Source organism: Triticum urartu, chromosome 7A (genome assembly GCF_056163025.1).
Source record: "Triticum urartu cultivar PI428250 chromosome 7A, HENAU_Tu73, whole genome shotgun sequence".
NCBI lineage: Eukaryota > Viridiplantae > Streptophyta > Magnoliopsida > Poales > Poaceae > Triticum > Triticum urartu.
The window spans coordinates 694,701,182-694,772,906 of NC_141879.1; the positions used below are offsets into that span (position 1 = coordinate 694,701,182).

The 71,725-nt window shown below is 45.3% G+C and overlaps 5 protein-coding genes and 1 pseudogene across 6 annotated transcripts; 4 read left to right on the top strand and 2 right to left on the bottom strand.

Annotated features, from left to right (window-relative positions):
* Window positions 1-18,488: 18,488 nt before the first annotated feature.
* On the bottom strand, window positions 18,489-19,938 carry LOC147961635 (uncharacterized; annotated as a pseudogene). Its single transcript, XR_015609622.1, has 2 exons — window positions 19,662-19,938; window positions 18,489-19,509 (listed from the first exon to the last, which is right to left on the bottom strand). The product of XR_015609622.1 is annotated as an uncharacterized LOC147961635 (transcript).
* On the top strand, window positions 19,938-27,275 carry LOC125524222 (uncharacterized). Its single transcript, XM_048689292.2, has 11 exons — window positions 19,938-20,580; window positions 22,079-22,256; window positions 22,337-22,440; window positions 22,532-22,617; window positions 22,702-22,870; window positions 22,958-23,081; window positions 23,250-23,407; window positions 24,004-24,088; window positions 24,171-24,380; window positions 24,465-24,526; window positions 25,195-27,275. The coding sequence occupies exons 1-11, from the start codon at window positions 20,216-20,218 to the stop codon at window positions 26,885-26,887; spliced, it is 3,234 nt and encodes a 1,077-aa protein (XP_048545249.2). The 5' UTR covers window positions 19,938-20,215; the 3' UTR covers window positions 26,888-27,275.
* A 1,482-nt stretch (window positions 27,276-28,757) lies between these two features.
* On the top strand, window positions 28,758-30,698 carry LOC125519360 (uncharacterized). The gene is made up of 3 exons (XM_048684197.2): window positions 28,758-29,613; window positions 29,794-30,079; window positions 30,467-30,698. Exons 1-3 carry the CDS (start codon window positions 29,155-29,157, stop codon window positions 30,505-30,507), a joined length of 786 nt encoding a protein of 261 aa, XP_048540154.1. The 5' UTR covers window positions 28,758-29,154; the 3' UTR covers window positions 30,508-30,698.
* An 11,433-nt stretch (window positions 30,699-42,131) lies between these two features.
* On the top strand, window positions 42,132-42,698 carry LOC147961636 (uncharacterized). The gene has a single exon (XM_087533883.1). The coding sequence runs from the start codon at window positions 42,132-42,134 to the stop codon at window positions 42,696-42,698; it is 567 nt and encodes a 188-aa protein (XP_087390009.1).
* A 10,244-nt stretch (window positions 42,699-52,942) lies between these two features.
* LOC147961637 (uncharacterized) lies at window positions 52,943-53,386 on the top strand. The gene has a single exon (XM_087533884.1). It carries the CDS (start codon window positions 52,943-52,945, stop codon window positions 53,384-53,386), a length of 444 nt encoding a protein of 147 aa, XP_087390010.1.
* Window positions 53,387-60,553: 7,167 nt separating this feature from the next.
* Window positions 60,554-68,296, bottom strand: LOC125522530 (uncharacterized). Its single transcript, XM_087535007.1, is given in 7 exon segments — window positions 60,554-61,071; window positions 61,160-61,296; window positions 61,825-62,225; window positions 62,227-64,844; window positions 66,298-66,382; window positions 66,384-67,414; window positions 67,869-68,296. Coding segments are annotated over 6 exon segments (4,491 nt in total). The 5' UTR covers window positions 68,190-68,296; the 3' UTR covers window positions 60,554-61,071; window positions 61,160-61,261.
* Window positions 68,297-71,725: the final 3,429 nt, after the last annotated feature.

The window sequence follows — 71,725 nt, forward strand, 5'->3', positions numbered from 1 at the left end:
TCTACGAATCTGAATGTAATTTTCATTATTTCCAGTGTTAATTGTACTATCATGATTGAAGATGAATAAATTGAAAGTTTTTCTCGAAAAAAAATCATTATAAAAAAACCGAACATTCCCATGCATGAAAGACTCTCTCGCCTTTTGATTGACTGACCCGCTCCCGCTGCCGCCGGGTCCCGCCCCTCCCCACGCCAGCGACCGCGGCCGGGAAGACAAGGCGCCGCGGCGGCACCACCACCACCAGCAGTTGGTTCCCTTCCCTACCCCCTCCCGTCTCCAGCAGCGCAGTGGTACGGTGTGGCCGGCCTTGGCCGTGACAACGCGAGCGACCCGAGTCAGACTTAGTTCGGGTCCGGGACCAGGCCCTGGTCGAGGTCGGGTTCGGCGGGTGTGTTGGCTGAGCGTGCGATCCTAACCTGCTGTTGCTAACCCTAGGGGTGGCCGGGTATATTAGTAGATGCCAGGGGTCGGATCCGCAACTTTGGCACGGGGGTGGGGCACGATTCGTCGGCGGGGATCCAGGCGGCGGCGTTCGTCGGCTTCGTGGTTCGTGCTCTTCACCGCCGGCTTTATCTTTAACTGGAGGCTTGCTTGGCAATCTTTGCCTACGGCAGATTTATTACACCACTAAAAACATGGCGACTGAAGCAATGTGCGGACCATGCGGGACACCGGATTCTTGGCAACATTCTCTGATTGAGTGTAACATGGCACGTTGTGTTTGGGCGCTTGAGGACGAAGACTTGGTGGAAGTAATGATGCCGAATAGAGAACCTGATACGGAGCGATTTATATTTTCTCTCGTGGAGGCCTTACCACATGCAGATTTCACCAAGCTACTGATGACACTTTGGGCAACTTGGCACTTACGCATAAAGGGTCTACACGAGGAAATATTTCAATATTTCAAGGGCCTTTGGCCATGAGCTGTTTTGTCAAGAGGTATATAATGGAACTTGAGTTGAGTAAACCAAAGAAACAGTTGGGACAGCCCCATGTAGCTCATGTTCAGGTGCAGGCGCAGCGGGCGGCTCAGCCGAGGCGCTGCGCGCAGTGCGGCGTCGCCAGCAACAAGATGTGCGGCTTGTGCAAGCGTATGAAATACTGGTGCGTCTCCTCCTCCTCTTCCTTCCTCCCTCCCACTCCATGTTGCGTGTTTCATTGTTTGGCATATATACGGCGTGGCTTTTATGCCGGGTTTGCTTGTAAAAAAAACTTCCAACGTGCCTGAGTTCATCTTTTACTTACTGTATTTTGGGTTTTGGCCCGCAGGAAAGTTACAAAATTTATCTTCCAACGTGCTGTTTGTTATATCCTGCGTGTTGGGCATTATGATGCATCAATTGAATAGACTCATGAACAGCAGATGATTTCACTCCTGTCCCAACTCACATTCTTGGAGTTCCTGTATACTATTGCTTAACTTAACTAGGCTTGAGTAGTCGAAGAGGCACACGATTGTTGAGTCTCATGTTTTACACTAGATCTTATATATCATGCTGCTATACTCAAGAATTCTCATGAGCATGTCTTCCATTTATGTTCTTGTTTAGTTCTCGAGAATGCCAGTTAAAGCATTGGCATTCTGACCACAAATTCAAGTGCAAGCAAATGAGATTATTGGATCCTGTTGAGAACTTACCCTGTGGAGTTGAGGTCAGCGGTAAGAACAATGAGAAGAGGAAACAGAGGAGCAATGATTGTTATCCACCTAATAAGAGGTCAAAGAATTCATCATCTCTAAAGTTTGACACATAGCAAGTCCAAGTCAATGGTACTGATAATGAGGATGGTCGAAGTCCCACTCCAAGCTCGGCGGTGCCCACCAGAAACAGTCCGTTGGAGAGGAAGGCTGGGAACGAGCTGAAAAAAGGAGTACATGGTATTGTGTTCCAGGCCGCGGTCCAAGAGATGCTCACAGTAAAAAAGGAGATGGAGGTAGAGGAAAAGCAAGAGAAGGGATCAAGGTGGATGGAGGTCAAGGCCTTGGAGGAGCGCAAGGTGGCAATTGAAGAAGAGAAGTTGAAAGTCCTCAGAGAGAAAATGTGCCTGAAGAAGATGGAGCAAGAATATAAGATCATGTTCATGGACATCAGTGGGCTAAGTGAGACACAAAGAAAGTATGTGGAATTAACGCGTGCGCGGATCCTAGCATCAAGGATGGGAGCGGGTGCGGTTGGGAGTGGAAATAGGACTGGGTGATGCTCTACGTTTGATCCCATGTTTCATGTTGAAGCCAATGTTTCATGTTTGAATTTGGAATTTGGAATTATAGATTTTAAATTATGTTGAATTGTTTACGGTACAAACATAATGCTCTTGAATTATGGTGACGTGAAAATGAAGTATCCATCGTGTTTATATTTAAAAGATCAAAGGGGCAACCCAATAACATTGTGTTGATGTATCATATTTTTTGTGAAGTAAATATTCTACTATCGATCAACTATGAGGCTACAGGGCATCTCCAACGCCGACCCTTAAACCGCCCGCAATTGTTTAGATCGCGTGGTTCGTACGTGTTTTGTCATCCAACGCGGTCCTACATAGTTCGCCAGACGCACTTTTGTTCGCAAACTGAAGACAAACAGGAGGGGGGCTTTGCGTCCATCCGGACCGCTGCCTCGTCCGCTACTGGCAAACATGGCCCACCCAAAAACCCTCTCCTTTACCCGCACGCTTTCCCACCCGATGTTGGTCAGCACCGCTTTAGAGCGTCCACATTCATGCTGACCCAGAGCAGTGCCGCATTCATGCCGACCGAGAGTGGACGCGACCTTTCACTGGAGCCGGCATTGAAGCGGCGCGCCGGCTAAGAGTGTCGCCGCTTCCGGGTGCACGCGCCGTCTCTCCGCAATCAAACTGCACTAGTCCATCCGCCTCCCTCAATTAAACATACCCGGTTGCCGAGGAATCAACTCCGGCGCCACCCGTTTGTTCGTCTACTGCACACCATTAAGGACCTCACCGTCTGGCCTGCCCCCCACCCTCTATTTAGAGCCCAGTCCGGCAACACAGCCGCATCCACCATCCTCCTTCGCTCTTTATCTCCTCTTCACACCACACCCTACATGGCCTCCTCGAGCTCAAAAGCCTTGTTGGACGCCTCTCGTCCGAAGGAGGAGATAGCCACCATTACGGCCGGCTAGCAAGCCACCAAACAGACGAGCTCACTGAAGTCCGGCTTGGACGCCTCTCGTCCGAAGAAGGAGGAGATAGCCACCATTACGGCCGGCTAGCAAGCCACCAGACAGACGAGCTCACTGAAGTCCGGCGTTGCGGATGCACCAATACAGAGGCGGCAGACGATGAGCTGGCGCCACCATCCTCGCCGGCCCATACCGGCATCACCATGGGCGAGGCCCGTACTCACTACACGGACATGGTGTTGGAGGAGCGGGAGGCCGCATTCCGCAGGCGCAGGCCGATCAGGCCTACAACCTCCGCCTCTTCGACGACCACCGGCGCGCGGAAGAGCTACACGCCGTCGTCAGGGCCATCGCGCTGTACGTGGACATGGGCAAGCAGGAGGTGCTGCTCAACTCCTACCACTGCGCCTATGACATCCGCCGCGATCGTTGGCGCTAGCGCCAGTATCAGGAGGATTTAGTGACCGCCTACAAGGAGATGAACGAGGCATCTGATGAAGTTTACAGGCCTGACAACAATGACAACAGGAGGTTAGCAGCTCCGCGACGGCCGTGACACGGCGCCACGACAACGACGCTGACACGTTCGCGGGCGGCGGCGGCGGTGAGGCAGACTAGAGCATGGGAGGGCACCGGCCAGTCTCCCCCTCCCGCTGAAGCTAAGTTTGGCGGGCTCATCCTCGTCGGCCGATTAGCCACTTGTAGGCTGCAGTGGCGGAGGCTACGAGGCGGAGCTGGAGCTTCATTTTGCGGGGCTCTTGGCCGGGCGGACATGAGGAATGGTCGTCGGTGATCATTTATACTAGGTTAGAGTAAGGTTTAGTTAAAAAATGTCCGAAAGATATTGAATGTGCTCCGGGTTATATGAAAATCATCCGATTTGTATGTAATTTATCAAGTTTGTTTGAATTTATTTTAAAATGTACGCGGATATTATCGAATGGCTGGTTCCCACATCTATGTTCGCGGACGAATGCAGTGTCATGCCCTAATATAATATAAGCAGGCCGCTCTATAACAAAGGTCTGCAAAATTACTGTGGAAATAGCGGTAAAAATTTACTGTGAAACACACGACTAGTAGCATGAATGTGGTTAGCTCGGTTAGTTAAGAAAGGGTTCATAAATCGCACGGCGGCACGGTCAAAACACGGGCCAGTCACACACCTTTCGTGCAGTTGGAAGGAAGGTGCATCGCGTGGTCAGACCCGACCGTGTTGACCGGTGAGAAAACGACATCTAACGTATAACCGTTTGCTTACGCGGGGAGTACTGCTGAAGGCAAAACGGTAAACGCAATCCAGCAAGCGACCTGTCTTATTGTAATTTCTCCGTGTGTTAGATGATCTCTTCGACTGATTCTGGAGAACGACAAGAAAGGCGCACGGAGAGTGCATGTCGCGGCTGCAGACGGACAAGTTTAATACTCCCTCCGTTTTTAAATATTTGTCTTTTTAGATATTTCAAATGGAACACTACGTACGGATGTATATAAACATATTTTAGAGTGTAGATTCACTCATTTTGCTCCGTATATAGTCACTTGTTGAAATATCTAAAAAGACAAATATTTAGTAATGGAGGGAGTATAATACTCCATGTAGTGATCTAAAGCGCTTAACAAAAACAAACCAGGGGCTCTGCGGCTGATCGTTCTCCCGAAGTGCCACGATAGTGGTGAGCTACATGGACAGGGAATGGCGATGATGGGATAGGCGCAAAGCCGCGTGCTGGGCGGAGTTCACGGACTTCGACGTGCCGCCGCCACAAATCCTTGCGGACCCAGGGCTTGCAACCGCCTGGACCCTCAATCGGTCAAAGACAACAGCGGAGACAAGGAAGCGCTATCTCCACCGCCTCGACGAGGATATGGCCGCCTCCAGCAACTCCCACCGCCCACGTCCGTGGTGGCTGTAGCCGCAATGCGCCGGGGGTGCTGGAGCAAGCGGAGAAGAACATCCGCAAGTGCTAGGCGGTGGCAGGGAAACCCTGCCGCGACCCCGTGCACTATTGCCGCACGAAGCCCCATGACGATGACTCCGACAACAACGACGGAGGTGCCGCCGGCCTGCCCAGGATGGTTTATGAGGTCACCGTCAATATCTGGTAGCTTGGCGTTTTTTAAGTTCATCGGAGGAAATATCGCCCGGTTTTATGTAAAAATTATCCAAGTTTCCATGAAAATCGTCACTTTGTTTAAATTGGCATAAAATTTGTATACTTTTGTTAAAATTCGTTCAGAATGTGACCGGACATTTACAGGCAGCTTTGGATGGCCGTCTCATACATCAGTGTTCACAGAATGGCCCCCAACGGCCGCAGACTAATACTATGTCCGGTTTTAGGGTCAGCATTGGAGATGCCCTTAATTTAGCGAGAAAGTAGCTCTTTGTCGACGCAAACATGAGGAGTTTACTAGCAGCTTGCAAGATATAATGAAACACATTCATCTGTATTATTTGATTGTTAATTGTTAGATATATTGAAATATCATAATGCTCTTTTTCTAGAAAAGAATCCTTCACAACAAGTTTACCATCGTCGGCTAGGGTAAAGTTCTTCGGGTGGCTCCTTTGCTGCCTCCGCGTTCAGACTCGTGACGTCCTTCTCCAAAAAGGCATCCTTGCTGTGGAGGATTGCAGCTATCAATCTATGGCAATGCCCCCCAGACTGCTGATCACCTTCTATTTGCCACCCTTTCGCCGCACGGTTATAGGATTCTCTCGGTATACCTTGGGTGTAGTCGACTGCTACCTCTTGAGCACTGCGTTGGTTTTCCCCGAAGAGAAAGGGATGATGCAGCAAAGTAGCGTAAGTATTTCCCTCAGTTTTTGAGAACCAAGGTATCAATCCAGTAGGAGGCTACGCGCGAGTCCCTCGTACCTGCACAAAACAAATAAATCCTCGCAACCAACGCGATAAGGGGTTGTCAATCCCTATACGGCCACTTACGAGAGTGAGATCTGATAGATATGATAAGATAATATTTTTGGTTTTTTTGTGATAAAGATGCAAAGTAAAATAAAAGCAAAGTAAAAAAGCAAAGAAAATAACTAAGTATTGGAAGATTAATATGATGAAGATAGACCCGGGGGCCATAGGTTTCACTAGTGGCTTCTCTCAAGAGCATAAGTATTCTACGGTAGGTGAACAAATTACTGTTGAGCAATTGACAGAATTGAGCATATTTATGAGAATATCTAGGTATGATCATGTATATAGGCATCACGTCCGAGACAAGTAGACCGACTCCTGCCTGCATCTACTACTATTACTCCACTCATCGACCGCTATCCAACATGCATCTAGCGTATTAAGTTCATGAAAACAGAGTAACGCCTTAAGCAAGATGACATGATGTAGAGGATAAACTCATGCAATATGATGAAAACCCCATCTTGTTATCCTCGATGGCAACAATACAATACGTGCCGTGCTGCCCCTACTGTCACTGGAAAAGGACACCGCAAGATTGAACCCAAAGCTAAGCACTTCTCCCATTGCAAGAAAGATCAATCTAGTAGGCCAAACCAAACTGATAATTCGAAGAGACTTGCAAAGATAACCAATCATACATAAAAGAATTCAGAGAAGATTCAAATATTGTTCATAGATAGACTTGATCATAAACCGATAATTCATCGGTCTCAACAAACACACCGCAAAAAGAAGATTACATCGAATAGATCTCCACAAGAGAGGGGGAGAACATTGTATTGAGATCCAAAAAAAAGACAAGAAGCCATCTAGCTAATAACTATGGACCCGTAGGTCTGAGGTGAACTACTCACACTTCATCGGAGGGGCTATGGTGTTGATGTAGAAGCCCTCCGTGGTGGATACCCCCTCCGGCGGAGCTCCGGAACAGGCCCCAAGATGGGATCTCGTGGATACAGAAAGTTGCGGCGATGGAATTAGGGTTTTGGCTCCGTATCTGATCATTTGGGGGTACGTAGGTATATATAGGAGGAAGGAGTACGTTGGTGGAGCAACAGGGGGGCCACGAGGGTGGAGGGCGCGCCTGGGGGGGTAGGCGCGCCCCCCTACCTCGTGGCCTCCTCCTTTGTTTCTTGACGTAGGGTCCAAGTCCCCTGGATCATGTTCGGTGAGAAAATCATGTTCCCGAAGGTTTCATTCCGTTTGGACTCCATTTGATATTCCTTTTCTTCGAAACCCTGAAATAGGCAAAAAAACAGCAATTCTGGGCTGGGCCTCCGGTTAATAGGTTAGTCCCAAAAATAATATAAAAGTGGATAATAAAGCCCAATAATGTCCAACAGTAGATAATATAGCATGGAGCAATCAAAAATTATAGATACGTTGGAGACGTATCAAGCATCCCCAAGCTTAATTCCTGCTCGTCCTCAAGTAGGTAAATGATAAAAACAGAATTTTTGATGCGGGGTGCTACTTGGCATAATTTTAATGTAATTCTTCTTAATTGTGGTATGAATATTCAGATCTAAAAGATTCAAGACAAAAGTTCATATTGACATAAAAATAATAATACTTCAAGCATACTAACTAAGCAATTATGTCTTCTCAAAATAACATGGCCAAAGAAAGTTCATCCCTACAAAATCATATAGTTTAGTCATGCTCCATTTTCGTCACACAAGAATGCTCTCATCATGCACAATTCCGATGACAAGCCAAGCAATTGTTTCATACTTTAGTAATCTCAAACCTATAAACTTTCATGCAATACATGAGCGTGAGCCATGGATATAGCACTATAGGTGGAATAGAATATAATGAGGGGGTTATCTGGAGAAGATAAAAAGGAGAAAGTCTCACATCAACGAGGCTAATCAATGGGCTATGGAGATGCCCATCGATTGATGTTAATGCAAGGAGTAGGGATTGTCATGCAACGGATGCACTAGAGCTATAAATGTATGAAAGCTCAACAAAAGAAACTAAGTGGGTGTGCATCCAACTTGCTTGCTCATGAAGACCTAGGGCACTTGAGGAGGCCCATTGTTGGAATATACAAGCCAAGTTCTATAATGAAAAATTCCTACTAGTATATGAAAGTGACAAAACAAAAGACTCTCTATCATGAAGATCATGGTGCTACTTTGAATTACATGTGTGGCAAAGGATAGTAGCATTGTCCCTTTTATTTTTTTTATTTTTTTGTTTGGCCTTTCTTTTTTTGGCCTTTTTGGCCTTTCTCTTTTTTTAGGACAATGCTCTATGAATGATGGTCATCACACTTCTATTTATTTACAACTCAATGATTACAACTCGATACTTAGAACAAGATATGACTCTATATGGATGCCTCCGGTGGTGTACCGGGATATGCAATAAACCAAGAGTGACATGTATGAAAGAATTATGAACGGTGGCTTTGCCACAAATACTATGTCAGCTACATGATCATGCTAAGCAATATGACAATGATGAATATGTCATGATAAACGGAATGGTGGAAAGTTACATGGCAATATATCTCGGAATGGCTATGGAAATGTCATAATAGGTAGGTATGGTGATTGTTTTGAAGAAGATATAAGGAGGTTTATGTGTGAAAGAGCGTATCATATCACGGGGTTTGGATGCATCGGCGAAGTTTGCACCAACTCTTAATATGAGAAAGGGCAAAGCACGGTACCGAAGAGGCTAGCAATGATGGAAGAGTGAGAGTGCGTATAATCCATGGACTCAACATTAGTCATAAAGAACTCACATACTTATTGCAAAAATCTACAATCCATCAAAAACCAAAGTACTACGTGCATGCTCCTAGGGGATAGATTGGTAGGAAAAGACCATCGCTCTTCCCCGACCGCCACTCATAAGGAGGACAATCAAATAACACCTCATGTTTCAAATTTGTTACATAACGTTTACCATACGTGCATGCTACGGGACTTGCAAACTTCAACACAAGCATTTCTCAATTTCACAACTACTCAACTAGCACGACTTTGATATTATTACCTCCATATCTCAAAACAATCATCAAGTATCAAACTTCTCTTAGTATTCAAAACACTCATAAGAAAAAAATACTAATCTTGAATACCTAGCATATTAGGATTTTTAAGCAAATTACCATGTTATTTAAGACTCTCAAAATAATATAAGTGAAGCATGAGATATCAATAGTTTCTATAAAACAAATCCACCACCGTGCTCTAAAAGATATAAGTGAAGTACTGGAGCAGAACTATATAACTCAAAAGATATAAGCGAAGCACATAGAGTATTCTAACAAATTCCAAATCATGTATGGCTCTCTCAAAAGGTGTGTACAGCAAGGATGATTGTTGTAAACTAAAAAATAAAGACTCAAATCATACAAGACGCTCCAAGCAAAACACATATCATGTGGTGAATAAAAATATAGCTCAAAGTAAAGTTACCGATAGAAGTAGACGAAAGAGGGGATGCCTTCCGGGGCATCCCCAAGCTTTGGCTTTTAGGTGTCCTTATATTATCTTGGGGGTGCCATGGGAATCCCCAAGCTTAGGCTCTTGCCACTCCTTGTTCCATAATCCATCAAATCTTTACCCAAAACTTGAAAACTTCCCAACACAAAACTCAAAGTAGAAAATCTCGTGAGCTTCGTTAGCGAAAGAAAACAAAAGAACACTTCAAGGTACTGTAATGAACTCATTCTTTATTTATATTGGTGTTATACCTACTGTATTCCAACTTCCCTATGGTTTATAAACTATTTTACTAGCCATAAATTCATCAAAATAAGCAAACAACACACGAAAAACAGAATCTGTCAAAAACAGAACATTCTGTAGTAATCTGTAGCTAGCGCAAGATCTGGAACCCCAAAAATTCTAAAATAAATTGATGGACGTGATTAATTTATCTATTAATCATCTTCAAAAATAATTAACTAAATATCACTTTCCAAATAAAAATGGCAGCAGTTCTCGTGAGTACTAAAGTTTCTGTTTTTTACAGCAAGTTTAACAAGACTTTCCCCAAGTCTTCCCAACGGTTCTACTTGGCACAAACACTAATTAAACACAAAAACACAACAAACAGAGTCTAGATAAATTATTTATTACTAAACAGGAGCAAAAATCAAGAAATAAATATAAAATTGGGTTGCCTCCCAACAAGCGCTATCGTTTAACGCCCCTAGATAGGCATAACAAGCAAGGATAGATCTAGGTATTGCCATCTTTAGTAGGCAATTATTCAATGAGGCATCTACCATTTTTAGGAATTTCTTTCTTTTTATTGATTATAAAGCTTTTAGGCACAAGATCGAAAAATTCATTTGTAACAAATGGTTCGTTAATGATAGCAAAAAGATTGGGATGGATATATATAGATTTGAGATCCGCAGTTTCATTACTAGAGGATTCACCCTTATTTTTAGGAACATACATAAGCTTGGCAATTTTAGTGGGAGGACTTGGAGTATTTTTTACGGAAGAAAAAGCGGTTCCCAAGTTGGTAATAATATCCTCAAGTTTATCGATCCTAGTGGAATCGTGATTTATTTTCTCATTAACTATGGGTTCCTTCACTTTAATATTTTTCAAAGTGACTCCTACTTTAGATCCATATTGAGAGATTCGGTTGTGGATCTTTTTATCCAAATTTTCAATTAACTCTACGGTAGCAACCTTATTTTCAATAATTTCAAGCCTTTGCATAACGTGCTCCAAAGTTAATACAGTTCCATTAACCAAAGGAGGGGGGGAGCCAAACAAATCTATCGTAGCATTATAAGAATCAAAAGTATGGCTACCCAAGAAGTTCCCTCCGGTAATAGTATCAAGGACATATCTATGCCAAGGAGTAACGCCTACATAAAAATTGCGAAGAAGAACAGAAGTAGATTGCTTCCTGGTAGATCTATTTTGAGCATTCAAATTCTATACCAAGCGTCTTTTAGATTTTCTCCCTCCCTTTGCTTAAAATTTAGAATTTCATTCTCGGGAGACAACGGAGAAGATAAGGGACTAGCCATAATGACAAGCAAACGAACTAACACACAAGCAAACAAAAAGCAAGCGGGCGAAAAGAGGCAAACGGGAAAGAGAGGGAGGATAGAGAGAGAGGGCGAATAAAACGGCAAGGGTGAAGTGGGGGAGAGGAAAACGAGAGGCAAATGGCAAATAATGTAATGCGGGAGATAGGGATTGTGATGGGTACTTGGTATATTGACTTTTGCGTAGACTCCCCGGCAACGGCGCCAGAAATCCTTCTTGCTACCTCTTGAGCACTGCATTGGTTTTTCCCCGAAGAGGAAGGGATGATGCAGCAAAGTAGCGTAAGTATTTCCCTCAGTTTTTGAGAACCAAGGTATCAATCCAGTAGGAGGCTATGCGTGAGTCCCTCATACCTACACAAAACAAATAAATCCTCGCAACCAACACGATAAGGGGTTGTCAATTCCTACACGGCCACTTACGAGAGTGAGATCTGATAGATATGATAAGATAATATTTTTGGTATTTTTGTGATAAAGATGCAAAGTAAAATAAAAGCAAAGTAAAAAAGCAAAGGAAATAACTAAGTATTGGAAGATTAATATGATGAAGATAGACCCGGGGGCCATAGGTTTCACTAGTGGCTTCTCTCAAGAGCATAAGTATTCTACGGTGGGTGAACGAATTACTGTTGAGCAATTGACAGAATTATGCATAGTTATGAGAATATCTAGGTATGATCATGTATATAGGCATCATGTCCGAGACAAGTAGACCGACTCCTGCCTGCATCTACTACTATTACTCCACTCATCGACCGCTATCCAACATGCATCTAGCGTATTAATTTCATGAAAACAGAGTAACGCCTTAAGCAAGATGACATGATGTAGAGGGATAAACTCATGCAATATGATGAAAAACCCCATCTTGTTATCCTTGATGGCAACAATACAATATGTGCCGTGCTGCCCTACTGTCACTGGGAAAGGACACCGCAAGATTGAACCCAAAGCTAAGAATTTCTCCCATTGCAAGAAAGATCAATCTAGTAGGCCAAACCAAACTGATAATTCGAAGAGACTTGCAAAGATAACCAATCATACATAAAAGAATTCAGAGAAGATTCAAATATTGTTCATAGATAGACTTGATCATAAACCGATAATTCATCGATCTCAACAAACACACCGCAAAAAGAAGATTACATCGAATAGATCTCCACAAGAGAGGGGGAGAACATTGTATTGAGATCCAAAAAAGAGAGAAGAAGCCATCTAGCTAATAACTATGGACCCGTAGGTCTGAGGTGAACTACTCACACTTCATCGGAGGGGCTATGGTGTTGATGTAGAAGCCCTCCGTGGTGGATACCCCCTCCGGCGGAGCTCCGGAACAGGCCCCAAGATGGGATCTCGTGGATACAGAAAGTTGCGGCGGTGGAATTAGGGTTTTGGCTCCGTATCTGATCGTTTGGGGGTACGTAGGTATATATAGGAGGAAGGAGTACGTCGGTGGAGCAACAGGGGGCCCACGAGGGTGGAGGGCGCGCCTGGGGGGGGGGGGTAGGCGCGCGCCCTACCTCGTGGCCTCCTCCTTTGTTTCTTGACGTAGGGTCCAAGTCCCCTGGATCATGTTCGGTGAGAAAATCACGTTCCCGAAGGTTTCATTCCGTTTGGACTCCGTTTGATATTCCTTTTCTTCGAAACCCTGAAATAGGCAAAAAACATCAATTCTGGGCTGGGCCTCCGGTTAATAGGTTAGTCCCAAAAATAATATAAAAGTGGATAATAAAGCCCAATAATGTCCAAAACAGTAGATAATATAGCATGGAGCAATCAAAAATTATAGATACGTTGGAGACGTATCATCGACGCTGCATTACCCCCATGAGGTGCCTGCCATCGCGATTGTTCTTGTGCGGACCCCACCAACTTTCCTATTGTTGTGCTACTCGTGGCTTTGGAAGCACCAAAACTAATGGCGATACCCCATTTCTCCAGCATGTGCGGCGCCTATACCGTGATGACGCAATCCTATGGCACCAACGTCTTCCGGCTGATCACCGTGGTGATGTTGACTCATCGCTCTCCCGCTTTGCTTCTAACATTCCCTAGATACGATTGGATTTTCAATGGATGAATAGAAGAAATTAAATCTACACCGTGTACTTGGTGCATAGTTCAATCCAAATTTGCATGCCTACTAATCCTAATGCCATATGTCGATAACCAGTCATATATTGGTTATCCGAACTCTCATGTGAAAGGCACATGTAACTTACTGGTATACACACCCAAACACGACTGAATAGCCAAGGATATCCCGATTGTGTCCTCCAGTGCCAGTGCGAGACACGAGAGAAATAATGGAGGCCGGGCCCTGGGATCCGCAACTCTTTCGAACATGACTACTTCTTCTCCATGTCGCTGGTCCAGTGGGGTCGTGGACTAGATGACTTCCTGTCCGCGATCGACCACGGCATGCTGGCTTCGGCGGCACGCCATCAGCCCATCCAGGAGGAAGAAGAAGGTCGGCCCACATGAACATGGATACAGGTTTTTTTCTGAAGCTGTTTGTACTGCTAGTTTGGTTAGTATATCTATAAAAAATACAATCTCTTATTATGTTCCTTTATTATTGTTTTAGAAGGAAATGGCATCTGCCCCGGTTCATTTCCTCAGAAACGAAACCAAACAGAGTACAGTTTATTACAGCACGTGGGGGAAGATTGCATCATGAACCCCGGCAACATTCAGGCTAGCAGGAAATAGAATAAAACGGGCTCTAAACCACCCGAGGGGGAGCCAAGTATACAAGAGAGAACAAATGGATCTTTGGAGCACATTTTTGTCATCCCTCCAGGGCTACCATGTTGTCTACACCTATCCACCCTCCCGCTTTCCTCATAGAGTATTGCAGCCACAACTCCCTCTTCCTCAGCCTGGCTCTGGCCAGAGCAGCAGTGGTGGTCTTCTGGCAACCTCCCATAGAGATGTTATGAACCTCTCCACGAGCTCTTTTGCGCCGCCCTTGCACAAGATCTTCCATAGATTGCAGAAACATGCTATCTTCTTCAAAATCACCTGCACTCCCATCCAGGTGGCATTGTTAAAACATAAATCATTTCTATATTCTCCAGATAGCCAAGAGAGTAGATGAGGTAATCAAATTGTCAGGTTGCAATGATTTATTTTTCCCCACATTTTCCAAAGTGGCGAGGGGTACACACCCAGTAATGGAATGAATAATTCTCTAGATTTCAGCAGCAACATCACACTCAAAGAAGAGGTGATTAGTTGTTTCATATTAACATCAGAATAGGCAACTAATATCATTTAATTGTTGTTTCTTACTTAAATTCCCTCTAACTAACAACTTGTCATGAGCCAATAGCCACAAGAAAATATGAATGTTAGGGGGCACATGTATCTGCCAAATATCAGGGATATTAACAAGGCTAATGCCCCTAAAGTTAATCATGACATACATAGATCTAACAATATATTTACCATTAGATTCTAATTTCCAAATTAATGCATCATCCTCATCAGATAAGCTGATAGATTGAGCAATACTAACTAGATCAAAACAGAGATGCAACAGTCTATTGTCCACACACCTCCTTAATGTGATCTTAAGATTTACCTCATCCCAAAGGTCAGCAATGGGGATATTATGCTCATTATAAATACTATATAACTCCCAAAATTGGGTGGCCAAGCTACAGGATCCAAACCAATGATCCTCCCAAAAGTTTACTTTTCTCCCATTTCCAATTTTGCATTGGAAACCTACTTTGGCAGCTTTAGCTGCCTAGAGTACACCTTTCCAAAAAGGAGAGGAGTTGTTATCAGGGCAAGAGAAAAATATTGGGATTTCTAGTTCTATATTTGGAATCAACAATCTGCTTCCACATCTCTTAGTCTCCCAACTGGTATTTATAAACCCATGAGGCTAGCAGGCTTAGGTTTATTTCAGCAATGTTAGGTACTCGTAAGCCACCCTATTGCTTCTTCTAGGTAAGAAGCCCCCAATTAGCTAGGTGGTACTTGTGATGTCCCTCAAATATCCCAGAAGCGGTGAGCTATCTGCGAATTGATCAGATTAATAGCCCACTTGGGGAATTTGATCATACTCATAAGATAAGTAGGAATACTAGTTAAACAAGCTTGGACCAACACTAGTTTCTTATCATATCCTAATAGCCTTCCTCTCCATCCAGCAACTCTTTTTAAGACTTTTTCAACCACAGGTTGCAAGTCTTCTCTTCTGAGTTTTGAGTGGTGAAGAGTAAATCTAAGATATTTAAGGGGAAAGGATCCCAGACCACAAGATAAGCTCCACATTGTAGGTCTCTTCCTCCTTAACATTGATAGGTATTATATCACTTTATGAAAGTTAATCCTTAAGCCAGACATTTGTTCAAAACAAGAAAGCAACCATTTTAAATTCTTAGCAGATTCAAGGTTATTTTCCAAAAACAGGAGAGTATCATCTGCATACTACAAAGTAGTTATCCCCTGAGGAAAAATATTAGGCATCAACCCAGTTAACATTTTGTTTTTAGCAGCTTTATTTAGCATTCTGCTAAATACATCAACTACCATGTTGAAAAGCAGAGGCGAGGAAGGATCACCTGGTCTCACACCCTTAGAGGTCTCAAAAAAATCACTACTATAGTCATTAATTCTAACACCTACAGACACTTTATATAGAAGAGATTCAATCTTCTTCATCCATTTAAGGCTAAATCCCCTCTGGTACATCACATCCATAAGGAATTCTTTACTAATTCTATCACATGCCTTCTCATAATCAAGCTTAAAGACAAAACCTTCTTTGTCATTAATAACAACATCATGAATAATTTCATGAGCTATCACCACACTTTCCACTATGAACCTGCCTTTAATGAAGGCAATTTTGTTTTCAGAAATGATCTCATCACCAATCTCCCCTAACTGATTAGCAACACACTTAGCAAAAAAATTGAAGCTACAATTGGTCAGAGCAATTGGCCTAAATTTTTGAATGGTACTAGCATCAGGTTCTTTTTGGGATCAAGGTTAATAAATAAAAGTTCAGCCTATATAGATCTAAGGAGTCATTGTTCCAGACATCTACCATAAACATAAGATCACTCTTAACAGTGGACAAAAAATGTTGATAAAAGAGGAAGGGGAAGCCATTAGGGCCAGGAGCCCCTCAACATAAGATCCAAACACTGCTTTTTTAACATCTTCTTCTGTTATATTGATTTCCAACTTTATATTATTTTCATTGGATACCCTTTTAGAAGGGTCACAAAAATTATCATCTAAGGATATATCTAGAGTATCTTCTCTACCAAATAAGTGCTTGCAGTATTATATACAATAACAATTTTTTCAACATCTTCAACGGGACCATTTGGTCCATTTAACATGGAAATCAGCTTCTTCCTCCTTCTTTGATTAGCCAAAGCATGGAAGTAAGCATTATTTCTCCATCCTTCTAAGATATTTCTCTCTCTGGATCTTTGTCTAGACTTAATCTCCTCCAATCTTCGGATATTTTGGAGGTCTAGAGCTATTTTATCCATATGAGCCTTGGAAGGTGGGGATAACACCTTTGTTTCAGATTCAATGTCTAATAGATCATACTCAGCAACCAACTGTTGTTTGGTTCTGTTTTGGGCAGCCTCATAATTGGCATTCCAACCCCTACACACTTTCCTCAGTATTCTAATCTTGAATTGCCACCTATCTAAAGGGTCTTTAATAGAGCAAGGAGTATTCCAACATTTCTTAACCATATCCTCAAAACCCTTTACCTCCAACCACCATTTTTCAAACCCGAATTGCTTGTTTTTTGGTAGTTGGATAGATCCATATCAAAAACTAGAGGGGCATGATCACTACCCATCCTAGGGAGGGATTTAAGTTTGATAGAAGGGAATATAATTTCCTAGCAGGTAGAAATAAAAAACTTTATCAATGTTAGCCATCACTAGATTATCCTGGTTATTGGCCCAAGTAAACTTCCTACTAGAATTTTTGATTCAATTAGACCATATTTGTTAACCCAATCATTGAATAGGCTTACCCAATGAAAGTTAACCACCCCAGTATTTTTCTCCTCACTACTCCTAAGTAGGTTGAAGTCACCTCCAATAATAGTGGGAACCAACCAAGCATCCATACTATTATGGAGCTCATTGATAAATTCAAGGTTGGAGTTATCATATGCTGAACCATATACAACTACAAATCTCCAAGTTTTCTTATTCTTCTTATCCTTAAGCAGACAAGTGACAGAAAATTCTAAGGTATCAACAGAGATAATTTGAAATTCCTCATGTTTAATACCAACCAAGATACCCCTGCTGTACCGTTAGCTGGTAGCCAGTGCCAGGAGAAAATATCTTGTGGGTCAATGTTAGCAAGTTGTATACTACAAAATGAATATCTCTTAGACTCAGAAAAACCTACCAAATCAGCTTGGGTGTCTCTAATTAGTTGACCCACTGCCTCAAGTTTTCAGGCTTATTAAGCCCCCTAACATTCCAAAATAGGCCTACTACCATTATTAAAATCTAGTTTTCTACAACTACTTTTTTACCTGAAACTACATCAACCTATGTAGGTATATCAACATGGTAGCCACAACTGTGGGCACACCCTTATTCTACATTGCCTGAATGAGCGTTACTAAATTCATTAGCACTGGTATCTATGTTATCAGGAAGAGAACACTCTGGATGCGAATCTTGAAAGGCAGATAACCCATTGTCCTCTACCAGCCTAATATGAGATACAATATCTTCATCATTGCCTAAATTCGGACCAGCTTTTTTGGCTTTCAACATTAATGCATCATCATTAAATGTAGAAAAGGAATTAGAGTTTCTATTACCTTTAGGTATCTCCAGGTCTTTGAGCTTTCTGAGATCTTCAGCCTTTTGTATGGTAGTTCTCCCATCTCTTCTAATTCTAGCACCCACCCTGGCGCCACCACAGGGCCCAATTTTTGGCCTTGTATAAAGGATGTGGAAGCTGCTGGGTTGGAACCTCTAAGATTGTGGCCTCCCCATCAGACTCCGCATCAAACTGCTCAAGTAACTGAGTACCAATGTTCTTAGTAGGCTGTTTTTGCTGCACATCTTTCTTTGCATTGCTAGCTTCACTCAGACCTAAGATAACACTTTGCACCTTTTGTTCCAGAGAGTTCATCAACTCCATAGGTGTTTTGGAGCTAGAGGGAGCTTTGTGGGAGTTCTGAGGCTGACCACATGCAGTTTGGTTCTTGTTCTTGTCAGTCTCCATAGGTTTTGGTCCCTGCATCTGCATATCTTTCTCAGGATCTCCCTCTACTAAGTCCTCATCAGATTTCTCTCTCTCTCCCTATCCCCCCCTCTCTCTCTCCCTCCCTCCCTCTCTCTCTCTCTCTCTCTCTCTCTCTTCTGTCCTGGTGTTAGCCACCTCGAAGACAGATTCTGTTTCCACCAGAAAAGAGATAAGAAATAGTTCTGTATCAATCTCAACTAGCCTTTCGGAGGGAATTTTAGACACATCTCTCACAACAACCTGAACTTTGACCTTTTCATAAAAACATCTGAAGATCTCATGCCAGTCAACATTAACCAGGATGCCCAAAATATATGCAATTTGTGAGATTACTTTCCATGTGAGTTTATTGACAGGGATCCCCACCATAGACACCCACACCTCTTGAAGCTCAACATAAGCAACCTCTTCACCATCCCATTTGTCAAAAGACACAATAACCCCTTTTTCTAAGATTGATGGAGGGGAGCTCAACTAAATCCTTTACTTTTTTATCCGGTGGAAACCTGACCAGGAAGCATTTTTTCAGTCAGCTGTCTCACTTGCCATGGCCAGTTAGTCTTCCCGATTTCAGAGAAGTTTCGCTTCAGTTCTCGAGTAGAGATAGAACATTCCTCAATCACAGCAACACACACACTAGACAGGTTAAGCCACTTAACAGCATCCTTGTGTCCAGACTCAATGTGGAAGAAGCCCAGTCCAGCATTGGCATTGCCATAGTATTGGGCAACAACTTGAGGTTTGTACCATTCCACACAATTGTCCATGTGATGCCCAGACTTGTGACAAATGAAACGATTTTTGGGCAATGGACAAGTCCCAACAAAGTGAGCCGGCTCTCCACAGTTGTAACACATCACATCCTTCCTCTTTTTTTTTTATCATAATTGATGACAGCCCCCTCTTTCCTATTTTGACCACTGCCTGCTTCATCAACACTTCTTGACTTCCCCTGTTGCTCCTTCTGAGAATCGAAGCTCTTGTTCTTCATTTTCTGTTGAGGGTTTGGGGAATTCCGGCGGCAGGTGCTTGATTGCCCTTCCCCATACCCTTGAAAATGAGACCCACCTTGGAACTGACCGGGAGAAGGACCATATTGCAGTTGTCGTTGTTGCTGCAGCAGCATAACAGGCATAGCAGAAAGGAAATATTGAGGCTCCTTTTTTTGTTGTTCCTAATTATTTTGAAGAAAGGAAAGTACACTATGGAGACAAGCAATTGCCCAAAAGATAACATGTGAAAAGAAAGGGAAAAATCTAGTAGTACCCGATTTGTTGGGATCATTATCAGAAAAAGACATTCCCCATTCCCATGAATGATGGATCCCATCCGGCCGTGCCTAGAAGACTCTCTTGCCTCTTGGCATCTCCCATCCCCATCGTTGGTGTTGGTTCCAGAGAGAAGTTGGAGACAATGGACGCATAGGGCCGAGGAGCAGAGCAGAGACGACAGCACGCCAGTCGCCTCACTTCCCCGCAACCCCCCAAGCCATTCCCTCGAGCCCGTCCGCGGTTGACTGACCCGCTCCCGCTCCCGCTGCCGCCCGGGCCCCGCCCCGCCCCTCCCGCCCCCACCCGCCAGCCACCGCGGCCGGGGCCACCCGCCGCCGCCGCCGTCGCCGCGGCAGCATCCGGCCGCCTGCCCCCTTCCGGCCCCGGCGGGGGAGTGGTCCGGTCCGGTGCGAGAGCGACCCGGGCGGGTCGGACTCGAGTTGGAGTCCGGGTCGGACCCGCGCGGATGGTCGGTGGCGGCGGGGGTGCTGGCTGGGCGCGCAACCCTAACCGAGCGCTGCTCCTGGTGGCGGCCGGGCGCTATATTAGATGCCGGGGGGCGGGATCGGCGGGGGCGGCCCAGGCTTCGACTTCGACTTCGACTTCCCGGCGGTGATCCAGGCGGCGCTCGTCGGCTTCGTGCTCCTCGCCGCCGCGGCCGCCGCGCTCCGCCGCGCCGCCTCGCGCTACTTCCTCGTCGACGCCGCGGGCTTCGCCGCCGCCTACGAGGACCACCACCACCACATCGCGCCCGCCTACGCGATGCCGCCCCAGGGGGATCAGCAGCCGCCCCCCTCCTCGCCGCTGGGGCAGGGGGGGCAGCTGCAGGCCGCCGCGCCCGAGCTCGGGCCCTGCGCCCAGTGCGGCGCCGCCGGCACCAAGAAGTGCTCCGGCTGCAAGCGCATGCGATACTGGTGCGCCCCCTCTCCCCACGTCCCTCCCCCTCCCTGTTTCTTGGTATGGCCTAGCTGTGCGCGTGATCTTGATTCATGCATTCTCGCCGAGCTCGTCTCCCCCTTTCTGCGATTCGGTGGTCGATGCGTGCAATTGTGCGGGGATCCTTCACGGTTCTTGGCCGTACCCCTGCTGTGGTCCATGGCTGTGAATTGTGATTTTGCTGTAGTTTCTTGGATGCATTGGGCAATTTGGTCCTACCCCTGCTGTCCATGATTGTGAAATTGTGATTTTGCTGTCGTTTCTTGGAGGCTTGGGTAATTTGGTGTTTAGGACCGGTGATTATAGTGGTTCTTGAGGATCCAGAACATGCATAGTTGATGGAAACCCCTGTTCTTGGGAGATTATTGAGTGATGATCCTGCAGTTGGTGCATGCAATTATGCAGGGATCTTTCACGATTCTTGGCTTTACCCCAGTTGTCCATGATGACTGAGTTGTGATTTTGCTCTTGTTTCTTTGATGCTTGGGTAATTTAGTCTTCAGGATCAGTGATTTTAGTGGTTCTTGAGGATCCAAGACATACGTACAACATTGAAATCTTGTTCCTTGTGCGATTTGGTTGTGTACGTCCTAGCCTGCTAGGGCCTGCATAGCAGGGCATAGATATTAGTTTGTTTCCTCAGATGCATGTGAAAACGGTGCAGTCTTTGATAGTCGGAGGCTATGTATTTGAACTTGGTCATTGCCCAATATTGATTTCATTGCGTCCAAATCCAAACAGCATCGGAAGTTTGCTCCGAGGCGTATTTGGGGAACAACCAGGCAACATATAGAGTTGAAAATAGTGCTTAACAGAAGTGTATATCTTCAAGAACTATCCCCCCTTTTGTATTTTTCTTATCCTATACCTTTTCTTCTAAAAGAAAGCAAAGATGTTATTCTCTATTCTGCGTTTTATCATGAGTAATCGGTTGATTTGGTTAGTGTTTGGACAGGACAATCGGAATTTAAGTATTTAATGTCACTAAGGCTCTCATACTTTGTGCGGTTTTGGATTGTTTCAAGTGACTGCCTATCTATTATCATGTAATATATGGCGTACTGATGAATTTCTCTTATCTAGATGGTGATCGTTTCCACACGTCAAACAGAGAAGTTTTTTTTTATAAAAGGTTTTTGCCTGGTTTGGTTGTAACAAAAATGGAGTTCATCTTGTGTATTTTGGTTTATTTTGTAATGTTTGGTAATTTTGGCCCATAGCAAAGTTATACATTTTCATCTTTCAATGCGCTGTTATACCCTTGGTGTTGCTTGTTATGATACATCAATTGAATAGACTCATGAACAACAGATCATTTGCCTGAAGGTTGTCCCAACTCACATCCTTGGAGTTTCTATACACTGTTTTGTTGTCTAACTAGCCTCCAGTCATCAATATCACATAGTTTTACACTAGTGTATCATGCTGCTATATTTCTCCTGAGCATATATGTCTTACATTTATGCTCTTATTTAGTTCTGGAGAATGTCAGTCAAAGCATTGGCAATCTGATCACAAATTCAAGTGCAAACAAATGAAATTATTGGATCCTATTGACAAGTTACCCTGTGGAGTTGAGGCCAACAGTAAGAAGTCACCTGCCTCTGGCCATCGTGGTATCTCATTAGTGCCTGGCCATCGAAAATTAAACAAGGTGTGCAATTATACTCTTGACCTAGAAATTCTTTGCACTTGGATGAAGAAACAGATTTTCAACTCATGTTCCATTCACAGGTCATCTATCCTTATGATGATTTTTTAAAGCTGTACAATTGGAAGTGCAATGATTCGAAATACAGCGATTTTTTAACTTGTGGGCTTGTGAACTGTGGCAACAGGTATGTTGGAATAATATACTATCTTTGCCCCACCTTTTGCTTGACAAACACTTGCTTAGAATATCTAATAGTTCTTGTTCCTTTTGTGCAGTTGCTTTGCCAATGTGGTTTTACAATGTCTGTCATACACAAGGCCACTTGTGGCCTATCTATTAGGAAAGGACCATTATAGGCAATGTAAGTGATGGTTTACGATGGTCATGTAATATGTAGTAACATCTAGCTTTATCTTAACAGTTCTACGCAACTCAACATTTTCAGGTGCTATAAGACATGAAGATTGGTGTTTCTTATGTGAGCTGCAATCTCATATTCAAAGAGCGTTTGATAGTGTACACCCATTTGCTCCCACGAACATTCTTTCTCATTTACCAAATATTGGTGGCAACCTTGGCTTTGGTAGGCAGGAAGATGCTCATGAATTTATGAGGTGAATTACTTTATGTGCTTGTATGTGGGTTTGCTATCTCTCTCTTGTATTGTCTTGAATGCTATGTGCTGCGTGTTCTATTTATAGGTTTGCAATAGATAAGATGCAATCAGCTTGCCTTGACGAATTTGGAGGTGAGAAGGTCGTAGATCATAGCACCCAGGAGACAACTGTTATTCAGCACATATTTGGCGGTCGTCTGCAATCTCAGGTCCCATTTGTTTCCACATTTAGTTTAATATTTTAATTTATAATCAATGAGTCTGCCTTTCTGATTGCTCTGTTTTTAATCAGCTTTAAATTCTGAAGGGATATGTCTTTCAGTATGCATCTGTTGCATTCATCAAATGCCTAACATTTAAATGGGATGTATGTGCAGGTTCAGTGTACTGCATGTGGTATGGTCTCAAATCGCTATGAGAATATGATGGACTTGACAGTTGAAATTCATGGTGATGCTGAATCCTTGGAAAAATGCTTGGATCAGTTCACTGCTATAGAGTGGCTTGATGGGGACAATAAGTACAAATGTGATGGGTAAGTCCTATTTACAGCATCTGCACACTTATGTTATGTAGCAACAAATGTTACAGGTTCATATTTTTTTATATATATGATTTAGTTTGGGCATATATATGCTGAGACCGGCTTGTTCTTATTAACTATTAAGGATTTGTACATAATGATGTTCACTTGGTCTGTTGATGTCTTCCGAAAATACATGATGAGACATTACTTTCAATAATGCTATAAATAGCCAGGAATTTAGCCTGATTATGTCTTGTGAAATTCTGTGAGTTGGTGATTATATTCTTAGTATATACTTTTTGAATTTAAATAAGAGTTGATTTAAAGCTGGAGTAATTTGATTATGTTAATTACCTGGAGCCATCCATCCTCAGTCTTGGTCTACTACATATTTTTGGCAAGCACAAGTGATGCATTTGTTGTTCAGACCCTTCTCTCTTTTGCTGACGTTTATCTATTTTCAGACATTGTAGACTTCAGATTTAAGTATTGAACATCTTACAGTTCAGCAAGCTCCAAACATACTTTACAGACATTGTAGACTTCAGATTCACAATCTGAATCAAATGCCATCTTTTTCTAAAATATTGTCTACTTTTGTGCAGATGTAATGACTATGTTAAAGCACGGAAACATCTCACAGTTCATCAAGCTCCAAATATACTCACTATTACTCTCAAAAGATTCCAGGTTAGGACATCAGCCTGTTAGAACTATATCATGCTGTTGTATTATGAAAGTGGCACCTAATATGCTTTTCTGTGGTTATCAGAGTGGTAGATTTGGAAAACTGAACAAGAAAGTCACATTCCCTACGAAGTTAGATTTAACTCCATACATGAGCACCACTGATGGAACTGACCAGTATGATCTATATGCTGTCGTTGTTCATCTGGATATGCTGAATGCTTCGTTTTTTGGGCATTATATATGCTACATAAAACATTATCGAGGACGTTGGCTTAAATTGGATGACTGCAAGGTACATGTTCACTCTATATTATAACCATACAGATATATGTGATTCGTAATTCCAGTTGATCCATTTTCTTGCTTTGATTTGTAGGGGATGGCTGTTGACGAGGAGGAAGTACATGCTCAAGGTGCCTATATGCTTCTATATAGCAGGTAATTATCATGTATGTCCTCGTCTAGGGAATCAATTTCTACTGAAAGGGGAAATGTCACATATATACATCTTACCTGAATCCAGGTCCTTTTCTATTGCTACTTGATGTAAGCTTGAGTTGATTATATCTACTTCCTTGCTGATCTTTGCATATTTTATACTCTAGAATTGTGTGGTCATCTTCATTTCCAACAACATACACTATTATGCAAAAGAAAGACCTTTCATATAATATGTGCCTCCATATTGTTCTGTTGTTGTATAATATGTGGCTTCACCATTTTAGGATAACAGCTGCCAGATGGAACTTTCCTGACCACCGAATTTTCTTTCTTTATCATACTTTCATTATTTTGTCTCGTGCAAAAATTATTTCTCTGTTTATTCCACAATTTATTTTTCATAAATTTAACTAGTACAGTATCATTTTGTCTGTGACTGTTCTAACTAGTTTTATTTCATAAAATTTCGTAATTTTTTTAATACATTAAAATGTTCCGGATTTGTCTTATTTCCTTATTTTGTTTTGTTCACATTTTTTTGTGGTATTTCTCCATTTAATCCATTTTTGTCACGAATATAACTAGTATTACCTGTCTGAGACTATGCTAAAATGCTCTGGACATGTGGGCTTACAAACTTGCCTTTTCCCTTTACGACTCTGCAGGAGAACAGCTCGTCCTGTACCACTTCTTCCAGTCAAAGAACCAATAAAACATGAGAAACAGTGCAAAGTGCCTCCTTTAAATGGACAAAATCATTTGATACCTGAGGATGTGTCATTAAAATGTGAATCATTGTCAAAGCCTTCAGAGGATCTACGAGAAGATTCTGAATCCAGCAATGACTCTCTGCATAGAATGGATACCGTCGACCAGGTATCAGACCTGGATTTGCATATGAACATTGAGAGAGACAAATTCGTTACCAATGAAAGTATACATCAGCCAATTTCATCGGCATTACATGTCCTTGAAGAAGATACTAGAGACTCAGGTTCTCTGTTAGAAGGCAACAATACCATGAGAGCTGACCAATTTGGCAATTCTGCATGTGAATCCTCTTCAGTTAATTCCTCTGAAGAGGAATGCAAGGAACCTGCCCCAGGTATTGATTCAGTTGACTACATGGATATTGATATGGAAGCTGGAACAGAAGTTGAAACACAGAATGCGCAACAACAACCTATCTTAGGTGATTCAGTTGGAGTGATAGGCAACAAAACATCAGTCCCAACCTTTGAGAATTGTATTGCAGGAAAACCAAAACCACTCTTTTCTATTGGTTTCCTTGACAAACCCTCAAGAAAGAAGTCCGACTCTAGGGAAGAGTGTCAAAATGGTGGCAGCATGGCAGTTTCCTCCCAAAAAATAGATGGTCATTGTAATGAACATCTCAGCAGGCCAGAGCAAGGACTTATTGCCAACTCCCTTGGCGGCAGCCCATCCTCAGCAAATGGAAGTGTACATTGCAATGGGGACGTGTTTGTGACTCCTAGCAACGGAGTTCTTGTCAATGGTGATACACAATCCGACAATTATTCCTTGGATGCAGCAAAGAGAGATGTACCTTCTGTTAGGGGATTTAATCCAAGGCCTTACAGATCACCATCAAGCAGCAACCCAAATCGGAATAATACAAGCAAAGGGGAAATGTCATTCTTCCCACGTGGTTTCCTTGCAAAGCCTCGTTCTGGAGAGAAAGCAGTCAAAGTTGATGATGGGTTGCCATTTAGTAATGGAAATGGCAAACCATCATCATCATCCTCTGTGAATGGCAACGGCATATCAAATACCAATTCTTCACCTCGAAGCACCACAGGTGGCATGGGCATGTCTCCTGGATTCCTTGCGAAGCGTTCCAGGGAGTCTGCAGCTGCAAGCTTTATGGGTGATCTGCAGAGCAGTAACACTTCCAGGGAGCAAGAACATGTTGGTGCTGCAGCACAACTACCTGACAAGATACAAGAAAGGCGGAGTTCCTATTGCACCACAAATGGCATTGATGCCCAACACGGAGCAGCTTCCGTTCATGATGTGAGTGGTCACAGTGATGAAAACGGGCACGCATTCGTGGGCACCAAGAAGGGCATCCATGGTGAAAAAAATGGTAGCAATGGAACCCTTGATATGCATGACAGCAGTTGCCAAATGGATGAAAACGGACATGGAGTTCTGGATATCAAAGATGTCGTCTTCAGAGAACAAAATGTCAGCAATGGAACTCTCGATACGCATGGCATGGGGTCCGAAGATGCTGACCACGTTGTCAAGTCACCCGCCGCTCCTGCCCATGACGGTCTGCGACGAAGATTAACCACCTCAAAATATTTTGATGAGAGTAGCATGGACGAGCAATGAAAGCTGAAGGTAGATAACCCGAAGAGGAGCCATGGGCAAGGAAGTGGTAGAAGTGGCTGATTGGATAGGTTACCTGCCATTGCAAAAATTGGATGATACAGTAGTAGTTTTGCCTCCCCTCCACCATTTTTGGTGTCCCTCGTGGCTCCCACTTGTCAGAGGGGTGGAGGGGTGTCTCTGGGCCTCCACACAATTTGCAGAGGCTCAGATGCTCCCCTGGTGCCATGTTTCTCTCCCTTGTTGCCATTATTGCTAGGTACATAGCAGAGTCTAGGCTTACCTTCTTTTCGTTTACCTTGTTAGCTTGAATAAACACAAGTGCTGACTTGCTTTGTCATGGAAGCTTAATCAATCAATTGTAGAGGAAATGATCTGATTGTGTTGTTCACTTTAGTTTCTTCATTTTCTGTCGACTGCCGGTGCATGTTATATTTCTCTTGCACTGCGGTGAACTTTTGCTGGTTGACGAAGTGTTTGTTGCTGTTTTATCTTTGAAAAAATTGCTTGCATCATGTAACAGAAGTAGCAAGGATGCTTAGTTGGGGAATAGGATTTCGACGATTCTGCCTCACTCTTATTAGTTATCATGGTCAGTTGTGTTGATTTAGAAGTAATTTGGGGAACAACTGTTTAATGCAAATTTCTTTGTGTTGAATATGCAACAGTAGGCTTATTTAACATGAAAGTGTCTTTATTTAGTTTTGTGTAGAAGTTGAAAGTTTTATGTAGGTTCTTCTCTCTTATAGGAGATACAAAAGCAGAGTCAGGACGCCGCCTCTTTTGACTCCTTGACTCCTTTATTTAAACGAGATATGTATACTTTTATGAATTTGTTCCGCCTAACTCAGAAATCACACACATAAATATACAAAATCGCATGATGGTCGGAGCAAAGCCATGGATACGCCACCCACACCAAATCAACAAGTTCCCTCGCCTTGGCTTGGTTAGGGCAACTCCGACGCCGTGCATCGGTTTGTAATCGTTCGGACAACACATCCAACACCGTGTATCGAGCGTCCGTGGACCAGACGTCCTAAGTCACACAATCCGGAAGCAAAGCTAGGGGAGGTTTGCGGGCGTCCGGACAACCGCCACATAGGCATTTGACGTCCCGGACCCAGCCAAAACCGAGGAGCCTGCACATTTGGACATTTCCACGGCATTTCCGGACGAAAGCCTGCCCTATCCCACCCTCTCCGCCCCCTAGTTCCCACCCGTTTCAACGTCCACCGCCACGATGGAGCCAATCGAGACGGTCGCCGTCACGCCCAAGCAGGAGCACCCGTTGGTGGTGGCCGCCCACATGCCAACATGGTGACACGCAACACCAGTTGCCGCAAATAGAAGAAAAGGAAGGGCAACACAGCAAGCCGGTCAACACTTGAGAGTATGGGCTGGGCTGAGGAAATAGCAGACAACCCCGCTTCGTGGCTTAAGCCCAGGATGGTGGTGGTGTGATGTACCTTGAAATACCTCACCTTGGCGGTTGGCGCCCAATGTGACCGCCTCAACCAACAAGTTTTTCCTCTCCTCGCCGGCCGGAGCCTAACAAACCAGGAACCTCTCCCTTGCCCTCTCTCCACGGCGCAACGCCCACTCCAAAGTGGCATAGGGCCGATGATCCCACCTTGTGCCGAAAGTACGGGACTACCATGGTGTCAGGCACCTAGAAATACCCTGCCTTGGCGCTCAAACCACTTGTGGTCATCTAGGAAGTCGCAAAGATGACCAAAAACACAAAACCAATGAAACATGAGAAGTAAACACGACGGCAATCTCGACACCACCAGTGATGTTATCAACCATCCCCCTGACAGCCAATCGTACCAAAACACGAATATCTCCTTGGCGTCACACATGCTTCCTAGTGTCAACAAGGGATAATTCCACATCACACAGTCTTACAAACATAAATCCACATCGAAGCAGGACATGGGAGATAAGGGGATATCAAGAAGCACATCACAACACAATGCAGCGAGCCGAGAACAAGATCCCGCAAAAATAAGGCACAAGAACAACAAGAGTAAGGATTTGCAAAAAAAAACATGACATGGGCTGGGCCGAGCGAAAGGCCGGCAAGCCCACATTGTGCCCAAAGCCCGGGACTGCCATGGCGTGAGGCACCTTGAAATACCACGGCTTGGCGCCCAACGTAACCGCCTCAACCAACAGCTTTCTCTCGCCTCTCCTCGCCGGCAGGAGTCCGTCGCCCTCCTCCATCGCGTAGCGCTCACCTCCAAGCGTCACAGCGCCGGCGACCGATGGACCAGTTCCACGACGGGCAGCACGTGCGGCTGCGGAACCGTCGGCGCGGCCGGTACGTCCGCGCCGCCGCCGACGGGGTGAGAGTCACCCTCAGCCGGCGCCGCGCGTCGCTGAACGTCGCGTGGACGGTGCACGTCTACCACAGCGCCGACGGCGACGGCCCGTACCTGCTCCTCCACAGCGCCGCCTACGGCCGCTACCTCGCCGCCACGGACATGCCGCTGCCGGGCGGGCACGGCCGCTTCCGCGTCGAGCAGCGCAGATACGACCAGCCGGAGCTGAGGCCCATCATGTGGCAGGCCATCGGGGCCGGCGGCGGGGGCAGGGTCATGCTCCGCAACGTCGGTGGCCTCCACCTCAGCGTCCGCGTCCGCGGCAGCCGCACCATGTTCTACTGGGCCGTGGAGCCCATCCCCGCCAGAGAGGCCGCGCCTCGCCTTCCACCGCCGCTTTCGGTGAGATAAGTCTCGAATTGCTTCTTGCCGCCATTGTTGCCAACTCTGTTTCTCGAGATTCAGGTTCCTGATAGCATCCGTGCTTTCGATCAGAAAGAAAATTCAGAGTCGAAATTCAGATTGCTTCTTTGATCTGATTTGATCTCCTCCTCAACATAACAATCCATGGTTCTTTGGCAGTTCGGGCAGGAGGAGCCAAGGGCGGAGCGGCGGATCCGGGTCGTGCAAGCCACCGCCGAGGGGCTCTACGCCGACGAAGGCTGGTCCTATTTCCAGTTCTTTGGGAGGTGCGTGAACCACCTGAGGAACGCTCTGGCCAGGCACCTCAACCTGCCGCGGAGCCCCGCCTTCGTCATGTGTGTGCGAGCGGGCCGCCACGGGAGGCTCACCCCACTCGTCGTCGACCTGCCCCACGGCGGCTCCGGCGAGACCCTCGAGGTCGTCGTCATGCTGTCCGGGACCCCTGGTGAGAGGCTATCTCCCATGTCTTACTGAATTTGTTATGCACAATGTGCAGATCTGATCGTAAAAGATGGTCTGAACTCTGAACTCTGAAGCTAGTAGAAAGAAACTACTGTTTCCACATTTCTTTTCTTGATCCAGATAATTCAGCTAGTAGAAAGGAACATTTTGCCACTAGTAGAAATTATGGAGCCTAGAGAGCCAAAACAAAGTTCATTCATCTCATTTCATCTTTACAAAATTCAGGCTGTATACTACAATGGACAGTGCATAAAAGCATAGTTCCTTGCACATTTATATTGTTTTGGGTTCTGCCTTCTTGACGCCGTCATTATACTGTTATTGATCATTGGTCTGCCACTTAACTTCCACATTATTTCTGCTGATTCAGCCTGTGATGCGCTGCGGCACCCGGACATCGACGCAGAGTAGAGAAAGATCAGAGCTGGAGTATAGAGAGCTCACTTCTTCACAAGTTTCGCCACCTCCGATATGATGACAGCAGAAATTGTGCCTATAGATAGATAGATAGAATAGATATAGATTGAGAAAATTCAGCAGCTCTAGTGTTTAGCTGAACTTGGTCCGTTCCTGACAGGACAGGGAGAGGGGGAAGCCCTGTCTGTTTTGGCCTCGCTGCTCTATGATTCAGAACTGCCGACGAAGGCATTGTTGCGTCCCCATGGCTGAACAATGTTTGTTGTGATGCTTGTCGTAGTAGTTGCTACATTGTCGCTCTTCTGATATTCATTTCTGTGATGTGATTGCCACCGTTTCTTTTCACTGTAGGGGGTTCCTGTAATGAGTAATAAGTTGATGATCCTGCAAAAAAATTAATTAGATCATGCATTTCGCGTAACTGAAAATGCTGTGATTTTTGCAATGAGTTGATGGTCCTGCATCCCTTTTAGAATATGCATTTCGTGTATAACTGAATAATGTACCGGGTTCTTCCTGTGAGCAGTAATGGGATTTTTAACGCATGAAATAAAAATCAGATTTTATCCAGGAGCTCTACATGACAACTAGTTTCTCCACATCACACTGTTTTCAGGTTCAAGTTCTGCAAGTTTTTTCTGGGCAATTTTTCTTTTGGTTTTTTCAAGCACGGTTTTCGCTTGGTTTTCTCTTTCTTTTTCCTTTTTATTTTTATTTTTCATGAAATTTCTTTTGAATTTGTGAACTTTTTAAAAGTTTGTGAAACATTTTTTTCAAATCTGCAATTGTTTTCCAAATTCGAGAACATAATTCAAACTCGTGAAATTTTGTCAAATTCATGAAATTTTGAAAATTTTAACTCATGAACAATTTTTAATTCATAATATTTTCCAATCCATGAACCATTTTCAAATTCACGATCTTGTAAATTTTTTAACCCGTAACAATTTTTTAAGTCGTGAACTTTTTCCAAATTTGTGAACTTTTTAAAATTTAATTCGTGAACACTTTTCAAATTCAAGAATTGTTTTTTAAACTTGTGAACTTTTTTGAAATTTCATGAACTTGTTTCAAAGCTAGTGGGCGAAGCAAGCACGCGTGCGAAGCTGGCGAGTAGGCGAGCAAGCTGGCGCAATAATAGGCCATGGCCTAGCAAGCGAACGCCAATTCCTAACTGGCGCTTAAAGCGCTGACTACGAGCTCCACAAATAGACCGCGCCACACACATGAATTTGTTCGAAATTTCAAAAAATGTTCGCCTCTTCAAATTTTGTTCAAAAAATTACAAATAGTTGTATTTCAAAAAATTGTAGAGAAATTTCAGAAAAAAAATATGTGTTTCAAAATTGCTCAGATATCAAAACAAATACATTTTTTAAAAGAGCAAACAAAATTTTCAACATGAACAGTATTTAAGTTCTTTGACATTTTCTGGAAAATACTAAAAAAATTGAAATTTTAAAAAAATCTTAGAAAAATATGAACAAAAGTTTGAAACCAATTGTTTTTTTTAGAATTTCCTCAAACATTTTTGTATTTGTGTAGAGAGAGAGAGAGAGGGGGAGAGAGAGAGAGAGAGAGTGAGCAACGGGCGCTGTAGAGGATAAGGGTAGCACAGCAGTAGCGCGGGGAAGGATCCGCGCCACTACTAAGCCCATCACTTATAGCACGGGGTCCAAGTCAACCCTACTGCTAGTCGGAGCCCACAAGCTGGCCCCGTGTATAAGTAGTAGTAGCACGTGGTCCATGTCCCGTGCTATTGCTATGAGGTTAGAAGCAGCGTGAGTTGTGCAGCCAATGCTGCTACTGTTGCCTGCTTCGGGGGGGTGATGTAGGGGATGTTTAGCAGTAGCGTCGGGTTGCCCAGCCCGCGTTGCTACTGAGATGTACCTGTAGCATTGCTTCCAGTCCCGCGCTGCTACTGAGATGTACCTGTAGCGCTGCTTTTAGTCCCGCACTACTGCTAATTAATACTGGCGCCGGCTTCAGACCCTGCGCTACCGCTAAGTATCTATTTATAAGGTATTGTCTAGTAGCGTGAGCGACATTGAAAGAGGGACTAATAGCACTTATGGTTGTATCATTAGCTAGCTAGTTTAGTTAATTGTAAGTTTATTTTTGAAGGTCGAGCATCAAACACTAATGCACATAGATTAGCTATGTTTTCAAACACTCTTTATTAATGACGACATCTATGGTTTATTCACCACATGATTATGTTGTTATACCAATTCATGTGGACTATAGCTATACCTCTAAAAAAACTACAATAAGATCGGGAGGCGAATTTGCCATTGGAGGGTCTGTGTAGAATTGGTTAGCGCAACTTTCTATCGTCGGGTCGCTGGTTCGTGAGCCGTGCGTCACTATTTTTCATCTTAATTTCTGATATTGACAGACGGGCCCACTAGTCATTGAGACATGTAGTATTCAAGTAATCCTATTTTCACTGCTATAAGTGGGCCCCATGCCATGTCAGTGCCATGTCAGCCATATACCGTGCGATGTCGACATCTACAAATGGGATTATCACCGTATTTGCAGGTTTGTGCCAAGTTTTAGAATCAGTTCGGCATATTTTTGTTGGGGAATGTAGCATAAATTCAAAATTTTCCTACGTGTCACCAAGATCTATCTATGGAGTCATCTAGCAATGAGGGAGGAGTGGATCTACATACCCTTGTAGATCGCGCGCGGAAGCGTTCAAGAGAACGGGGTTGATGGAGTCGTACTCGTCGTGATCCAAATCACCGAAGATCCTAGCGCCGAACGGACGGCACCTCCGCGTTCAACACACGTACGGAGCAGCGACGTCTCCTCCTTCTTGATCCAGCAAGGGGGAGGAGAGGTTGATGGAGATCCAGCAGCACGACGACGTGGTGGTGGAAGTAGCGGGATTCCAACAGGGCTTCGCCAAGCGCTGTGGGAGGAGGGAGGTGTGTCATGGGAGGGAGAGGGAGGCGCCAGGGCTTAGGTATGGTTGCCCTCCCTTTCCCCCACTATATATAGGGCCAAGGGAGAGGGGGGGGGCGCAGCCTTGGCCCTTCCTCCAAGGAAGGGTGCGGCCAGGGGAGGAGTCCCTCCTCCCCAAGGCACCTCGGAGGTGCCTTCCCCCTTTAGGACTCTTCCTCTCCCTCATCTCTTGGCGCATGGGCCTCTAGGGGCTGGTGCCCTTGGCCCATATAGGCCAAGGCGCACCCCCTACAGCCATGTGGTCCCCCGGGGCAGATGGCCCCATCCGGTGGACCCCCGGGACCCTTCCGGTGGTCCCGGTACAATACCGGTGACCCCGAAACTTGTCCCGATGGCCGAAATAGCACTTCCTATATATAATTCTTTACCTCCGGACCATTCCGGAACTCCTCGTGACGTCCGGGATCTCATCCGGGACTCCGAAAAACTTTCGGGTTACCGCATACTAATATCTCTATAACCCTAGCGTCACCGAACCTTAAGTGTGTAGACCCTACGGGTTCGGGAGACATGCAGACATGACCGAGATGACTCTCCGGTCAATAACCAACAGCGGGATCTGGATACCCATGTTGGCTCCCACATGTTCCACGATGATCTCATCGGATGAACCACGATGTCAAGGACTTAATCAATCCCGTATACAATTTCCTTTGTCTAGCGGTACGATACTTGCCCGAGATTCGATCATCGGTATCCCGATACCTTGTTCAATCTTGTTACCGGCAAGTCTCTTTACTCGTTTCGTAACACATCATCCCGTGATCAACTCCTTGATCACATTGTGCACATTATGATGATGTCCTACCGAGTGGGCCCAGAGATACATCTCCGTTTACACGGAGTGACAAATCACAGTCTCGATTCGTGCCAACCCAACAGACACTTTCGGAGATACCTGTAGTGTACCTTTATAGCCACCCAGTTACGTTGTGATGTTTGGCACACCCAAAGCACTCCTACGGTATCCGGGAGTTGCACAATCTCATGGTCTAAGGAAATGATACTTGACATTAGAAAAGCTTTAGCATACGAACTACATGATCTTGTGCTAGGCTTAGGATTGGGTCTTTGTCCATCACATCATTCTCCTAATGATGTGATCCCGTTATCAACGACATCCAATGTCCATGGTCAGGAAACCGTAACCATCTATTGATTAACGAGCTAGTCAACTAGAGGCTTACTAGGGACATGGTGTTGTCTATGTATCCACACATGTATCTGAGTTTCCTATCAATACAATTCTAGCATGGATAATAAACGATTATCATGAACAAGAAATATAATAATAACTAATTTATTATTGCCTCTAGGGCATATTTCCAACAGTCTCCCACTTGCACTAGAGTCAATAATCCAGTTCACATCGCTATGTGACTAACACTCAAGGTCACATCCCCATGTGACTAACACCCAAAGAGTTTACTAGAGTCAATAATCTAGTTCACATCGCCATGTGATTAACACTCAAGGTCACATCCCCATGTGACTAACACCCAAAGAGTTTACTAGAGTCAATAATCTAGTTCACATTACCATGTGATTAACACTCGATGAGTTCTGGGTTTGATCATGTTATGCTTGTGAGAGATGTTATAGTCAACAGGTCTGAATCTTTCAGATCCGTATGTACTTCGCAAATTTCTTATGTCATCTTGTAGATGCAACTACTACGCTACATTTGGAGCTATTCCAAATAACTGTTCTACTATACGAATCCAGTTTACTATTCAGAATAATCTGGATTAGTGTCAAAGTTTGCATCGGCGTAACCCTTTACGACGAACTCTTTTACCACCTCCATAATCGAGAAAATTCCTTAGTCCACTAGTTACTAAGGATAACTTTGACCGCTGTCCTGTGATCCATTCTTAGATCACTCTTGTACCCCTTGACTGACTCATGGCAAGGCACATTTCAGGTGCGGTACACAGCATAGCATACTGTAGAGCCTATGTCTTAAGCATAGGGGACGACCTTCGTCCTTTCTCTCTATTCTGCCGTGGTCGAGCTTTAAGTCTTAACTTCATACCTTACAACTCAGGCAAGAACTCCTTCTTTGACTGGTCCATCTTGAACACCTTCAAGATCATGTCAAGGTATGTGCTCATTTGAAAGTACCATTAAGAATTTTGATCTATCCTTATAGATCTTGATGCTTAATGTTTAAGTAGCTTAATCCAGGCTTTCCATTGAAAAATACTTTCCAAATAACCCTATATGCTTTCCAGAAATTCTACGTCATTTCTGATCAACAATATGTCAACATATATTTATCAGAAATTCTATAGTGCTCCCACTCACCCTTTTGGAAATACAAGTTTCTCATAAACTTTGTATACACCCAAAATCTTTGATCATCTTATCAAAGCATACATTCCAACTCCGAGATGCTTACTCCAGTCCTTAGAAGGATTGCTGGAGCTTTGCATACTTATTAGCATCTTTCAGGATTAACAAAACCTTCCGGTTGTATCACATACAACCTTTCCTCAAAAATCGTCGAGGAAACAATGGTTTTTGGCATCCTATCTGCAAGATTTCACAAATAATGCATTAATTGCTAATATAATTCCAACAGACTCTTAGCATCGCTACAAGTGAGAAAGTCTCATTGCAATCAACTCCTTGAACTTGTCGGAAAACATCTTAACGACAAGTCGAGCTTTCTTAATGGTGACATTTACCATCATTGTCCGTCTTCCTTTTAAAATCCATATGTACCTAACAGCCTTACGACCATCAAGTAGTTCTCCCAAAGTCTACACTTTGTTTTCATATATGGATCCTCTCTCGGATTATATGGCCTCGAGCCATTTTGGAATCCAGGCCCACCATCGCTTCTCCATAGCTCGTAGGTTCATTGTTGTCTAGCAACATGACTTCCAAGACAGGATTACGTACCACTCTGAAGTAGTACGCATCCTTGTCATCCCACGAGGTTTGGTAGTGACTTGATCTGAAGTTTCATGATCACTATCATAAGCTTCCACTTCAATTGGTGTAGGTGCCACAGGAACAACTTCCTGTGCCCTGCCACACACTAGTTGAAGAGATGGTTCAATAACCTCATCAAGTCTCCACCATCCTCCCACTCAATTCTTTCGAGAGAAACCTTTCCTCGAGAAAGGACCCGATTCTAGAAACAATCCCTTATTGCTTTCGGATCTGAGACAGAAGGTATACCCAACTGTTTTGGGTGTCCTATGAAGATGCATTTATCCGCTTTGGGTTCGAGCTTATCAGCCTGAAATTTTTTCACATAAGCGTCGCAGCCCCAAACCTTTAAGAAATGACAGCTTAGGTTTCTCTAAACCATAGTTCATACGGTGTCATCTCATCGAAATTACGTGGTGCCCTATTTAAAGTGAATGTGGTTGTCTTTAATGCCTAACCCATAAACTATCGTGGTAATTCGATAAGAGACATCATGGTATGCATCATATCCAATAGGGTGCAGTTATGATGTTCGGACACACCATCACACTACGGTGTTCCAAGCTGTATTAGTTGTGAAACTATTTCCACAATGTCTTAATTCTGTGCCAAACTCGTAATTCAGATATTCATCTCTATGATCATATCATAGATATTTTATCCTCTTGTCACGACGATCTTTCAACTTCACCCTGAAATTACTTGAACCTTTCAATATTCAGACTCGTGATTCATCAAGTAAATATACTCAACATCTACTCAAATCATCTGTGAAGTAAGAACATAACGATATCCACTACATGCCTCAGCACTCATTGGACTGCACACATCAAAATGTATTACTTCCAACAAGTTGCTTTCTAGTTCCATTTTACTGAAAACGAGGCTTTCAGTCATCTTGCCCATGTGGTATGATTTACATGTCTCAAGTGATTCAAAATCAAGTGAGTCCAAACGGTCCATTTGCATGGAGTTTCTTCATGCATATACACCAATAGACATGGTTCGCATGTCTCAAACTTTTCAAAAACCGAGTGATTCCAAAGATCAATCAACATGGAGCTTCTTCATGCGTTTTATACCGATATGACTTACGTGGCAGTGCCACAAGTAGGTGGTACTATCATTACTATCTTATATCTTTTGGCATGAACATGTGTATCACTATGATCGAGATTCAATAAACCATTCATTTCAGGTGTAAGACCATTGAAGGTATTATTAAAATAAACAGAGTAACCATTATTCTCTTTAAATGAATAACCGTATTGCGATAGACATAATCCAATCATGTCTATACTCAACGCAAACACCAATCTCGATGGTAGAGGGAGCGTACGATATTTGATCAACCTTGGAAATACTTCCAACACATATCGTCATCTCACCTTTAGCTAGTCTCCGTTTATTCCGTAGCTTTTATTTCGAGTTACTAACACTTAGCAACCGAACCGGTATCTAATACCCTGGTGCTACTAGGAGTACTAGTAAAGTACACATTAACATAATACATCCAATATACTTCTATCGACCTTGCCAGCCTTCTTATCTACCAAGTATCTAGGGTAATTCTGCTCCAGTGGCTGTTCCCTTTATTACAGAAGCACTTAGTCTCGGGTTTGGGTTCAACCTTGGGTTTCTTCACTAGAGCAGCAGCTGAATTGCCGTTTCATGAAGTATCCCTTCGTGCCCTTGCCCTTGTTGAAACTAGTGGTTTCACCAACCATCAACAATTGATGCTCCTTCTTGATCTCTACTTTTGTGGTGTCAAACATCGCGAATATCTCAAGGATCATCATATATGTCCCTGATATATTATAGTTCATCACGAAGCTCAAGCAGCTTGGTGGTAATGACTTCGGAGAACTATCACTATTTTATTTGGAAGATCAACTCCCACTTGATTCAAGCGATTGTTGTACTCAGACAATCTGAGCACAATCTCAACAATTGAGCTTTTCTCCTTAGTTTGTAGGCTAAGAAAATCGTCGAAGGTCTTATACCTCTTGACGTGGGCACGAGCCTGAAATCCCAATTTCAGCCCTCGAAACATCTCATATGTTTCGCGACGTTTCAAAAACGTCTTCGGTGCCTCAACTCTAAACCGTTTAACTAAACTATCACGTAGTTATCAAAATGTGTATGTCAGATGTTCGCAACATCCACAGACAACGTTCGAGGTTCAGCACACTAAGCGGTGCATTAAGGACATAAGCCTTGTATGAAGCAATGAGGACAATCCTCAGTTTACGGACCTAGTCCGCATAATTGCTACTATCAACTTTCAACTAAATTTTCTCTAGGAACATAACTAAACAGTAGAACTGAAGCGCGAGCTACGGCATAATTTGCGAAGACCTTTTGACCATGTTCAGGATAATTAAGTTCATCTTGTGAACTCCCACTCAGATAGACATCCCTCTAGTCATCTAAGTGATTACATGATCCGAGTCAACTAGGCCGTGTCCGATCATCACGTGAGACGGACTAGTCATCATCGGTGAACATCTTCATGTTGATCGTATCTACCATATCACTCATGCTTGACCTTTCGGTCTCTTGTGTTCCGAGGCCATGTCTGTACATGCTAGGCTCGTCAAGTCAACCTAAGTGTTTCGCGTGTGTAAATCTGTCTTACACCCGTTGTATGTGAACGTTAGAATCTAACACCCGATCATCACGTGGTGCTTCGAAACAACGAACTGTCGCAATGGTGCACAGTTAGGGGGAACACTTTCTTGAAATTATTATGAGGGATCATCTTATTTACTACCGTCGTTCTAAGTAAACAAGATGCATAAACATGATAAACATCACATGCAATCAAATAGTGACATGATATGGCCATCATCACTTTGCTCCTCTTGATCTCCATCTTCGGGGCTCCATGATCATCATCGTCACCGGCATGACACCATGATCTCCATCATCATGATCTCCATCATCGTGTCTCCATGAAGTTGCCTCGCCAACTATTACTTCTACTACTACAGCTAACGGTTAGCAATAAAGTAAAGTAATTACATGACGTTTATGTTGACACGCAGGTCATAAATAAATTAAGACAGCTCCTATGGCTCCTGCCGGTTGTCATACTCATCGACATGCAAGTCGTGATTCCTATTACAAGAACATGATCAATCTCATACATCACATATATCATTCATCACATCCTTTTGGCCATATCACATCACATAGCATACCCTGCAAAAACAAGTTAGACGTCCTCTAATTGTTGTTTGCATGTTTTACGTGGCTGCTATGGGTTTCTAGCAAGAACGTTTCTTACCTACGCAAAAACCACAACGTGATATGCCAATTGCTATTTACCCTTCATAAGGACCCTTTTCATCGAATCCGACCCGACTAAAGTGGGAGAGACAGACACCCGCTAGCCACCTTATGCAACTAGTGCATGTCAGTCGGTGGAACCAGTCTCACGTAAGAGTACGTGTAAGGTCGGTCCGGGCCGCTTCATCCCACAATGCCACCGAATCAAGATTGGACTAGTAACGGTAAGCATATTGAACAAAATCAACGCCCACAACTATGTGTTCTACTCGTGCATAGAAACTACGCATAGACCTAGCTCTGATACCACTGTTGGGGAACGTAGCATAAATTCAAAATTTTCCTACGTGTCACCAAGATCTATCTATGGAGTCATCTAGCAACGAGGGAGGAGTGGATCTACATACCCTTGTAGATCGCGCGCGGAAGCGTTCAAGAGAACGGGGTTGATGGAGTCGTACTCGTCGTGATCCAAATCACCGATGATCCTAGCGCCGAACGGAGGGCACCTCCACGTTCAACACACATACGGAGCAGCGACGTCTCCTCCTTCTTGATCCAGCAAGGGGGAGGAGAGGTTGATGGAGATCCAGCAGCACGACGGCGTGGTGGTGGAAGTAGCGGGATTCCAACAGGGCTTCGCCAAGCGCTGTGGGAGGAGGGAGATGTGTCATGGGAGGGAGAGGGAGGCGCCAGGGCTTAGGTATGGTTGCCCTCCCTTTCCCCCACTATATATAGGGCCAAGGGAGAGGGGGGGGGCGCAGCCTTGGCCCTTCCTCCAAGGAAGGGTGCGGCCAGGGGAGGAGTCCCTCCTCCCCAAGGCACCTCGGAGGTGCCTTCCCCCTTTAGGACTCTTCCTCTCCCTCATCTCTTGGCGCATGGGCCTCTAGGGGCTGGTGCCCTTGGCCCATATAGGCCAAGGCGCACCCCCTACAGCCCATGTGGTCCCCCGGGGCAGGTGGCCCATCCGGTGGACCCCCGGGACCCTTCCGGTGGTCCCGGTACAATACCGGTGACCCCGAAACTTGTCCCGATGACCGAAATAGCACTTACTATATATAATTCTTTACCTCCGGACCATTCCGAAACTCCTCGTGACGTCCGGGATCTCATCCGGGACTCCGAACAACTTTCGGGTTACCGCATACTAATATCTCTATAACCCTAGCGTCACCGAACCTTAAGTATGTAGACCCTACGGGTTCGGGAGACATGCAGACATGACCGAGATGACTCTTCGGTCAATAACCAACAGCGGGATCTGGATACCCATGTTGGCTCCCACATGTTCCACGATGATCTCATCGGATGAACCACGATGTCAAGGACTTAATCAATCCCGTATACAATTCCCTTTGTCTAGCGGTACGATACTTGCCCGAGATTCGATCATCGGTATCCCGATACCTTGTTCAATCTCGTTACCGGCAAGTCTCTTTACTCGTTTCGTAACACATCATCCCGTGATCAACTCCTTGATCACATTGTGCACATTATGATGATGTCCTACCGAGTGGGCCCAGAGATACCTCTCCGTTTACACGGAGTGACAAATCGCAGTCTCGATTCGTGCCAACCCAACAGACACTTTCGGAGATACCTGTAGTGTACCTTTATAGCCACCCAGTTACGTTGTGACGTTTGGCACACCCAAAGCACTCCTACGGTATCCGGGAGTTGCACAATCTCATGGTCTAAGGAAATGATACTTGACATTAGAAAAGCTTTAGCATACGAATTACATGATCTTGTGCTAGGCTTAGGATTGGGTCTTTGTCCATCACATCATTCTCCTAATGATGTGATCCCGTTATCAACGACATCCAATGTCCATGGTCAGGAAACCGTAACCATCTATTGATTAACGAGCTAGTCAACTAGAGGCTTACTAGGGACATGGTGTTGTCTATGTATCCACACATGTATCTGAGTTTCCTATCAATACAATTCTAGCATGGATAATAAACAATTATCATGAACAAGAAATATAATAATAACTAATTTATTATTGCCTCTAGGGCATATTTCCAACAATTTTTTATGTTCAGACACTAAACCGAATATCCGTGGTAAATTGAAGCACCACTGATGTATTTACCTCTACCAGAACCGCTAGAGAAACCAATTTTCACGCGGTAGCACCTCGGTTCGGTAATAGGGGAGAGTGAAGGTAAGACCGTAAGAGTGCTCTGGATATGGGTTGGGCCAAAAAGATGTCAGAGAAGCCCAGCTGGTGCCCAAAGCCCGGAACAGCCATGGCGTCTGGCACCTTGAAATACCCCGGCTTGGCGCTTAAAGTAACCGCCTCACCCAACAGCTTTCTTTCTCCTCTCATTGCCGGACGGAGCCCCAGCGAACCAAGAACCTCTTCCTCGCCCTCTCTCCACCTCCAAGAGGCACAACACCGGCGACCGATGGAGCAGTTCCACGATAGGCAGCACGTGCGGCTGCGGAGCCGCAGGCGCGGCAAGTACCTCCTCGCCGCCGACGACGGGGAGAGCGTCACCCTCTGCCAGCACTGCGCGACACTGAACGTGGCCTGGGCGGTGCACCTCTACCATGGCGCCAACGGCGTCGACCCGTACCTGCTCCTCCACAGCGCAGCCTACGGCCGCTACCTCGCCATCACGGACACGCCGCTGCCGCGCGGGCCCGGCCACTTCCGCGTCGAGCAGCGCAGAAATGACCAGCCCGGGGCGGGGCCCGTCATGTGGCAGGTCATCGGGGGCGGGGGCGGGGGCGGGGGCTTCCCGGACGACGTCCGGCTCCGCAACGCCGGCAGCCACTACCTCCGCGTCCACGGCAGCTTCCCCGCCACGTCGAGCCCATCCCCACTGTCAGGCTGGTGTAATCTTCAGAGCATAGAGCATCTTCAGATAGCGGACGACGGGGATGGAAGCACGTCAAGGGATCGGACGGCTCGCTATGCTCACCTCCGACTGAAGCGTTATCAGTTACTGTTGTCTTTTCCGTTGCCGTAACTGTTCACCGTTATGTTTTGTAGCTGGCTATATAAAGCCACCCTTTCCCCTGTTGTAAGGCATGCCATTTCTATGAATGAATCAACTACAAACTTTATAGCTAATATATTCGCATATTCGCCTCGGATACCCATATACGCTCCTGGTGATGAACCCTAGCGTTTCGATCCCCAGATGCCTTAGTTCGATCCAGCTCCGGGTGTTACAATTGGGTATCATGAGCCAGGCTGATCTTCGGAGAGCAGTGTAGCGGCGCGGAAATTTTTTTCTCCCTCCCTTCCCTCCCACTTTTTGGCGGCGATTTTGGGGCGTCCGTGTCGGGCGGTGATGGAGGCGGTGTGGTGGCGCAGGCAGCGGTAGACTTATTCGGCGACAGCTTGGGATCAGGATCGGGTTGCGGGAACGCTCTGTTTCCGTGGTAAAATTCCTCATCCTCTTCCAGGTGGTGTTGCAGGGGAGCAGATCACGCTGGGTAGTCTCAGTCTCAGATCTGTTCGGGTTTCCAGTTCGGTGGGCTATAAAATTCCTCTCAGGTTGAGACTCAGATGGGGCGTCCAAAGCCGAGTTTGGATGAGAATGATATCGCGGAATTGTTGGCTCTTAAAGGCGAGGTAGTGTAGACCCGTGAAGATACGGCAGAGATGCGGGGAGAACTAGATGATCTGCGCAAAGACGTCCACGCCATGAACCTCAAGCAGGATACTATGGCCAAAGCGATGACGGGAGTGCAGGACGTGGTTTCTGCTCTGAATACGCAGTTGTCGACCATGGCGGATATCCTCAAAAGTTTCAGCAACAATCAGGTACCAACTTCAGGGCAACCAGTCACAACCCAAACAGTAACAGATGTTGACATTCCCCAAACTTCTCGAGAGGCTGCAGAACCTGATCACACCAGACCATTAACTGAAGAATTGCGCAAGCGTTTGGCATTGGAACAAGAGAAGACCAAACAGTGTGCACTCCAACTACCGGCCAGTTTGCCTCCTGTCCGGGTACCCACTAGATCAGCGCCTTCGGGCTATGCAGATGCACCTCGGCGTGACACTCATTCGGGCAATGCAACTCCTATAGCCACTTATCAAACTGCCCACACTGCTGTCTTCAATAACTTTCAGCCACCAGCAATTCGCATGCATTGGGAGGATTTCTACAGACAGTACGAACAGGAAATGAGGACACAGTTTCTGAAATCCATCACTAAAGGACCTCGTTTGGATTTCCCTTCCTTTGATGGGGATAATCCAGGAGGATGGATCAGGCAGTGTGACAAGTTTTTCCAGATGTCAGGCACACCTAATGAGTACAAAGTAAACCTTGCACAAATGCATGTAGTGGGCAAGGCAGACGTTTGGCTCAGGCGCTCGGGTATTCTAGCAAAGAAACCAACATGGTCTCAATTTTGCACTGAACTCCTGCATTGTTTTTCTTCCTCCAGTTCATATGATTTGACAGAGAAGTTCCATTCCCTGAAACAGAACACTCTGACTGTTGCTAAATACACTGAACAGTTTGAGGAACTCATGGCTGAAGTTCAGCAGGAAAACCCTGACATTTCAGAAAGTTGGTTTGTGAGATGCTACGTGAATGGACTCAGATCTCAGTTGAAATTCCAGTTGAGGCCTCTTAGACCGGTTACCCTAACAGATGCTTATTGGTTGGCAATTGACATTGAACAAGGAGCACCTGTCAAGAAGCAGTTCCAACAGTACACATCTACTTCTAAAGCAACTACCCTGTTCCCCAAGCAACATACTAGCCTACCTGACAAACCCCATGAGTTCAAAACTCTAGTTACTACTCAGAGGGCTAGGGAACCAGGAAAATGTTGGAGATGTGGAGACCACTGGTTTCATGGCCATAAGTGTAAGTAGGCACCTGTAATGAATGTTCTAACTAGAGAACCACCCACTGAAATTCCAGGAGAACAAGAGGAAATGGAAGAAATGGAACAAGAAGAGCAGCTTGCTACAGAGGAACAATGTATGAGAATTTCTTTACAAGCTATGCAAGCAGACAGTGTTAATACTATCTCTATTGCTGTATTTGTGGGGGGAAAACAAGCTATTGCTTTAGTAGACTCTGGCAGTAATTCAACGTTTATGAGTTTGAAATTTTCTCTACAAACTTCTTGCACAATTCTTAAGGACAAGTCCAGAGCAGTAACTGTTGCTGGAGGAGGGAAGTTGTGGTCAGGATCTTACATACCTACAACTACTTTCACTGCTGGTAATACTCAGTTTCAACACCAATTCAGAATATTGGATTTGCCAGGCCATGATATTGTTATGGGTTCAGACTGGATGGCCAAGCATAGCCCAGTGGCATTTTCTTATGATCCAAGACAACTTATTATTTGCCATAATCAGAGTACCTCTATTACTATTCCTGCATGTGAGACATTATCTGCTACAGAAGAAATTGATGCTCTGCAGTTGCACAGAATGTTACTTAGTGGTGCTCCTGCATTTGTACTTCAGTTAGTAGAAGACACTACTTTCAATCCTAGCAAAACTGACAACACTCCTCCTCCAATTATGGACGTGTTGCAGGAATTTCCTGAAGTTTTTCAAGAACCACAAGGATTACCTCCAGTAAGAGAATTGGATCATGAGATACCCCTGAAACCCAATGCTGAACCACCTAATTCCAGGACCTACAAGGTTCCTCATATGCAGAAGAATGAGATGGAGAAACAAATTCACCACCTGTTGCAGTCAAAGATGATCAGGGAAAGCCAAAGCCCTTATTCTTCCCCAGCAATTTTAATTATGAAGGAAGATGGGTCTTGGAGAATGTGCATTGACTACAGGAAACTAAATGCAGCTACAGTTAAGAACAAATTTCCCATTCCAGTAATTGAGGACCTGCTGGATGAGCTCCATGGAGCAAAGATCTTCTCCAAATTGGACCTCAGATCAGGGTATCATCAGATAAGAATGCATGACAAAGACATACCCAAAACTGCATTCAGAACTTATTTTGGGCACTATGAGTTTTTGGTCATGCCATTTGGGCTAACCAATGCACCTGGCACTTTTCAAGCTCTCATGAACAAGATTTTTGGCCCTTACCTCAGAAAGTTTGTGTTGGTATTCTTTGATGATATACTTATATTCAGTCAAAATCCAGAAGAGCACAAAGAACATCTCAAAATAGTACTGCAACTTCTCAAACAACACCAGCTGTATGTCAATATCTCTAAATGTGTCTTTGCAGTACCCCAGGTAGCATATTTGGGCCACATTATTTCTGGCAGTGGAGTTTCTACTGACCCAGCCAAGATCTCTGCAGTTGCAGACTGGCCAATTCCAACTACTCCAACCCAGTTAAGAGGTTTTCTGGGGTTGTGTGGATATTACAGATGTTTTGTCAAAAACTTTGGCAGCATTGCTAGGCCTCTCCACAACATACTGAAGAAAGACAGTTTTGTCTGGTCCTCTGAACAAACACAAGCTTTTCAAGAGTTGAAACAAGCACTGATCTCTGCCCCACTGTTGGCCCTTCCTGACTTTTCTGCTCCTTTTGTTCTTGAGACAGATGCTTCAGGAACAGGGTTGGGAGCTGTGATGATGCAACAAGGGCAGCCCATCGCTTATTATAGCTCAGTTTTGTGCCCCAAAAATGCTGCATTATCCACTTATGAAAAGGAAGCATTGGCAACTATGGAAGCATTGAAGAGATGGAGACATTATTTTCTGGGAAATGACTTAATTATCAGAACTGATCATCAGAGCTTACAGTTCATGACAGATCAGAAAGTATCAACTAGCATTCAACACAAACTAATGCTTAAACTATTGGACTTCAACTTTCAGTTGGAGTACAAAAAGGGAAAAGAGAACATTGTGGCTGATGCCCTGTCTAGGAAGTACTCCTGTTTGGCCATCTCACTAGCCACTCCACAGTGGATCTCTGAAGTGGAGACTTCTTACCAGAATGATCCTCATTGCCAGCAGTTACTAGAGAAGGTCTTACTAACTGACACACATGCTGTCAATCATAACTCCCTTCATAATGGTATAATCAGACATAAAGGAAAAATTTATGTGGGAAGAGACACTGCTTTGAGGATGAGAATTATGCAGGCCTTGCACTCTTCTGCTATTGGGGGGCATTCAGGCATGAAAGCATCTTACAAGAGGTTGAAACAGGTGTTTTACTGGCCTGGCATGAAAAAGGACTTGGACAACTTTGTGTTACTCTGCCCAGTGTGTCAGAAAAACAAGGGGGAAACCTGCCCATATCCTGGGTTCTTAGACCCACTACACATTCCTGACATGGTATGGACACATATCAGCATGGATTTCATTGAAGGACTGCCCAAATCCAATGGGAAAGAGGTGATCTTTGTGGTGGTGGACAGATTGTCTAAATTTGCTCATTTCATTCCTTTGTCACATCCCTATACAGTCCAAACAGTCGCTTGAGCATTCATTGATAATGTGCTGAAGTTGCATGGGCCCCCTCTTGCAATTGTTTCTGACAGAGACTGTATTTTTACCAGCAGACTTTGGAAAGACATTTTTGCTGCTATGGGAATTGAATTACGTTACAACTCAGCTTATCACCCTCAGTCTGACGGCCAGACGGAACATGTAAACCAGTGCATTGAAAACTATTTGCGTTGCATGACAGCATTGGAACCAAAGAAATGGGCACTGCATTTGTCTATGGCAGAGTATTGGTACAATACTTCATTTCACTCTTCGTTGCAGAAAACTCCTTTTCAGGCACTTTATGGCTACCCTCCCCCTGACCTCCAGCTTCCAGAAGCGTTGGCAACCATTGACAAAGAAGCAACAGAGTTCTTGGGGGACCGGACTGTGATGTGGCAACAATTGAAATCCAACCTGGCCAATGCTCAAGCTCGTATGAAGAAATACGCTGATCTTAAGCGGGTGGAACGACAGTTGTCAGTGGGCGACATGGTCTACCTCAAAATGCAGCCGTACCGCTTGAATGCATTCGGTGCTTGCTCGCATATTAAACTCCAGAGTAAATTTTATGGCCCATTCAGGGTGATCGCCAAAGTGGGCAACGTGGCTTACAAATTGCTGTTGCCAGATAGCGCGCCATTCATCCTATTTTCCATGTGAGCCAGCTGAAGAAGCATCTGGGTCCCACGGCCGTTCCTTGTGCTGATCTTCCATTGGTTGGTCCGGATGGGCGTGTACGCACTGAACCATCTTGGGTGTTGGAGACACGCCAAATCCCACGTAACAATGTCGCGGTGGTGCAATGGTTCGTGCAGTGGGAGAATTTGCCACCTGCAGAGGCGTCCTGGGAGGATGCATATTTTATGAAAAAGGTGTTCCCAGCGTTCTTTAAGCAGACAGTGGATCGCTGGTTTAATCGTTCAGCTTCTTGAGGACAAGTTCGCCCTCAGCGGGAGGTATTTTCAGGCTGGTGTAATCTTCAGAGCATAGAGCATCTTCAGATAGCGGACGACGGGGATGGAAGCACGTCAAGGGATCGGACGGCTCGCTACGCTCGCCTCCGACTGAAGCGTTATCAGTTACTGTTGTCTTTTCCGTTGCCGTAACTGTTCACCGTTATGTTTTGTAGCTGGCTATATAAAGCCACCCTTTCCCCTGTTGTAAGGCATGCCATTTCTATGAATGAATCAACTACAAACTTTATAGCTAATATATTTGCATATTCGCCTCAGATACCCATATACGCTCCTGGTGACGAACCCTAGCGTTTCGATCCCCAGATCCCTTAGTTCAATCCAGCTCCGGGTGTTACACCCGCCAGAGAGGGCCCGCCTCGCCTTCCATGCCCGTTTGTGGTGAGACCCGGCCATTCTTGCCATTGTTTACCAGCTCTATTTTCGATCAGAAAGAAAATTCAGATTCCTGATAGCTTCTTTGATTTGATCTCCTCTTCATCAACATAATAATTCATGGTTCTTTGGTGCAGGAGGTGCCTCCGACGTGGCGGTTGATCCGGTTCCGGCTCTACACCGATGACGGCTGGTCCCGGTTCCAGTTCCAGTTCTGGGGGAGGTGCGTGTACAACCTGAGGAAGAACTTGGCGTGGATCCTAAACCTGCCGCTGCCCCGGCGCCACGCCTTTGTCATGTGCGTCCGAGCGGGCCGGTATGGAAGGCTAACCCCGCTCGTCGACAACCTGCCCCGCGGTGGCTCCGGCGAGACCCTCGAGCTCGTCGTCATGCTGTCCGAGACCCCCAGTGAGAGCCTCTCTCCATGTCTTGCTGAAAATTTGTTATGCACAATGTGCAGATCTTGGTGTGGATACTCCTATTCTTGCTGCATGGTCATGATATTTTTGGTTTTATTTTGGTTGTCTTGTAGTAGACTACTGTAGGTAGTTGCTTACTGAGGAACAAATTTCATGAGTAATTTGGGGTCTTACTTTAGTGGAGTGCTAATCTGATCGTGCTTGGAAAAATGATATTATGCCAGGTTTTCTTAGGACTTTGGGACTTGTTTGAACTCTGAAACTTGTTGCAGCCTTGTAGAAAAGTAAAAGTAGTTGAATGGGAATGTTATAGGTGCCAATGCCATGTGGATTTATTAGTTTTGCAGAGAATACGCTAAGTTTCTAACCAATGAACAAAATTCAGGCTGTATCCTACAATGGACAGTGCAGAAAAGCTTAGTTCCTCGCACATTTATATTGTTTTTGGTTTTGCCTTCTTGATGCCGTTATTATACTGTTATTCATCATTGGTCCGCCGCTTAACTTCCACATTATTTCCACTGATTCAGCCTATGATGCGCTGCGGCACCCGGATGTCGACGCAGAGTAGAGAAAGATCAGAGTCCTGACACAAGTTTTGCCTATGGATAAATATAGATTGAGAAAACTCAGCAGCTCTCGCGTTTCTTCTACTAGCTGAACTTGGTCCGTTCTCCTGACAGGACAAGGAGAGGGGGAAGCCTCACTGTTCTATGATTCAGAACTGCCGAAGGCATTGTTGCGTCGCATGGCTGAATGATGTTTGTTCTGATGCTGGTTGTAGTAGTTGCTGCATTGTTGCTCTTCTGACATTCATCTCTGTGATGTGATTTCCACCGTTTCTTTTCACTCTAGGGGCTCCTGTAATGAGTAATGAGTTGATGATCCTGCAAAAAAATTTAATTAGATCATGCATTTCGCGTAACTGAAGATGTTGTGATTTTTGCAATGAGTTGATGTGTCACACCTAGGTAGGGGATGAGAGTGTATGGCTCGTGTTCTCCCCCCTTTGTTGACCTTATTCGAGCTTGCTAACTCTCAATCTCTCCATGGATTCTTGCTAGTTTTTTGGGGGGAAGGGAGAGAGGTGATCTAGATCCACATTTCCACCAATCACTTTCTCCTCTATGTGAGGGGAACCCCTTGGATCTAGATCTTGAAGTTCTTGGTGTTCTCCTTCTTATTCTTCCTCTCATTTTTCTCCCTAGCATTAGTTGCTTTGGTGGGATTTGGGGGAGAAGGACTTGGGCACTCCGTGTGCCCTTGCCATTGCATTTGGTGCATCAGTTTGAGTTCTCCACGGTGATACGTGGAAGTTACAAGTTGAGAAGCTTATTACTCTTGGGTGTTTGGTACCCTTGAGCTTGTTCCTCTTGGGTGCTTGGGCGCCCCAGACGGTTGGTGGTTTTCGGAGCTCAATCATTGTGGTGCAAAGCTTCGGGCAAGCGTCGGGGTCTCCAATTAGGTTGTGGAGATCGCCCCGAGCAATTTGACGGGTACCGGTGACCGCCCCCAAGGGTTGCCAAAGTGTACGGGTTCGGTGACCGCCCCCAAGGGTTGCCATTTGTACGGGTTCGGTGACCGCCCTTAAGGGTCCCTTAGTGGAATCACGACATCTTGCATTGTGTGAGGGCGTGAGGAGATTACGGTGGCCCTAGTGGCTTCTTGGGGAGCATTGTGCCTCCACACCGCTCCAAACGGAGATTAGCATCCGCAAGGGTGTGAACTTCGGGATACATCGTCGTCTCCGCATGCCTCGGTTATCTCTTACCCGAGCCCTTTACTTATGCACTTTACTTTGTGATAGTCATATTGTTTTTTGTCATATATCTTGCTATCACTTAGTTGTTTATCTTGCTTAGCATAAGTTGTTGGTGCACATAGGTGAGCCTAGTTGTTTTAGGTTTTGTGCTTGGCAAATTAACCGCTAGGTTTATTCCGCATTTATTCAAGCCTAAATCGTAATTTTTTAAAAAGCACCTGTTCACCCCCTCCCCCTCTAGGCGACATCCTCGATCTTTCAGAGTGTATGGGCCAGAGCCCAGTGGGTGTAGTGGGACGCTTGTGGCCAGCGTGTGTGTGTGTGGACTTGTACTTAAGCGGTGGCCGCAAACGAGACATGCAGGAAATGAAATACGATCTGAATTCTCTCATCCCCTTCCCTTCTCTGCTCACCTACCTGCTTCCTCCCTCACCCCGATCCCCTTTCCTGTGGGATCGATCCTCTCCCTAGGGTTTATCGGTCGTCACAATTGGTATCAGAGGCCACGAAATTTTTCTTCTCCGCTGCCGATCCGCGCCGTCGCCCCACATCCTCTTGGTAAATCGGTAACACCCACCCCATCAGGTGCGGATTCGCTTCGGTGAATTCGCGCGAAATCCTGTGTGGGGTTCGATTTGCTCGGAGCGGGAGCAATGATGCCATCCAAGGCTTCTGTGCAGACGCGGCAGCTCATGGCCACCATGGAGAATCAGACATCCAACCTCTCGGCCCTCATGGAGAAGCTACTGGAGCGCTTCGATGAGGAGCGGGCGGAGGCGGGGAAGCGCGCAGAGGTGCAGGCCGCCTTCAACAGCCATGTCTCCCAAGAGCTCGCCAACCTCTCCAAGCAGATCGGCCTCACCCAAGCCGAGGTCGACGATGTTCGGAAGGGGGCCTCCTCTTCGCCCTCGTCGGCCCTCTCCGCCAGATCCGACGTCGACAACCCGACCACGACTGCGCCACCACCACCACCGCCACCGGAGCCGTGCGTCGCTCCACCTCTGAGCGTGCTGCCACATCCGCAGGCGCTGGCTGGCGGCCAGCCGCGCGCCCGTCTGATCAACGACGGACCGCTGATGCTTCCAGTACCAGAGCAGCCGCCACCACCAGAGCACGCTCATCACCAACAACCGCGTGAGGATTACTTCACCAAGCCACCGAAACACAATTTCCCTCGCTTCGATGGGGAGTACCCGCGCGTTTGGCTGGATCGATGCCTGGCGTATTTCGAGCTCTACCGCGTGCCGGAGCACAGTTGGGTGACCACCGCAACGCTCTATGTGGAAGGGCGCGTTGCACTCTGGTTACACGCGTTTCGGCAACAAAATCCGATTCTCCGCTGGGATATGTTCAGGCACGCGATTGAAGAGGAGTAGGGACCGGACGAATTTGAGTCCCTGATGCACAGCCTCTTGCAATTGCGACAGACTGGCAGCGTGATTGAGTACATGCAGCAATTTAAGGTTCTGATGTACAATTTGCTGGCCCTGGATGCAACCCTGAGTCCCAAATTTTTTGTGACACAATTTCTGATGGGCCTTAAGGATGAGCTGCGCGCTACCGTACGCCTTCAAGCACCCAACAACATCACCCGTGCCACAGTTTTTGCAAGAATTCAGGAAGAGGAGCTTGCGAGCAGGTCGACCGCCTCCACTGCCCCACTCTGCACCAACTCCGGGACAGCCACCGACAGATGCAACCGTGGTGCTAGCAGGGAACCCACCCAAACCGATCGTCGCAGCCAAACAAGCGGCAGATGACTTCGGTAGAGAGCGGCAGTTACGGGATTACAGGCGCCAGCATGGCCCGTGTTTCCGCTGTGGCGAGAAGTACTCCAGAGAGCATCAGTGCAAGTGATCAGCTAAACTACTTACCATTGAGGTTGGTGAATATGGAGAGGTCATGTCAGATGATGCAGTGCGCACCCTGGAGCTGTTAGATGAACCAGTGGTGGCTGACGCCGCGTGCTGCCTTCTATCAGCGCACGCTGCACAAAGCACGAAAGTGGCAGAAACCATCAGACTTCGCGCTACTGTGGGCGGACAGACAATGTTGTTAGTTGTCGACTCCGGCAGTACACATAGTTTAGTCAGCACGGCTTTTGCTAAGCGTGTGGCGGCTTTGACAACCAAGATGCCGGCAGTGGCCGTTCACGTCGCCAACGGCCAACGGCTGACCTGCATAGCTATGGCACCCCAACTCCGCTGGACCATTCAAGGTCACGAATTTGTCACCAGAAATCCGTCATGAATTAACAGGTTTCTTGTAGCGCGATATGCACCTGTTGGAGTTGGGCGCGTACGATGTTGTCCTGGGAGTTGACTGGTTTGCTCAGTACAGCCCAATGAAATGTGATTGGAATCTGAAATCAATGGAATTCGTCAAGGAGGGAACCACGGTACAGCTGTTCGGTGTGCGCACGGAGGAGCAGCCTACGCTAGCGGCAATGGATGCTGCTATGCTTTGGCAACTGCAGGAGGCCAACGAAATCTGGGGTGCGGCTCTGTTGCAGATTCAGGCCCCCGCATCACCTCAAGAGGAACCAATTCCCCCGATCATCCAACAGATACTGACAGACTTTCGTGATGTCTTTGAGGAGCCAAACACATTACCTCCTCGTCGACAATATGATCACGCCATCACCCTGGAACCGGGCACAACACCAATCAACTGCAGACCATACCGGTACTCACCACTGCAAAAAGATGAGATCGAGTGACATGTTGCTGAAATGCTCCGCAAGGGCCTCATCACTCTTAGCATGAGCCCGTTTGCTGCGCGGTCCTTTTGGTCAAGAAAAAGGATGGATCCTGGCGATTCTGCGTTGATTATCGAAGATTGAACGCCGTAACCATCAAGAACAAATTTCCCCTTCCGGTTATCGATGAGCTACTGGATGAATTGGCGGGTGCGACAATCTTCTCCAAGATCGATTTGCGTTTGGGTTATCATCAAATCCGCATGCGAGAGGGGGATGAAGCAAAGACAGCCTTCAAAACTCATCACGGGAACTTCGAGTTCCACGTGATGCCGTTCGGAGTCACAAATGGACCTCCCAGATTCCAATGCCTCATGAACGCTCTCCTCGCTGGACCGTACCATAAGTATGTCATAAGTTTTCTGGATGACATTCTGGTGTTCAGTCATACATTGCAGGAACATGTCGAGCTTTTGCGCATGGTGTTGACTCTCTTGCGACAACATCAACTGTATGCCAAGGAATCCAAGTGCTCATTTGCCCAGCCTCGCATCGAATATCTTGGACATGTGATTTCCAAGGAAGGTGTGCCAACGGATACCAGCAAGACCAGCACCATGTGTTCGTGGCCTATACCAACAAATGCCACGGAGCTGCTGGGATTCCTCGGTCTAACTGGTTACTATCGCAGGTTCGTTCCAAGATATGGGATCATCGCCAAGCCACTCACGCAGCTGCTCACTAAGAAAGAATTTCTCTGGTCTGAACAAGCCCAGGTCGCCTTCGACCTCCTCAAGCAAGCTATGGTCAATACCCCGGTCTTGGCACTGCCGGATTTTTCGCGCTCGTTTTCCATCGAAACAGGTGCTTGCGACACCGGAGTGGGTGTGGTGCTAGTCCAAGATGGTCACCCAGTGGCATATCTCAACAAGGCATTGGGGGTCCGCAATCAGCGTCTGTCCATCTATGAGAAAGAGTTTCTCGCTGTCATCATGGCCGTTGACAAATGGCGTGCCTATGTGCAGAGAGCTCCCTTTGTCATTATCACTGATCACAAAAGTTTGTGCAGTTTGGGAGATCAACAGTTGGAAACAGAGCTTCAGCGCAAGGCTATGTTAAAGATGGTGGGGTTACAGTTCTCCTTCAAATATCACCGTGGCCAAGACAAGGGCGCGACAGATGTCTTGTCCCGCGTCGGCCACTTACTGTCTGTCGAAGCAATGTCTGTCTGTCAGCCCCAATGGCTTCAAGAGGTTGCTAACTCTTATGAGACAGATCCCGATGCGCAAGCCATGTTGCAGCGGTTGGCCCTTTGCAGTCCAGACGACCAAGGTTATGAGCAAGGGGTGATTCGCCATCATGGCAAACTATGGATCAGAGCGAACACTGCCCTGCAGACCAAGATGATCAATGCATTTCACACGAGCGCGGTGGGAGGACATTCAGGAGTCACGGCCACTTATCAACGCCTCAAGAAACAATTCACTTGGCGTGGTCTCAAACCGGCCGTCGAAGATTTTGTGAGACAGTGTGCAGTCTGTCAACATGTGAAGTCTGAACATATCCGGACCCGGGTCTGCTTCATCCACTTCCAATACCCACTCAGCCGTGGAAGGATTTGACAATGGACTTCATCGACGGCTTGTCGGCATCTGACGAATACGAGGTGATGATGGTCGTCGTCGACCGGTTCACCAAGTATGCACACTTTGTGCCACTTCGTCACCCATACACCGCTACTACCATCGCGCGTACCTTCTAGGACAACATCATCAAGTTACACGGAGTGCCCCATTCCATCATCTCTGACAGAGATAGTGTTTTCACTAGTAAAATGTGGCGGGAAATACTGGATGCTGCTGGTACAAAATTGAGTTACTCCACGGCATACCATCCTCAGACCGATGGGCAAAGTGAGCGGGTGAACCAGTGCCTTGAAATGTATCTTCGTTGTGCTGTCCACGAGACACCCAAGCGATGGTGCAAGTGGCTATCAACCACGGAGTTCTGGTACAACACAACCTACCACTCCTCACTCAATACTTCACCATTTGAAGCCTTGTATGGGCAGGAACCAAACCTGGGAGGGTTGCCTACCTTAGCCACCAACTTACCTAAAGATGCAGGAACAGAGTTTGACTGGGCGACACACAACACAAGGTTGCATGCCCAGTTCTTGCGCGCACAGAATCGGTGCAAGCAGAAGGCCGACAAGCACCGCTCAGAGTGTTCCTTCCAAGTGGGAGAACATGTTCTACTCAAGCTTCAACCCTACACTCAATCAATTGTCGCCAACCGCCCCTGCCCCAAGTTGGCATACAAGTTCTTTGGGCCATTCACCGTCGAGCAGCGCATCGGCACCATGGTGTACAAGTTGGCACTTCCGGAGGACAGACGCATCCACCCGGGTTTTCATGTATCCCAGCTCAAGCCGTTCACACCAGATTACTCTCCGGTCTTCTCCGAGCTACCACGCACTCTAGACCTCACTGCTGCTCCGTTACATCCCATTACCATCCTCGCCCGTCGCCTCGTCAAGAAAGGTAACTCGTCGGTGCTGCAGGTTCAAGTCCAATGGTCTTCACTGTCGCCAGACTCTGCAACCTGGGAAGATTACTCCGTGCTGCATCACCGATACCCAACGGCTCCTTGCTGGAATGAGACAACACTTCCGCTCAAGGAGGGACGAATGTCACACCTGATGTGGGTACATCAGTGGACTAGATAGGGGATGAGAGTGTGAAAGAACATGCGGTGCCCCCATGTTTGGTTTTGGTAATTGATGATAATCTCTATGGACTAATGGTTGCCTTGAGTTATATTTGAAGGTTTTGTCCATAGGCTTTTTCTTGGAGTACATGTGTTGGTTTCAAGGAGAGTTTGTGTCGACCAAGGTGCTATTCAAGGAATTACCTAAAGATTGGTCTTGTGAGAGGTTGATCAAGACTAAGTCAAAGAGTGAATCAAGTTGATCAAACCACAAAGCGTAAAGATGTACCGAGAGGGATCAAGTGATCCCATGGTATGGTAAGCATTGTCCATTACGCTTTGTTTGCTAACCCATGGTTTTCGTGAGAGTTCTTTGTAGGGTTAGGTTGCGATGTGCAAGTTCAAGTGGAGCATCATGAAGAGATCAAATGCTTGAAGCTTGCCGTTCATTATGGTAACAATAGATTTATGAAGATGTGCCGAAGAGTGGCTCACCCATAGTGGAGTATGGGGGAGCAATCAACTAGTCTTCTTCGAGCCAACACAATCAAGAAAGGTGGTCCAACTTGAGGGAGTCAAGATCGTCATCATCTAGCTCAAGTGGACTATGTGCAAGACAAAGGTTTTCCCTTGATAGGTTTTTTATTTTTCCGGTCTCATGGTGGTAGTTGGGAGACCGGGTTATAGGATCGATTGCCGTACTATCAAGGGGGCTCTCGATGAGTAGTTTGATCGTATCGTTCATAGAGAGCTCAAACCTTTGCATCCTTGCATCATCTTTATTGGTTCTTGTTTGGTTCGCTTTGTGAGTCTTAGAGCTTATGGTCATCTTGATGACAAGCTCGAGTTCATCGAAAACGGAGTTCACATGCATCTTCTATGATGTTTTCGATGTTGGAGGTTTTGCCGATTCTTCTCGGTTGGAGGTTTCACTCCTATATTTGTTAGGCATACCTCCCCTGCCTCTTCTTACTATAACCAGTCGTGGTTTTGATGCTACTCGTCGTCTTGTATCCAACAAGCTTGAGTTTGCTCAATTCGGAGCTCATTTGCAGAAGTTTTGGCAGTTCTGGTTTTCTCCCTGCGAAAGTACCACGGTCGGCAGCGGCAGTAACGCTTATAGCGTCAAGCGGTAGTACCGCTCTACTGCCGCCTTGATTTTGGGTCCTGCACTTTTCATGTCGGGTTTAGCAGTAGTTGCATGGCAGTAAGGCACGGTAGTTCCGCCTACCACCTATAAGCGGTAGTACCGCTCCGGTCGGGCGGTAGTACCGCTTCTGCATTACTGCCACCGTACTCTGCTCTGCCCTGCCTCTTTTGGTCCCGTGTTCTGCTCCTCCAGCGGTAATACCGCTGGGGTGAGCGGTAGTACCTCTTATAAGCAGTACTACCGCCCCAAGGTTCATGTTTTGTTGCTCCTTTTCCCTGCTTCTTACGCCCGAGCGGTAGTACCGCTCGTGTGCGGGCTGAGCACATAACGGTTGGATCTTCCCCCTCCTATAAAAGGGGGTCTTCTTCCCCAATGAACCTTATCTCTTGGGCTCGTGTTCTCCCCCCTTTGTTGACCTTCTTCGAGCTTGCTAACTCTCAATCCTTCCATGGATTCTTGCTAGTTTTGGGGGGAAAGGAGAGAGGAGATCTAGATCCACATTTCCACCAATCACTTTCTCCTCTATGTGAGGGGAACCCCTTGGATCTAGATCTTGGAGTTCTTGGTGTTCTCCTTCTTGTTCTTCCTCTCATTTTCCTCCCTAGCATTAGTTGCTTTGGTGGGATTTGGGGGAGGACTTGGGCACTCCGTGTGCCCTTGCCATTGCATTTGGTGCATCGGTTTGAGTTCTCCACGATGATACGTGGAAGTTACAAGTTGAGAAGCTTATTACTTTTGGGTGCTTGGTACCCTTGAGCTTGTTCCTCTTGGGTGCTTGGGCGCCCCAGACGGTTGGTGGTTTTCGGAGCTCAATCATTGTGGTGCAAAGCTCCGGGCAAGCGTCGGGGTCTCCAATTAGGTTGTGGAGATCACCCCGAGCAATTTGACGGGTACCGGTGACCGCCCCCAAGGGTTGCCAAAGTGTACGGGTTCGGTGACCGCCCCCAAGGGTTTCCATTTGTACGGGTTCGGTGACGGCCCTTAAGGGTCCCTTAGTGGAATCACGACATCTTGCATTGTGCGAGGGCGTGAGGAGATTACGGTGGCCCTAGTGGCTTCTTGGGGAGCATTGTGCCTCCACACCGCTCCAAACGGAGATTAGCATCCTCAAGGGTGTGAACTTCGGAATACATCGTCGTCTCTGCGTGCCTCGGTTATCTCTTACCCGAGCCCTTTACTTATGCACTTTACTTTGTGATAGCCATATTGTTTCTTGTCATATATCTTGCTATCACTTAGTTGTTTATCTTGCTTAGCATAAGTTGTTGGTGCACATAGGTGAGCCTAGTTGTTTTAGGTTTTGTGCTTGGCAAATTAACCGCTAGGTTTATTCCGCATTTGTTCAAGCCTAAACCGTAATTTTTTAAGAAGCACCTATTTACCCCCCCCCCCTCCCCTCTAGGCGAGATCCTCGATCTTTCAGAGTGTATGGGCTAGAGCCCAGTGGGTGTAGTGGGCCGCTTGTGGCCAGCGTGTGTGTATGGACTTGTACTTAAGCAGTGACCGCAAACGAAGATAGGCAGAAAATGAAATACGATCTGAATTCTGTCATCCCCTTCCCTTCTCTGCTCACCTACCTGCTTCCTCCCTCACTCCGATCCTCTTTTCTGTGCGATCGATCCTCTCCCTAGGGTTCATCGGTCATCACATGATGGTCATGCATCCCTTTTAGAATACGCATTTCGTGAATATGTGAAAAATGTACTGGGTTCTTCCTGTGAGCAGTAACGGGATTTCTAACTCATGAAAATAATTCAGATTTTATCCAGGAGCTCTACATGAAAGCTAGTTTCGGCCCATCACATTGTTTTCAGGTTGAGCCCCGCTTCGGTACATCCCCTTACTCAACATACCTTTGACAAATAGTACCCACTTTCGCTTGCATGGTGGGTCGCTAGCCGAAACGTATACGTATGTACGCTCAAGGAGTAGCGTCAAATAGACGCCAACTCATATTTGGCGCCTGTTATAGGCTCCAACCTGGATTGGCCCATTTACATTTTTCTTTCCTTTTTTTAAGCTTCAAAAAATATTGCGCCAGTTGGGATTCAAACTTGAAAGCAACAGGTTTAGTTCCAAGCGTAGTTAGCAGCTGGGACATATAACAGGTTGTGCTGTGAGTGTGGGCTTTTGGCGGGCAACCTCCATGAAAGTGGTTATTTTGAAAAATTAGACAATCACATTTTGGAGTTTCAAAAAATTCTGAAAAAAAATCTACACATTCATATGAATGTATTCAACATGTGTATAAATTCTACAATGAAATACATTGTGCTGAAAGCTACACAAAAAATAGAAAATATTGCATTTCTAATAGTGAACAGTGTGTGTACTGTTTATCAGTTTGAAACTCGTGATTTGTCTTTTTTTTTTGTAGCTCTCATCATAATTTATTTCGTCTTCAAAATTTATACACATTTAGAATACATCCATGTAAACATGAATGATTTTTATCAGATTTTTAAAGACTTTTAAATATATTTTCCGTTTTATTTTTCTAAAAACGACCTCCATGGAGGTCGACCGCCATTGGCATTTAGCGGCTATTCATAGTTCTACTTCTTCATCTTCTTGTTGTGTACAATTCTGGTTCAAGTTCCACAAGGTTTTTCAGGGTGTTTTTTCTTTTGGTTTTTTCAAGCATGGTTTTCGCTTGGTTTTTCTCTTTATTTTTCCTTTTTAGTTTTATTTTTTTGTCCTTTTTCATTTTTATTTTTCACAACCTTTCAATCGAATTTGCAAAGTTTTTAAAAAATTGTTTTTCAAATCTGCAATTGTTTTCCAAATTTGCGAACACTTTTCAAACTAGTGAACTTTTCTCAAATTCGTATCGTTTTCAATCCACGAACCTTTTCCAAATTGATGTTATTTTAAAAAAATTAACTCGTAACAATCTTCAAAGTCGCGAACTTTTTAAAATTTAACTCGCGAATACTTTACAAATTCGTGAACTGTTTTTTAAGCTTGTGAACTTTTTTCAAATTTCATGAACTTTTTTCAAACCTAGCGGGCGAAGCGAGCGAGCTAGCGCAATATTAAACTTTTTTACAGACCCCACATTTGTCTTCTTTGCCAAGGGCTACTAAAATGTCCAAATGATCAGAAATTTGAAGAGGACCTCACACACCAAATTATCTACCATGCAATTTTTTTTGAATTTATTGATTTTTTTAAGTATTTATTTTGAATTTTTTCTTCAGCGCAGGTGCAGATTAGTCTGGGCACCGAATCGCTGCTCTCTGAATTGACACTACAATATGGAAGTTGCAGTTATGGACAAATAACAACCAGTCAATACATGGCTGACAAATCATACGTACCCCACAGCACACACAAACATCCCATGGCATATCAGCGGCATGATCAGCATGTACAGCATTCTAAATGGGAACAAAGAAACAAAGCTATCCTGCGGCCTGCTCCATGGAAATAAACAGCTCATGAAACAAAGCATTATAAATGAGTTTACAAAACCAGATGAATACATAGACCGGAGCTCCGCGGTCCTGACTCCTGAGATGTGATGAGATATACTCCTTTTTTTTCTGTCTGTTGCTGCATTATCAGTTTTTTCTCTTCTGGTTTTGCTTGACAGTTTCAGCACACAATGTAGAACTGGGACTGTGGCCTTTTTGCTATAAAAACCCGGGTGAATAAGTAATAGGGAGTGAGCTGTGTTGTCTTCCATTCCTTGGGCGCCCAATTCAGCGTGGTGTTATTGGTCATGTCACCTGAAGCACCATGAAGCAACTGACCAGGGTTCAGTGATCCTGATTCCTGAGACAGCACAGTTTTTAACTCCTTGGACGCCAGAATTTTGCACAGGCAGGGCGAAGATGCACGCTATCTGGAAGACAATATCCACATTAACACTTATAGAAAGTCAAAGCAGTAACACAGTAATTATGGAAAAGTCTGTGGATGTCAGAACTGACGGGGAATATATAGCAGGGGTTCCTCTCCTCGGGCAGAAGAACCATGAAGTTTAATTCCTTTCTGAATTATACAACAGTAATTATTGACAAGTCATGTGGATGTCATCTGTATATTATTATGGCAAGATGAAAATTGCCTGCAAGTTGAAGAGAAAATTTTCAAGTTAAGTAAGCAGTACAAACAGAGAAGAGTACTAATAAAAAGTTGTATTCGGTCATTCCAAGCCATGAAAGGTATGTCCCTTTACTTGGTTCTTGGATGCAAGTTCAGTTTCTAAAAGTTCTGAAGATTAGCTAGAACAAACACTGTGTATTATATGTTTCTGCCCTTGAAAACCTTAATACTCCCCCCTTTCTGGTTTATATAGGTCCTGCGTGTATCCAAGGTCGTCAATTTTATCAATGTAATGTGAATTGAATTGTATATCACAAAAGTTATACCATTAGAAAATATAACATTTGAAGTTTCTAATGGTATAATTTTTGTGGTATATAACTCATATTACGTTGCTCAAATTGTCGATCTAGAGATACGTGTAGACCTTATAAACTGAAAGGAGGTAAGTAGTAAAAGGAGAAAAAAAAGTGTTAATGCTATAATCCATTTTGATTTGGGCACAGTAGGCTTGCAACACTTTGAAAAAAAAAGGCTCCTAGCCGCTTACCTCCTCTGCAGCACCTGGGACCAACAAGACAACCTCCAACACTAGTTGCACGGCCAGAGCGAACAAGTATGGAGTATATAGGGTAGAGCACCATGTATGTCTGACACCGGAGCAAAGATGGAGAGGTGTGCGGCGACGATGGCCTCAGAGGAGGAAGATGAGGAACCAGGGTCGTCGGTGCACACCTCCACCTCGTCGCGCCCTGACCAAAGGGCAGAGTGAGTCCATAATTTCCACCCTGTTCCTCTCCTACACTTGGCCAAGTGTTTCCCAGCTCTGCACAATTTTGTAGTACAACAGAACAGCACGTTGCTCCACAGTTTTTAACTCCTTGGACGCCAGAATTCGACTCTGGGGATGTGACGAATCTTGTGGGCATTCTCCCCTTCGCACCTGGCAACTAGAATTGGACATGCAACAATTTTGAGTACCTTCAAAGCAGAGAGATTCCGTATGCTTTCAGGCAAATATGTCAGGTTGGGAGAAAGGCCGATGATAAGTTCTTCTAGGCAAGTCAACTGTCCCAACCATTCCGGTAACATCTCCAGGCCATTGCACCCTAACAACGTCAGATCCGTAAGAGCGATGAGGTCCTTCATGCTTTCAGGCAAAGATGTTAGTTTGGGGCAATCGTCGATTAAAATTTCTTCTAGAGAACTTAACTGTCCCAACCATTCCGGCAGCATCTCCAGGCCTTTGCACTTTTTTAACTTCAGTTTTTTAAGAGCGGCAAGGTTCTTCATGCTTTCAGGCAAAGATGTCACGTTGCAACAATCTCGGATGTCAAAGACTTGTAGCGAACCCAGGTGGCCTAACCATGTCGGGAGTGTCTCCAGGTCCTTCAACGACCATAAATGTAGTCCAGTGAGAGAGGTGAAGCATAGGATGACCTCTGACAAAGTCCGGAAACCACTGACGGAGTCTAAATGAAATATCTCAAGTGAAGGAAAGTATTGAAGTCTATCCCACTTGTCTTCAGTGAAACTACAATGCTTTAGAATCACCTTAGAAGGGCGAACGGAAGACGAGAGTTTTCCAAATCCCCGTTCTGGCAAAACTGTCTCGCTGTTGCTCAAAGCCCAAATCATACTTCTTGGGGGATATGGTAGAAACTTCAACCTTGGGCAGTCCAGTACCTCCAAAAGATGCAAATTAGGGATAAGAAACTCTTCGTTTTCTGTACTTGACTCTGTTGTCCACCATTCCACCAAATTCTCCATCGACACCAATATCAGCACTCTTAGTTTCATACAAGTTCTGCCATCTCCGTAGAACTCCTTACCGACTTTCCTAATGTTGGGAATGTTCCTCACACACAGCCTTCTTAAATTTGGCAGTGCCCCGAATGGAGGAAGACAATCACATGCTTCCAAACCATGAAGGGTCAGTTCACTGAGAAAAGGGAGGTAGGACGAGATGTGCAACATCCAGTCAGGGAAATCCTTGCTCCTATACCCAAGTAACCAAAAGTTTTCAAGAGTCCGAGGAGGTATGAGCCTGTCCAGCACAGATTCAGCTCCTTCACTTTCCCACTGAAGTTTTAGTGCTCGAATATCTGATTTATCACGCAGTTTGACTCTGTCTGCATCTTCTGGACGCTTGACATTCTGAAGGCCTCTAAGTAACAGATCTGAACAAGTCAATCCTGCAAGATCCACTATACTGCTGCATCCTCTACTCTCTATCTCATGTACCTGATGCACTATTGTGCCCACAAGATTTAGACGCTTTCGAATGGCTAGAACCTTTTCAAGCAAATTAGAAGTTGCACTGTCAACCACCAACTGGGTGAGACTAGTCATGTCGCCAATGCTATCAGGGCAGTTATACATTTTTGGAAGGCCATTCATGTGCAGTATTTGAAGCTTAAGGTCACCAAATGAGGAGGGGAGCTCACTGAGCCCTAGACAGTATGACAAATAGAGACACCTCAACTTAAACAACTTGCATAGCGACTCAGGCAATTGTTGGATCTTAGGACAATTTGTTAGGTTCAAATATTGAAGCTCATAGAGGTGATCAAAACATTCAGGGAGTTCTTCAAGGTTATGACAATCTGAAAGATCTAGGTATTTCAAGTGATTAAGTTGGCAGAATGATCCTGGCAGCATTGAAACCTTGTAGCAACCAGAGAGGTTCAGGAACTCAAGTTTCCGAATGTGGCCGAAATCAGTTGGCAGGTTTTCTAGCTCATGGCAACTTGATAGGTTCAGATGTTCTAAGCATGGAAAGCTAACATTGTCAGGTAGTTTGGTGAGCTTTGAACAACTCGACAAGTTTAAGAATGAGAGTTTAAGAAGGCTACCAAATTCATCAGGGAGCTTTTGAAGACCACAACAGCCTGACATATCTAGGTGATGCAAGCATTTAAGCTTGCAAATTGATTCAGGCAATTCTTGCAGTGTACAACACCCGGATAGATTGAGAAAAAAGAGTTGAGAGAGTTCTCCTAGCGGTGCAGGTAGCTTACTGAGGCTGCTACTGAAAGATAGGTCCAAATAGCAAAGTTTGTTGAGGCGAGAAATACTGTCAGGCAAGGTTTGAAGCAAGGAATTGGACAGAATAAGAGTTTCCATGTTTTGAAGTGCATGAAAATGCTTAGGAAGTGATTTTATTGGCAAGCCTGTGGCATCAATATACCTAATTAGCTTCAATTGATTAATTGAAGATGGCAGCACCACACTCCTTGGAGCAGATTGGCCTTTAGCTGAATGCCCACTTAGGTCCAAGACACGTAAGTACTTGGATCGAGAAAATGCCTTTTTCGGGAGTTGCAGTACCCCCAAATCCCTGAAGTGGAGGGACCTAAGCTTGCGTGGAATATATTTGAAAACCTTGGGATCATTCTTAAAGTTGGTTAACTGTGCATGTCGGCAGTAACGAGCTTTGTTCCAGCTGGTGCTTTTGGTAGCATCCAGATCAATAAATTCATCAGCAGCAATTATTGATGCAAGATCATGAACCAAATCATGCATGACGAGATCTGGAGGAGCTTTGAGATGCAATGGACTTGGACTGACCTGCAGAGGTAACTACTATCAATATAGTATTGCAAATGGAAATGTAGAACCCCTTGAGAATAGGAAATGTTAAAATGGAGTTAAGAGTTGCAATTTCCTCAAAATCTGTGGAGCCCTTATACAGAATAATTTTCCTACACACAATTATTTTTACTAGAAACCATGGATTTTCATAAATTGTTTTTATGGCATTAAAATTTGGATAAGAACAGAGCACGTAAAGCTAATAAAGCATATGTTATATACAAAGAATATTCATACATATTTCTCTAGATATGTTTTATGATATTTTTTATTTCTTTGTATGTCAAGTTTGATATGTTTACTAACTAGTTCAACAAGTTTCAACTAATTTGAAATTATACGTAACTTGCTTACCAACTATAAATTATGAAGATGAGTGACTATTGAAGGGTGATTATTAAAGGAACCACCCCTTGCCGCTCACTAGGGGAAGTCCACACATGCACCGACTTCCCACCGCCGTTATCACCAACGGCGCCTCCACTACAGTCATGCTGCCCCCCCTGACATGTGGGCCCGCCATTGAAACACTCAAGGCCTAAACCAATATCCCTTCCCCGAAGCTCAGCCTCCATGTTACCTCAACCCCTCCCAAAAGCCGGCCGCCAACCACCTACAACTCTCTCCTCCCCTATTCTCCATGCGACCACGCCACGACTCAATGTCGTCACCTCCACCAGTACCTCCACTCACCACTTCGACAGCTCCCGCTAGCCCAACACTGGGATGGTGCTCCAACAACCCCACGCCCCACCTCTAGCAAATGATATCTTGTGGTTTGATAGTCTACCAAGTGAAGTTAGAGTTCAAAAGCCTATTTTCTAAATTTATTGAACTAATATACATGTAGGGTGTTGTACGGAGAGAAATGTATCTTCCTTTCCTAAGTAAGTGCCGGGTCGCAAAAGGAATGCCACAAATTCTTAAGAGCAAAGGATAGCACCATGCACATAATATGGTGGACTCTAACTAGGATTAAATCATCAATATGTCATATTAGTATAGGGGTCCATAGCAAGAATATAAAAAAACATATATGACATATCCGATTCAAAATCAATAAAAAATAAATTATTTAGATTAATAGATTGAATAAAAATTAGATTTTAATTTTGTGGCATATAATCTAGATATTAGATCCAGGAAGCAAAGGACAAGAATCTAAAACTAAAAGAATATATAAACCTGACATGAGTCAAAAACAGAAAGTACAAAACTGAACTTATCAGTGCTAATAACAAATTAAAATTTAGAGATGGATATACTAAGTCACCAACATAAATTAAAAAGCAGAGTGTAGGACCTAATCTAGAACCATAACAGAGTATAATTTATGAAAGCTTGTCCATAACAGAGTATAAAGAAACAGAAAACATAGTAGTAAAAATGAACCAGCCATATAAGAGAAATTATGTCTATAGGTACTAACTGAAGCGGATCCTGGAATCCGAAGAAAGGACATCCCTAGAAGGTAGTTGATACACCTTTGGCCATCGTAGCCCGGACAAATGTATCAAGGCTGCCAAGTACGTGAAACACATTTTGAATTCTAGCTTCATGTAGTAATAGCTCAGCATTAGCCTCTCTAATGTTTCTTTCTGATGTCCTTCTCTCAAACCCAAATCAACCTTGGTGTCTCTTATATCTTCCCATGCCCCCGCGGTCTTTATGTCCGACATTACTTGCCCAAGAGCATTTGCCACGAGCGGTAAACCCCCACACTTTGCTGCAATCTGCTTTCCAATTTCTTCCAAGCCACTGTGGTCATCATCAGGCCCAAATGCCCTTCGTTTTATTAATTCCCAACAGTCACCAGGTTCTAAAACACCCAAATCGATTATGTCAGACTCAGGAACTGGGACAATTTTCCTCTCATTTGCAAGAAAACCAGTGCGCAATTGTTGCACTACCCGCAGGTTTCGTGTAGTTACTATAATACGACTACCCTTGCGGCCATGCTGTAACATCTCCTTCAACCTTTCAAGATTATCTCCATCTTCTTCCCAGAGATCATCCAGAACAATCAAGTATCTTCTAGTAGAAAGTTCTTTTTTCAGATGAAATTGCAAATCGCAGTTGTCAAGGTTAATAGTGCTATTCATAATGCTTCTCAGGATTGCGCTCCCAATTTTGTGCAAATCAAACTGCTTGGACACATTAACCCAGATCGAGATGTCGAAGACACCGACCCTCTTGTCTGCAAAAACCGATTCAGCCAATGTCGTCTTGCCTATGCCGCCAAGGCCAACAACTGGGATGATGGAGATATCCTTGTTAGCTTCTTCACTTGTGAGTAGCAGGCTGATTATCTTTTCCTTCTCGACACCCCTCCCCACCATTCCAGTTTTCATGCCATGACCATTCCAGTTGGCTGCGAAAGTTTCATTGTTTCTGTTCCCTTCTCCCCTTGCTTCTAGAGGCACAAGACTGAGCCTCCTCCTGCCCTCCTTCTCAATTTCTTCTATTTTCTTGGTCACTTTCTTCATCTTGTGGGGCATGGTTATTCGCTGCAGGAATTGATTGTTCCTGGAAAAACACAAATTGACCTGCAAAAACAAAAGGTGAAGTCAACTTCAGTCCCCTGCACGTTTAATTAGTTACTCAAAAATAGACAAAATCAAAGAGATCACTATCTTACTTTCTACTATAGATTAGATAAAGAAGAATCAAACATCTTAATGAATTCCTTCGGTTTGCTCTCTTTTTTTAGAAGATTCAGGTTTTTTTTTGGAAGATTCAGATTCCTTCACCCAGGCAGAGCCAACTAACTGTACGAGAGAGACAGATGTGCCAGTACAAAAGCAGAAAAATACGGATTAATTAGCCTCCGGAGGCCTCTAGACCCGCCACCCGGAACCACCCATCCCTCGCCGCCAGCACCAGGATCGGCGAGATGGTGCTGGGATCGAGGATCTACCAGAACGCCGCCGCAGCAGGGAGATGGAAAGAAAAATTGTATGGTGTGTGGAGAGGAGAAGAGGGGGAAAGCAGAGGAGCTACCTTGGATTGGGTCTTGCTGATGAGCTCATTGGCGTCCAGCTCGTCCAGCACATCCTCGACGTCGTAGGCGACGCGCTTAAACTTGGTAAGCCACCGCTGGAACACCATTCCGCCCTCGCCTCCTCGGCGCGACCTCTCGTCGGCGTCGCCCAGCACGGCCTCCAGATCTTTCATCTTCTCCGCCATCTCTAGCACGTCCTCCCGGTACCTCCACTGCAGAGTGATCTCCGCCGCGGCGTATTCGCCTCCGGCAAACAGCTTGCCGACGATCTGTTTCGCCACGGCGCCCGCAATCACACCCCCGAGCCCGCTCATCGCCATGGCTCCCTCCCCAGCCAACCCAAGCTACTGCTCTCCTCCCTCTGAACCCACGAGAAGAGAATGGAGTTCTGCTGCTGCTGCTGCTGCTGCTGTGTGTGCAGTGTAGAGACAAATGGTGAAAAGGGCCTGTCTTTAGTTTTCTATATCTTTCCGGGTGTTTGTATCACTGGAAATTTACTAATAGATCTGGGGCTTTTTGCAAAAACAAACGACTCACCTTTTCATTTCACAAGCATAACCATGGACTGAGCGTCCTCCTTTTCTTCACAAGCACAAACATAGTTGCCAACTTATTGTATGGGGCATCACCACTTTAATTATTCAACCAAAAACATAAGTTGGGATACATGCAATATCTGAGCAGGTGGCGCCTCACATCAAGTGATAAACTGGCCTTAGCTAAATTATGAGCTTTCCTATTAGCTTCTCTAGGTTCAAACTTCACATGACCTAATTCAAACCTACCAATCCAGTATTTGAATGTCGTTTATGATTATTGAACTTGGACATCGGTACTCCGCCTCCAGATGATTCACCGTTGATTTACAATTTGTCGCCACCTGAATCTTCTGAATATGTAAACCCAGAGCCAGCACAAGAGAACGACCATGGTTTCTAGTACTTCCAACTCGATAATTCCCCGCACAGCAGCGGACGTGGCATCCCATGCTTTGCAAATAGTTTCTCAAGACCAACCCTCATTTATGAAAGTCAAACTAAGAGCATCTACAATCATACGTCTCAAACCGGTATCAAACTCCCGACAAACCAATCATTGACCAGTTAAAAAAGCAAGTTGAACTCCTTAAACCGGGCCCAAATGCCCAGGTTGTCCGACACCCCTCATATACAGCCTAAATCTATGACGGATATGGACGTGTCCGCCACATCAAGTCGGCCCATGCTAGCTCACCATGACCCTTCTTCGTCCCTACTAAAAACCTCACCTGGAGAGCAAACAGCTCCACTTCGTTGTTGCTCCATTCTCCACCAATTTGTTCCCCTCCCCATCTCCGTCCACCATGTCCAGCACCGGCAGTCACTTTGGCGAATACGGCGGTGAGTGTGTAACGCCCCGGTCATAGCCACCGGTTTTTGGCCGTTACGCCTGGCGGGATCTAGACTGGCCTCACAGATCAACATTAGTCTTTCCTACACACTTTGTCCTCTCGTGCGCACCCGGGGTTGGTATCATGGATTAGGGTGTGCTAGCCATGTCGGCCCGCTGGTCATGGGCCAGGCGAGGACCCACCGAAGATTGATGAATGGGCCACGCAGACCCTGGCCTTCGGCGTAATCAAGATGAAAATCTCATGGAGGCTTGGCGTACACTTCAAGCGTATTTGAAAGATCACCATGTTTATCCCTAGATTGAAACAAACCATGTGGAAACCCTAGATACCCCAGTGCCTATATAAGCCCTGGGGTTTAGTCCGTAGAGGCACGCATATGCACTTTTATAGCTTAGAACATCTTCATACGTTCTCAAGGTAGATCATCATGTAACTTGCACCCCATCACAATCAATATATAATAAGTAGGACGTAGGGTTTACCTCATCAAGAAGGCTCGAATCTAGGTAAAACATAGTGTCCCTACTTCTCTTGTTACCATCTGACTCAGATCACCAAGCTTAGGACTCCCTACCCGAGATTTTCCGGTTTTAGCATTGACATTGGTGGCCCATGCAGGTCCCATCGTATGATCACGTGGACGAAGTTTCACCTGATCATCAAATCCGTTCCGACATCTCACCCAAGCCGGCCACTCACGACTTTGGGTTAACTGAGCACCCGAGTGACGAGTGATATTTTTCCACTCATTTCAACATTGTTTAAAGTGAGATATTTCATTCAAAGAGAGATATTTGAAGGAAATATGCCCTAGAGGCAATAATAAAGTTGTTGTTTATATTTCCTTATATCATGATAAATGTTTATTATTCATGCTAGAATTGTATTAACCGGAAGCTTAGTACATGTGTGAATACATAGACAAACAGAATGTCAATAGTATGCCTCTACTTGACTAGCTTGTTGAATCAATGATGGTTATGTTTCCTAACCATAGACATGAGTTGTCACTTGATTAACGAGATCACATCATTAGAGAATGATGTGATTGACTTGACCCATCTGTTAGCTTAGCACGATGATCATTTAGTTTGTTGCTATTGCTTTCTTCATAACTTATACATGTTCCTATGACTATGAGATCATGCAACTCCCGAATACCGGAGGAACACTTTGTGTGCTACCAAACGTCACAACGTAACTGGGTGATTATAAAGGTGTTCTACAAGTGTCTCCGATGGTGTTTGTTGAGTTGGCATAGATCGAGATTAGGATTTGTCACTCCGATTGTCGGAGAGGTATCTCTGGGCCCTCACGGCAATGCACATCAATATAAGCCTTGCAAGCAATGTGACTAATGAGTTAGTTGCGGGATGATGCATTACGGAACGAGTAAAGAGACTTGCCGGTAACGAGACTGAACTAGGTATTGAGATACCGACGATCGAATCTCGGGCAAGTAACATACCGATGACAAAGGGAACAACGTATATCGTTATGCAGTTTGACCGATAAAGATCTTCGTAGAATATGTGGGAACCAATATGAACATCCATGTTCCCTATTGGTTATTGATCGGAGACGTGTCTCGGTCATGTCTACATAGTTCTCGAACCCATAGGGTCCGCACGCTTAACGTTCGGTGACGATCGGTATTATGAGTTTATGTGTTTTTGATGTACCGTAGGTAGTTCGGAGTCCCAGATGTGATCACGGACATGAAGAGGAGTCTCGAAATGGTCGAGACATAAAGATTGATATATTGGATGACTATATTCGGATGTCGGATGAGTTCCGGGGGTCACCGGATAATTATTGGAGTGCCGGGGGGTTATCGGAACCCCCAGGGGAACTAATGGGCCAACATGGGACTTGTGTGTGAGAGAGGAGGGGCCAAGTAGGGGGGCGGCGCCCCCTCTTTCCCTCCCTATCTCCCTCCTCCTTCCTCCCCCCTCCCTCCTCGCGCCCCAAGGCCGGCCGGCCTCCCCCTTGCTCCTTTATATACGGGGGCAGGTGCACCCTAGGACACACAAGTTGATTGTTTCCAGCCGTGTGCGGTGCCCCCCTCCACCATAATCCACCTCGGTCATATCGTAGCGGTGCTTAGGCGAAGCCCTGTTTCGTTAGCATCATCATCACCGTCATCACGCCGTCGTGCTGACGAAGCTCTCCCTTGACACTCTGCTGGATCATGAGTTCGTGGGACGTCACCGAGCCGAACGTGTGCAGATCGCGGAGGTGCCATACTTGCGGTACTAGGATCGGTCGATCATGAAGACGTACGACTACATCAACCGCGTTGTCATAACACTTCCTCTTACGGTCTACGAGGGTGCGTAGACAACACTCTCCCCTCTCGTTGCTATGCATCACCATGATCTTGCGTGTGCGTAGGATTTTTTTTGAAATTACTGCGTTCCCCAACAGTGGCATCTGAGCCAGGTTTATGCGTAGATGTTATAT

What these genes read in the sequence shown, in the direction of transcription:
- LOC147961637 (XM_087533884.1), top strand. Translation starts at nt 52,943, where the DNA reads ATGCACCTGTTGGAGTTGGGCGCGTACGATGTTGTCCTGGGAGTTGAC.
- LOC147961636 (XM_087533883.1), top strand. Translation starts at nt 42,132, where the DNA reads ATGGAGCAGTTCCACGATAGGCAGCACGTGCGGCTGCGGAGCCGCAGG.
- LOC125519360 (XM_048684197.2), top strand. Translation starts at nt 29,155, where the DNA reads ATGGACCAGTTCCACGACGGGCAGCACGTGCGGCTGCGGAACCGTCGG. An exon ending in GCCTTCCACCGCCGCTTTCG is followed by an intron (nt 29,614 to 29,793) that starts GTGAGATAAGTC and finishes GTTCTTTGGCAG; the next exon opens with TTCGGGCAGGAGGAGCCAAG. An exon ending in CATGCTGTCCGGGACCCCTG is followed by an intron (nt 30,080 to 30,466) that starts GTGAGAGGCTAT and finishes CTGCTGATTCAG; the next exon opens with CCTGTGATGCGCTGCGGCAC.
- LOC125524222 (XM_048689292.2), top strand. Translation starts at nt 20,216, where the DNA reads ATGCCGGGGGGCGGGATCGGCGGGGGCGGCCCAGGCTTCGACTTCGAC. An exon ending in CTTGTGAACTGTGGCAACAG is followed by an intron (nt 22,441 to 22,531) that starts GTATGTTGGAAT and finishes CCTTTTGTGCAG; the next exon opens with TTGCTTTGCCAATGTGGTTT. An exon ending in TATATGCTTCTATATAGCAG is followed by an intron (nt 24,527 to 25,194) that starts GTAATTATCATG and finishes ACGACTCTGCAG; the next exon opens with GAGAACAGCTCGTCCTGTAC.